The 67,869-nt window shown below is 58.8% G+C and overlaps 3 protein-coding genes across 4 annotated transcripts in view; 2 read left to right on the top strand and 1 right to left on the bottom strand.

The window, feature by feature from the left end:
• ZFHX2 (zinc finger homeobox 2) overlaps positions 1-1,146 on the top strand; it is a 12,550-nt gene extending 11,404 nt beyond the window's left edge. The window contains exon 11 of the mRNA XM_039913857.1: positions 95-1,146. Within this exon, the coding sequence (XP_039769791.1) occupies positions 95-1,084 (990 nt within the window). The 3' untranslated portion in view covers positions 1,085-1,146. The remainder of the gene's footprint in view (positions 1-94) is intronic.
• A 21,527-nt stretch (positions 1,147-22,673) lies between these two features.
• Positions 22,674-28,587, bottom strand: NGDN (neuroguidin). 2 transcript variants are annotated; one of them, XM_001505903.6, is made up of 11 exons: positions 28,513-28,587; positions 28,184-28,243; positions 26,383-26,454; positions 25,748-25,885; positions 25,218-25,302; positions 25,059-25,111; positions 24,587-24,713; positions 24,329-24,497; positions 23,332-23,488; positions 23,142-23,199; positions 22,674-22,848 (listed from the first exon to the last, which is right to left on the bottom strand). In XM_001505903.6, the coding sequence occupies exons 1-11, from the start codon at positions 28,522-28,524 to the stop codon at positions 22,829-22,831; spliced, it is 951 nt and encodes a 316-aa protein (XP_001505953.1). In that variant the 5' UTR covers positions 28,525-28,587; the 3' UTR covers positions 22,674-22,828. The 2 variants fall into 2 exon arrangements, with proteins under 2 accessions (XP_001505953.1, XP_007655208.1); XM_007657018.4 differs by lacking the exon at positions 28,513-28,587 and having other exon boundaries at positions 22,677-22,848; positions 28,184-28,343.
• Positions 28,588-40,807: 12,220 nt separating this feature from the next.
• On the top strand, positions 40,808-67,559 carry LOC100088789 (myosin-7). Its single transcript, XM_029077629.1, has 40 exons — positions 40,808-40,835; positions 41,765-41,814; positions 43,192-43,400; positions 43,828-43,971; positions 45,244-45,400; positions 45,901-45,928; positions 46,277-46,385; positions 46,878-46,970; positions 47,067-47,130; positions 47,474-47,572; positions 48,083-48,186; positions 48,455-48,593; positions 49,479-49,597; positions 49,699-49,848; positions 50,002-50,172; positions 51,478-51,787; positions 52,018-52,085; positions 52,246-52,333; positions 52,498-52,615; positions 52,697-52,820; positions 53,027-53,163; positions 53,769-54,024; positions 54,546-54,788; positions 54,980-55,156; positions 56,068-56,213; positions 56,480-56,570; positions 57,394-57,783; positions 58,455-58,581; positions 59,164-59,282; positions 59,881-60,077; positions 60,789-60,972; positions 61,337-61,502; positions 61,765-61,889; positions 62,228-62,536; positions 63,531-63,734; positions 64,578-64,703; positions 64,939-65,214; positions 66,554-66,649; positions 66,813-66,947; positions 67,422-67,559. The coding sequence occupies exons 3-40, from the start codon at positions 43,200-43,202 to the stop codon at positions 67,437-67,439; spliced, it is 5,808 nt and encodes a 1,935-aa protein (XP_028933462.1). The 5' UTR covers positions 40,808-40,835; positions 41,765-41,814; positions 43,192-43,199; the 3' UTR covers positions 67,440-67,559.
• The last annotated feature ends 310 nt before the right edge of the window (positions 67,560-67,869 follow it).

Below are 67,869 nucleotides of genomic sequence, written 5' to 3'. Positions count from 1 at the left end.
CCCCGACGGCCGGCGGGAGGGGGGCGGGGAGGCGCCCGCGGGGGGCGGCCGGCCGGCCCCGGGGGCCCGGCGGGGTGACCGGTTCCTCCTCTTGCCGGGGCCCGCGGCCTCCCCGGGCCTCATCGGCCTGGCCGCGTCGGTCCTGCCGGCCACCGCCGTGGTCCAGCCGGCCTCCGCCCGCCCCGGGCCTCCGAGACCCGCGCCGGACCAGGCCGCCGCCCACTCGGCGGGGCCCGACGGGGCCGCCTCCGCCGCCGCCGCCGCCGCCGCGGGGCCCCCGGCCGAAGCCCCGGGGGACCGGGCCCCCGGCGGGCCCGACGCCCCCGGCGCCGTCCCCGCCGCCTCCGCCGACGCCCTCAAGAACCTCAAGGCGCTGAAGGCCACGGTGCCCGCCCTGCTGGGGGGCCAGTTCCTGCCCTTCCCCCTGCCCGCGGCGGGCGGCGCGGCGGCCCCCGCCGTCTTCGGCCCGCAGCTCCCGGGCGCCTACTTCCAGCAGCTGTACGGCATGAAGAAGGGGCTGTTCCCCATGAACCCGGTGATACCTCAGACCCTCATCGGGCTGCTCCCCAACGCCCTGCTCCCACCGCCCGAGCCCCCGGCCGCCGCCCCGCAGCAGCCCCCCGGGCTGCCCGCCCCGGCCCAGGGGGACGCGGGCGAGGCCGACGAGCTGCTGGCCGGGGCCGCCGGCATCTCCACCGTGGACGTGACCCACCGCTACCTTTGCCGCCAGTGCAAGATGGCGTTCGAGGGGGAGGCGCCCGCCGCCACCCACCAGAGGTCCTTCTGCTTCTTCGGGCGCGGCCCGGGGGCCGCCGCCGCGCCCCCTCCGCTGCGGGTGCCCGTCTGCACCTACCACTGCCTGGCGTGCGAGGTGTTGCTGAGCGGGCGCGAGGCCCTGGCGGCCCACCTGCGCTCCTCCGCCCACCGGCGCAAGGCCGGGCCCGCCGGGCCCACGCCCGCCACCCCCCCGGGGCCCACGCCTCCCCCCGGCACCGCCGCGGCTTTTGCCAAAGAGGAAGCGAGATTACCTCACACGGACTCAAACCCAAAAACTACTTCTACCTCTACACTCGTAGCTTTATAACCAGAGAAACCAAGACGGGGGAGAGGGGGGACGCCCTGGGCCGCCCCCTCTCCCCGCCCACCCCCGCCCCGGGGGCGCCCAGTAGGAGCTCAGATCCCCCCACCCCGCCGCCCGACCCCCACCCCGCCTCGGGCGGCGTCCCGCTCCCTTCCCCCTCAGACCCCCCCGGCCCCCCGACTCCCTCTCCCGTCCCGCGGCCCCCCCGACCCCCGCCTGCTTCCCCCCACCCTGACACACGCCCCCCGCCCCCACCCACGGGGCCTCGCCCCCTGCGACTGACTGAGAAACGCCAAAAAGAAAACACGGAAACCCAAGACGACGAAGGGGGAGGTCTCGCCCTCTCGGCCCCCTTCGCTCACAGACTCCCCGGGCGGGCAGGGCGGGGTGCCCGGCCCGGGAACCAAACCGGGAGCGGCGGCCGGGAGGAAAGGGCCCGTGCGGCTCCCTCCGGCCTGGTCCCGGCTCCCCTCCCACCAGCGGGGGACCCCGGGCGGCCGGGACTCTGGGAGAAGCCGTCGTCGTCGCCGCCACGGACCCCCACCCGCCGGGAACCGCAGTAACTTATTCTCAAGGCTTTAAACACAGAGACCCTCCGGGCCGCCGGCCTGCCCTTCCCCAGCCGCCGGCCCTTTCGTGGGGAGCAAGGGACGGGAGGGATTCGGGGTCGGGGGGGGGGAGGGCGGGGTCCACCCGTCGGCAAATCCAAAGTTCTTTAAAAACTGAAACACACACACAACCAAAAAGAGAGAAAGTGAGAGCGCACGAGAGAGAAATGGAGATCCCAGAGGAATGAACTAAAGAAAAACAATAAACTTGAAAAACAGAAAAAAAAACAAAAAACGGCCACACGAACCTGCCCACCAGACAAAATGGTGTTTTCCTGTTTGTGTCCAAGTTCCTTTTACATTCCCCCTTTTTAATAGGGATTTCTTTTTTAACTTTCCCGATTCTTAAGACGATCAAATGGTCCGCTCCCTCCTCGCAGGGGGTGGGGGGGGGTCCCCTGGGCCTGAGCGGGCTCCCCTCCCTCCCCCTCGCAGAGAGCTGGGTGCTGGCACCCGAAAAGCCGCGAACGGGGGACTGAGGTCTGGGGTCGCTTCCCCCTCTCCTCCCTCGGCTCCCCGCCAAGTCAGACTCGTACTCCCCAAAATGCGGCCCCGGGACCCCCTCCTTGGGAGGCGAGGCGGGGTTGCGGGTCCGGAATCCCAGACACCCCTTCCCCCCTCCGGCCCCCCGGCCATCGATCGATGAGTGGTATTTAGGGAGTGCTTATTGTGTGCAGAGCACTGTACTAAGCGCCCTCCACTCCGTCGACTTCCCCTCCCTCCTCCCAGTCCCAGCCTTTCCACCCCTGCTTCTCTCCTCGGGGGGCGGGGGTCAAGGTTGACGGTGAGATGTGTGTGGGCCGAGGCGGGGGGGGGGGACCTTCGTTTTGACTCACCTGCTACCTCCGGCGGGGCGGAGCATCGAAGCACAAAATCGGGGAGCGGTGGGGGGCCGTCCCGGTGACGGGGTCCCCCTCCTCGGCCTGGCGGTCGACCCGGCGGCCCCCTCCTCCCGGAGCGGGCGGCGGGTCCCCGGGCGAGGCCGAGGAGCAGAGGCACCGGGGCCGAGCTGCCCCCCGCCAAACTCCCTTCACCCCCGTCACCCTCTCCCCTATTCCCTCCGTCTCTAAACCCATCCGCCGAGCAGTTTCTGGGCGTGAGGGGGGTCTCTCCGAAGCGTGCGAAGGAAGAAGGGGGTGGAGAGGGAGAGAGGTGGAGGACTAGGTAGAATCTCCTCTCTCGGCCCAACTAGGAAAACTCACTCCAATCACCGAAATTCATACGCTTCAACCCGAGAGCGCTTCGTGACCCCGGCGACGGTTCGACGCGGGGGAAGGGAGACGAGCGGGGGTCGGGAGGGGAGGGTGGGGGGTTTCCGAGGCGAGACCAAGTCCTTCCCTTCCCCGCTTCTCCCGCTCCCTCTTTCCTCCCTTTCTCTCTCCCGTTGAAATTCCATGTATAAAACTATTTTCTTAGTAGCATGTGTATGAGGAAAGAGGCTTTTTAACTGTGCTTTATGGAAATGTGACTTGTGTATAAAGGTTGAAAAGAAAAATGCGACGAGAAAAATGGAAGAGGGGAGTTAACAAAACAAAAAGGGCTTTTACGTCGGGGGTGGGGGGGGGTGGGGGGGGACAAAATGCCAACTCCCGACGGGGAGTCGGGTGTGGGGTGGTTGGCGGGCACCCGAGGCATCCTCTCCGCGGGGGTTTCTCATGGGGCGGGGAGGGGTTCGAGGGGAGTAGGGGGGCGAGGCGCGGCCCCCTCGGGGAAGGGGCACCTCTCCCTCCCCTTCGCCCTGCCCCTTCTGCAGGTGGTGTGGAAGAGGGCAGGGCCTGCTTGCTTCTCCGCCCTCGGGGACCGGGGCCTCTGAGCGGACAGCTGGTGCAGGGGTAGGAGAGGGTTACCCTAGGGAGGGGTCATCCGGGCCGCGACACTTGCTGCTTAGATGGTGAACACCACTGGACAAGGTGCCCCGAGCCAGAAGTGACTCCAGACTCACTTTCACCTCCTCAGGATTGGTTCTGGCCATTAAGTAGACCTGGCTACCCCGATCCACCCCTCTTCTCCCAGATTTTTACATTTTCACATCTTCCCGACCACAGTAAGGGAGGGAAAGAGGCACTAATGGACAGAGCACGGGCCCAGGAGGCAGAAGGACCTGGGTTCCGCTCCCGGCTCCGCCACTTGTCTGCTGTGTGACCTTGGGCCAGTCACTTCGCTTCTCTGCGCCCCTTACCTTATCAGTAAAATGGGGATTGAGACTGTGAGCCCCACGTGGGATGTACACCGTCCAACCTGATAGTATTTATTGAGCGCTTACTATGTGCAGAGCACCCCAGCGCTTAGTATAGTGCCTGACACATAGTAAACGCTTCACAAATACCATAAAAAAGAGGGGCTCCGGCCGGGCTGCCCGGGGGAGATCTTCCGCAGGGCCTCACCACCCCCTTGGCAGATGTGGGGGGACTTGGGTCGGGGCAGGGGAGGCCAGAATCCCAAATCCCAACCAGAATCCCAAATCCCAACGGGGCACCTAGAGAGGTGCGGGGGTCGGGGAAGGGGGAGGTGGGGTCCGGGCTGTTTTGGCCAGAAGGCAGCTACTCCCCTCCTCACCGTGTGGAGTCCGGGAGGAGGAGAGGTCCTTGCGCCCCGAAGCCCCGGCGGACGCCCCTGGAGACCAGCAGCCAGGACCGATCCAGAACTCTCCCCCAAATTCCCCAGCCCCTTCCTCATGGAATCTCACCTCTCCAGAAGAGGGGGCTCAATAGGTGGGAAGCCCTCCGGGGACCCTCAAACAGACACCCCCGTCCTTCTGCCGTCCTCACCCCCTACACCCTCGGTTTACCGCGGGTTCCCGGAAGGAGCCGCTTCCGAATCCTCTCCTTTCTCGTTCCTAGACAGACGTACACCCACACACCCGGCGCCGGGGGAGACAGACGAGGATGCTTGCGAAGTGACGGCGTTGGCAGGCCGTGAAAAGGGAACTGGGTCACCCCCACAGCCAAGGCGCTCTCGACGTTTCCGGGGAGCAAGTGGCTGCCCGGGCCCCTCCGGCCCATCCTTCCCGTCCGGTCAGGCAAACACAATTCCCGCAGACACGCGGACCGCCATCCCACTCCTCCCTCTTTCCTCCTTCCCTCGTCCCGGGCACCGATAGACGTTCCCTTCCGGGAGACAAGACGACCACCCAGAGAGACCCACACCCACCCACCTACCCGCTACCAACCCACCAGGAGAGTCGATCAGGAGGGGAAATAAACTAGTGTGAGCACAGAGAAGGACACATCCAAAGTCATTCGGAGGGGAAGTGTCTGTTGGAGCTGGGCCTGGAGGGGTGGCTGAGCCCGGGGAGCAGGGGAAGGCTGGGAAACCAGGGGGAGGACTGAGATACCGGCTCGGGGATGGGGGCGGGAAACCGGGGAGAGCCGCGCTTAGGAGCCGGAGGAAGGAGGGAAGTTGCCGGCATGACCCGCCAGGCTCTCGGCCCCCGGGGGGGCATCGGGCGGCACCCCACCCCTCGCCCGGGGTCCCCGCTGCTCCGAGAGGGCGGACACACGCCCAAGATCGGGGCACCTTTTGGGGCCTGGCGGAGGCCGTCATCGTCTCCCTCTCCAGCCCGGCTGCTGCCCGGGGGTCGGGGGCTAAGTGGAGGTGGGGGTCTACGGGGGGTGGGCCGGGGATGTACGGGGGTGGGAGGCAGCGAGGGCGACCTGAACTGAGAAGGGGACAAAAGGGGGGGGTCGGCACGAGGGCGGCACAAAGGGCCAACGCCCATTCCCGGGGCCACCGAACCAACCGTTCACACCTTCCGACTCGGCGCCTTCTGCTCCCTTTTGCCCCCACAAATAACCTTTCATCTCCCCTCCATCACCAAACCCCGCCGGAGCCGCTGAACGAGAAAACGTCCCGACGGGCGGCAGGAAGAGGGGAGGAACGGCTAAGACTCAACCCGGAAAGATCGGGGGAGAGGGACAGAGGGAGAGAGGGGGAGATTGGCAACTTTCCTCCCTCAGACCGGACCCATGTCCCCAGGGGACCCAGTTCCCATCTAGTCTTGCGGCATCACCCCCGCCCCCTTCCCGCCGCCTCGCCTCCCAGACGCCGATCTCCCCGGAGTGGACAAGGAAGGCAGCCGCGATTTCCGCTCACGCCCACGGCTGACCGTCTCACCCGTCTCTCCCCTCGGAACGCACCCGCTGCCCGCCCCTCCCCCGGCTCCCTCCTTCGGTCACCCAGGTCACCCGCTTCTTCCTCCTCCTCCGCCGGCCACTCTCTGATGGACAGAGAATGGCAATCTCCACCTGCCCAGCATCAGCCTGGGGCTCAGGTTGGTTCGCCAAGCCCCGCCCTCCGCTGCCCGCTTCTTGCCCCCCGGCCCCCACACCCCGCCTCTCCCCGAGTCTCCGGATGCCAACGCCTGGAAGAGACACCACGGAGAGGCCCTCGAGGCTCCAGGAAGAGTTGTCTTTGGTGCCGGCTCCCGGCGCCCAGGGCATCTCAGCGGCTTCCTCTATCCTGGCCCCCAAGGCTCCAGCTATGCCAAACTCCCCGGGCACCCAGGAAGCTATTCCGGGGCAGCGCACGTGCTTCAGACTTGCCCCGGGGAAAGGGCCGGGGGGGTCCGGGCGGGAAGGGGGTGCCTGCCTGTCCGGTCCTGGGCCGTCTCCCTCTCCCTTCGGATTCGGGCATCGCCGGGGGCGCGACCCCGCGGCGACCCGCGAGGCAAAGATGTCCCCGCAGACGCGGCCTCTCGTCCTCGTCCCCCGTTCTCTGAGCGCCGCCCGCTGCTGCTTCTCCTCCATTTCCTCCCGACTCCCTGTCGCTTCCCATGCCGCTCGCTCCGTCGACTCTCTGCCCAGGGGCCCGGCCCTTCCGCCCTCCCACCCAACCAGGTCCGGTAAAAGAGGGAGAAGATCTATCATTCAGTTTGGCCAATTAGAGCGCAGAGCGCGGCTCAGACAGGTGCAAGCCCTACCCTTCGGCCAATCGAGGGCCTAGGCAGACGGAGGTCCCACCTTCCCACCTTCCTCCATCCCATTTCTGCCACCGCCGCCACCATCTTTGTGTCAACGCAGTTGGCTCTCGCCGCCGACCGGGTCGCCCCCCCCCCAACCACAACCCAGAGATGGGGGGCTAGGAAGGGGACGGGGAAGAGAGGCAGAGCCGCTCAAGCTCGCTGCCCCGGAGCTTGGGACTCGGGTCTACGGGCTCTTTCGCGGCCCTCGGTCCTCGGAGGGTCCGCCACCCAAGGGTTGCCCGGGGAAGGGGTGAGGCGGCCCTGGCTGGCTGTGAGGAGTCGCCACGGGCGCCGCCTCCTCTTCCTGTCTCCCGGAGCCCCACCCAACGCGGGGTCTCCGGCGGGGCTCCCTCCGGCCTGCCCCCCCGCCCCCCGGTCTCCCTCCCTCTCCGCCACCCAGCGGCGAGCGCGCGTCTGGTGGTTCCGATTTTGCCGCAGTGCCAAGATCAGAGACTCAGTTCACGTGCCAGTGCAGCACTGCCAAGCGCCGCGGCGCGGGGGGGTGGGGGCGGCGGCATCCAGTTGGTTGGGTGCCAAGGCAGTGGAACCCAGGTGTTGGGAGAAAGGGATGGGAGCGAGGGAGGAAAGGGGCGGGGGGGGGGGAGGGGGAAGGGGAAGGAGCTGGGGAGCGACGGACTTGTTAGCTCAGAGATGCGCCTGGGACCACGGGATGGGGCCCGGTCCGGCCCTGACCACCCCGTGCCCCACCGGGATCCCCAGCGGCTCTGCCCACCGTGACCGCCCGTGACCCATACGCACCGGACGGGATCCGCCGGGCCGCTGCCGCCCGGCAACCGGACCGGGGCCAAGCGTCCGGGCCGCCCGCCGCCGGCTCCCCCGGCTCACTCTCACCCTCCTTCCCTCGTCGCTTTCGCGTTGGCTCTCTTCTCCTTTGTGCCAGCTTCCGCTCCCCGCCGTCTCCGTCCCGTGGCTCCGAGGCGCCGGGGGCCCCGGGGTCCTGGGGGGGCGGGCGCTCCGTCGCCCCTCACCGCTCCCGCCCCTCGCTCCGTCGCCGGCCGGGACGGCACCGGCCTCTGCCGCCCGCCCCCTCCCGACGCGATGCCAGCGGCCCGAGCCGGGCGGCGCGGAGACGGTGCCGGCCGCGGCGTCGCCGGCTCGCCGGGCCCATTCGCCGCTGCCGGATGGCCGGCCCGGCCCTGGGCACGTCGAGCGCTCCCCTACTCCCTCCGGGTTCCCCTCCCGGTCCGCCTCCTCGATTCCCGCTTCCGCCAGGCAGACGCAAGCCCCCACCGCTCCCCGACTCCCGACCCCAACCACTCCACAGCCGCCCCGTCGTAGGAACGATAAAATCAACAAGCCGGCTCCCTCTCCTCCCTCCGGACCGGCTCCCCGCCCGTCTCCCGCCGACCGTCTCCGGGCCTCGGGCTGGCAGCTGGGTTGGTGCGGGGGGGGAGGGGGGGGAAGAGGCGGACAGGGATCCGCACGCCTCCGCTGGGACGGGCAGCCCGAGCCCCCTCCTCCGGCGGCCTCTGCCTCTCCATCCTCTCTCCCGCCATCTCCGCGGGCACCAGGGTGGCAGCTGCAGTGCCAACGTCCGCGAGCGCACCGGCGAGCGGGAAGCGGCGCTCCTACCCCCTCTCCCCATCCCCCCTCCCCACGCCTACCCCTCCCCTCCGTCCGCTCTGTGGTACCACCACAAGGGTGGCGGCCGCAGCGCCGACCCCCGAGACCGTGCCCCTGTGCCAACGCACGGGCGCGCGCGTACCCAACCGCCCCGGCCCCCGCCCCCAACGCGCACACACAAACACACCCCACACAGGTCAGCGCGCACACACACACACACACACACGGGCGGCCCCACACACGTCTGGCGGGGGCGGCCGACCCGGCGGGGCCCGAGGAGCCGGAGTCGGCACGGAGCCGGGCGCCCGATCCGGTGCCCGCTCGGGAGCAGGCGAGCGAGGCAGGCGGCGGCCCCGGGTGGGCGGCGGACGGAGCCAGGCGAGGGCAGGGAACAGATGCTCTCTGCCCACCCCCTTCCCCGTGCCCCCCCGCCCCCAGCCCGGCCTCTCCCCGGTCCTCGGTGCCCAGCCGGGGGAAGGGGTGGGGGGAAGGGTGGCACCGGATAGATAAAGCAGCCGGAAAGAAGCCGGGCAGAGCCAAGCCGCTGCCGCCTCTCCGCTCTGCCATCTGTCTCCCTTTCCTCTCCCACCCCCCGCCCCCCCAGAGCGCAATGAAAAGGAGAAGGAAAAACAGGGTCTCGGTTTCCCCCCACCCCATAGACTCCCCGCTCCTCCCCTCAACTCACCACCACCACCACCACCACCTCCACCACCGTCTCTGTGCTCTCCTCCGCCCGGCTCTGCCACCTTCTCTCTCTCTCTCCTTCCCCCCTCACACCTAAATCGGTGCAAACGGGTTTTGGGGGGGGGAGTTTCTTTTAAAAATGAAAAAAAAAAACTTTTCTCTTTCTTTCAATCTCTTTTCTTTGGAAATATCCTTCTCTCTCGGGCTCGGTTCCCCGGGCCAGGACGTGTGGCAGATGGAGAGGGGCAGAGAGGGTGGGGGGAAACCCACTCCTCAGTGGATGCCCACGGAACCGGTGCCAGGGAGGAGGGGTGACTGGGGGTGGGGGGAGCGAGCTCGCTCTTTCCTCGCTGCGTCTGTGGTTGGGTTTTTTTTTTCTTCCACTTCCGGAGCAGATCCGATGTGTCTGGAGCCTCCCCCGCCCCCCAATTCCGGGCCCCCGTGCCCGCTCCCGTTCTCTCGGCTTGATCTCTCCCCGTCTCCCTCTCCTTTTTTGTGTGCGTGCGCTCGCTACGATGGAGGTGGGCATTCTGCCAGGCACCGCACGGCCATCTGCGATGCCGCCCGCGGCCGCCGCCGTCTTTCCCCGTCCCCCCCGCCCCATACGTCCCCGGCCCCCCGCCCCTCCAGTCCGTCTCCCCCCCACCCGTCATTAATTAGCTGCCGAATTAATTAAATCGCAAATGCTAATTAACATTCCTACAGGGCAGATTGCCAGGCTGGGGGGCGCGGAGGGGATGAGAAGGGGCGATGGGGGGGAGGAGAAGAGGGCTCTCTGCCCATCCACCTCTGGGATGGAGGAGGAGGCAGTGAGAGCGATGGCGGGGGAGGGGGAGGACGGAGGCCTGGAGTGGAGATTGAGGGAAAGGGAGGAGGCATCTCCGGGCGTGTGGAAGGAGAGTGGTGGGGGAAGGGAGCGAGGGAGGAACCGGAGGGGTCCAAGGGGCCCACTTGGATCCGCCTCCCCATCCCGGGCACCAGAGACGCCCATTCCCCGGGGGCGGTCGGTCTCCAAGACTTCCGAGCTGGACGCCCACATCTGCTCATCTCGGGTCTCCGAAAAGACCCAAAATGGCGGCCTTCTGGCCTAGTCGTTCTTGAAGGCCGGCCCCAACCCAGCTCTCCCTGGGCCCTAAAAGTCTCCTTCTCGTCCCCGGACCCGTGCCCGGGTCTGGAGAGCCAGGAGACCCCGCCTCCCCCGGGCCCCACCGGGTGGCTGAGATCCAGCCTGCTCCGCGGAGAGTGAAGCCAAGGGTTGGGCCGGTGAAGACCATCGGTGGACTCAACCCCGAGGCTCCCGAGGGACCCGAAGACCACCACCTCCTCTCCCCCAGGCCTCGGGCCAGGCCCGGCCCCCCAATCGCCACCCTCATCGGGCCCCGACCGGAAGCCCGGGCCTTGGCCCCCGAAACTGAGAAAATTCCGCTGGGGAACCCCTCGCCCTCAGGGCGGGAAGAACAGGGATGCGACCGAGATTTGGCGTCCAGACCCCTGGAATCCTTAGACCCCGAGAACACTTTGGAGGTTTTGGAACAAAACAAAGTTCCAACACTTCTGGAACTCTTAGACCCCTCTCCCCACAACACTCTCTGCTCCGGGTGAGCTTAGTAGTAATATCATTATTAAGAGCTTATTGTGGGCAGAGTATTGTTCTAAGCACTGGGAAAGAAGAGAGAGGTGAGAATTAGATCCCTGTCACTTGGGGAGAGAAAAGGGGGTCACGATCAACCAACGGTACTTATTGAGCGCTTAGCCCATGCAGAGCGCTGTACTAAGCGCTAGGGAAAGGTCAATAACATAGTTGGTAGCTACCCACAAGGAGCTTCCTGTCTACAAAGGAAGAAAGACATTCAAATCAATTAGACAAGGGAAATGAGAGGATGGAAGTGCTGAGGGGATGTATCCGAGTGCTTAAGGGGTACGCGGCCAAGTTCACGGTTGGTGCAGAAGGAAGGGGGGCGGTAGGGGAAATGAAGACTTAGTCGGGGAAGGTTTCTTGGAGGAGCTGTGATTTCAGGAGGGTTTTGAAGGGGGGAAAGGATCTGTGCCTTAGGCCAGGATAGGCAAAGAGTAGGTTGGCATTATAATGCTGGTATTTGTTAAGCGCTTACTATGTGCAGAGCACTGTTCTAAGCGCTGGGGGAGATACAGGGTCAACAGGTCGTCCCACGTGAGGCTCACAGTTAATCCCCATTTTACAGATGAGGGAAATGAGGCCCAGAGAAGTTAAGTGACTTGCCCACAGTCACACAGCTGACAAGCGGCAGGGCCGGGTTGAAGCAGGAGATCAGCGAGGTAAGGTAGGAGAGGGTGAGCTGACTGAGCGTCTTAAAGCCGACCGAGGAGGCGTTTCCGTTTAATACCGAGGAGGATGGGCAACCACAGGAAGCCCTTGAGGAGTGGGGTGATATGGACCGGATCTTTTCTTTTCCTAGAACAACAATCTATTTAGATTCTATTTAGTTGCCATTGTTTTTACGAGATGTTCTTCCCCTTGACGCTGTTTAGTGCCATCGTTCTTGTCTGTCCGTCTCCCCCGATTAGACCGTAAGCCCGTCAAACGGCAGGGACCGTCTCTTTCTGTTGCCGACTTGTTCATTCCAAGTGCTTAGTACAGTGCTCTGCACAGAGTAAGCGCTCAAGAAATACTATTGAATGAATGAATGAACAATCGGGCCACCGAATAATAATAATAACATTGGTATTTGTTAAGCGCTTACTATGTGCAGAGCACTGTTCTAAGCGCTGGGGTAGATACAGGGTCATCAGGTCGTCCCACGTGAGGCTTACAGTTAATTCCCATTTTACAGACGAGGGAACTGATGCACAGAGAAGTGAGGGTGAGTTGCCCACAGTCACACAGCTGACAAGTGGCAGAGTCGGGATTCGAAACCATGACCTCTGACTCCCAAGCCCGGGCTCTTTCCACTGAGCCACGCTGCTTCTCTATGAAGCATGGACTGGAGAAGGGAGAGGTAGGAGGGAGGCAGGTTCTTCCGGGAGGCGTTGCGCTCTCACAAGTTCTCAGGACAGTGCTCTGCGCACAGTGAGTGGACTGTAAGCCTCTTCAGGGCAGGGATCATGGCTACCTACTCTACTGCACCACGCAACAAGAAACAGACACATTCCCTGCCCACAACAAGCTTACATAATAACGATGGCATCTGTTAAGCGCTTACTATGTGCCAGGCGCCGTACTAAGCGCGGGGCTGGATACAAGCAAATCGAGCTGGACACGGTCTCTGTCCCACGTGGGGCTCACGGCCTCAATCCCCATTTTACAGATGAGGGAACTGAGGCCCAGAGAAGTGACTTGCCCAGAGTGACACAGCAGACCAGTGGCAGAGTCGGGATTAAAACCCGTGCCCTTCTGACCCCCGGGGCCCGCGCTTCATCCAGGCTGCTTCCGTTCAATCTCTAGCAGTGATTATAACTGCCGCACCGGCTAAGCGTTTATTATGGGTCGAGCGCTGTGAGGAGCACTGGGGTAGGTAGGACACAAGCGGGTTCTATCCCTGCTGGACTGCGTCACTGGGGCGAGGGTGAGAGTAATATCGTATTTATTGAGCGCCTTAGTGAGTGGAGTAAGCACTTAAATACCACTATTATATTAATGTAATATGCAAATAACAATAGCCCTCTTGGCTATTGTTTAAACTCCTTATGGCTTTAAACTCCTTATGGGCAGGGAACGTGCCTATTTCTGTCGTATCCTACTCTCCCGAGCGCTCAGTACAGTGCTCTGCACATAGTAGGCACTCAAATACCATTGATTGGTTAATAATAATGATGATAACGGTCATTATCATCATTATCGTCGTCGCCAACTCGGGTCTTTTCAGCTCTACGCCAGGGCATCTTTTCCGATCCCTTTAAAGCTCAGGTTTCCACCGAGTGCCAGCTCCTATTTCCATCAAGGAAGCCATTCTAGCGAGAGATGGAGAGAAGGAAAGTTGGAATCTATGGAACTGTAAGCTCCCTGAGGGCAGGGTCTACGTGCCCAAGGGCCTAAGGTAGTGTTTGGCACCCACTGGGCCGTAAATAAATTCTGCTGATCGAGTGACCCTCTCCTGAGGAGGCGAGAATAGAAAATCCAGCTGGGGGGATTTAAGGGATGCGGAGAAGTGGGGGGCGATGAAGCCAGGGAGGTGCAGGGTGGGGGTGAAGGGCAGAGTAGGGGGCTTCAGGAGGCTGCTCTGCCAGGCTGTCCGGCGGTGCCAAGACCGGACGGTCTCTGGGGCGGAGGCGGCTCCGTAACGGCTTTCATCACTTTCTCTATTGCTTGTCATTCTCCTAATAGCCGCTTTTAGGTTGTAACGAGGGGCTAAGTTTAATCATTTCATTTTAGCCAGCGAAGCACTAAAAACGGGCATCTCTGCAGCACCCAAGCGCGTGTCCGAGCGGTCACGGCCATCAGCACGCTCCACGCTCCGGCCGGGTGGACCAGCTGACCGGGGCGGTTGGCAGAGCGGACCGTCCCGACCGCCGTGGTGGGAGTCCGAACGATCCACCTACCCCACCCCAGTGCTTGAAACACAGTAAGCACATGAGAAGCAGCGTGGCTTAGTGGGTAGAACCGGGTGCGGGGAGTCAGAAGGACCCGGGTTCTGATTCTGGCTCCTCCACACGTCTGCTGTGTGGCCTTGGGCAAGTCACTTCACTTCTCTGGGCCTCAGTCACCTCATCTGTAAAATGGGGATTAAGACTGTGAGCCCCGTGTGGGACGGGGACAGCGTCCAACCTGATTAGCTTCTATCTACCCCAGTGCTTGGCATACAGTAAGCACTTAAGAATCATTATCATCATCTCTATTACTTAATACGTCATAGATCTTAATCTCCTCTTCCTCTTCAAGGAAAGGAGACATTTCTTGGCACGATGGGCAGCCGACCCCCAGAACTGTTCTCCTAGGAAGCTGGGTAAACGTGGCCTGGTTAAAAAAGAGCCCAGGCCTAGGAGTATGAGGCTCTGGGTTCTAATGGTGACGACGATGATGACGAAGGTGTCTGTTAAGTGCTTATATCTATCAAGCACTCTTCTAAGTTCTGGGGTAGATCCCAGCTCTGCCACCTGCCTGCTGCGTGACCTTGGACAAGTCACTTTTTAAAAAATTGTATTTAAGAGCTTATTATGTGCCAGGCACTGTGCTGCTCGCTGGAGTAGTTAAGAGCTAGTCAGGTTGGACACAATCCATGCCCCACCTGGGGCTCATAGTCTTAACCCCTGGTTTTACAGAGGAGGTAACTGAGGCTCAGAAGTCAAGTGACTTGCTCAAAGTCACAGAGCAGACAAGTGGCTAAACTGGGATTAGAACCCAAGTCCTTCTGACTCCCAGGCCCTCGCCCTATCCACGAGGCCACGCCGCTTCTCGCTTCACTTCTCCGGGCCTCGGTTTCTTCCGCCGTAAAACGGTGATTCAGTACCTGTCCTCCCTCTCCCTTTGACAGTCAGGTCTGTGTGGGACAAGGTCTGGGCCCGACCTGATTGCCCGTATCTATCCCCGCGCTTAGTACAGCGCTTGGCGCATAGTAAGCGTCGGACGGGCACCAAGATTATTATTAGCATCAGCAGGGTTCAGCAGTGATCGGCCCCGACAGAATATCGCCTCCGACCAAGGAGGCAAATGCGAACAGTCTTCGTTCCAATTTCCCTGATGGGGAGAACGGGGTGAGTCCTGCAGAACTCATCAGTGTTAAATAGTATTTATCAAGAGTTTATAAGCTCCCGCCGCTGGAGCAGTTAAACGCTCGGCCCCCGACATCCAGGAGGACAGCCCGGCAGACACGTAGCCAGCTGGGCATTACAGAGAAAGAAAGGAGACAAGCTAATAGAGATTTACAAACCATCCCCATCTCGCTCCCCCGGGAGCAGGAAAAATTCTGTCAGATGGCTAGCATAGACGGCAGACCGGTAAAATCTTTTCGTGGGCTGGCTCTTACGTGCAAGGGCGTTCTACGTTTCTCCCCGGGCACGGGACTGGCTTTTTGGTCGGTAGGACGGGGGAGTTCTGGCCAGCGGGGAGGGGACGAAGGGAAAGAGCACGAGCCTGGGAGTCAGAAGACGTGGATTCTAATCCCGGCTCTGTCCCGTGTCTGCCGAGTGACCTGGGGAAAGTCACTTCACTCGTCTGAGCCTCTCATCTGTAAAATGGAGATTAAATCCTACTCCCTCCCGTTTAGACTGTGAGACCCAGGGGGGACGGGGCAAGCGGCGGAGCTGGGATCGGAACCCAGGTCCTTCGGACTCCCAGGTCCGTGCTCTAACCGCTAGCCCACGCTTCGGTGCTCTGCACACAGTAAGCGCTCCGTGAGTGCCACCGATTGATCGACCGATTAGCACCGTGCTCAGCACAACGCGGAAGCCTCCGTATGCGACGTGTGGTACATAGGTACATGAGATATGTGCAGGCGGTATGTGATTATTACGGGGGAAAGGGCATCAGAGCAGGATGCTGCCAAGATGGTAGGTAGGAACCTCCGTTTCACCTACGGACCGGCCAAGAAGGAATGGAAAATGAATCGCCAAAGCAGCAGGAGGGATCGAGGGGAGACGGGAGGTAAAAATAATCCCCAGATGATTCATCCCACCACATCGGTGCTACCGCCCGTTCCTCCTTTCCCCGCCATCTGGAAACAGTTTAGGCCCGCGTCTTCCCCTGTGGGATTGTAAGAACCTGGAGAAGAGGCCACGGGTCATCCGGTCCATCCCCCCGCCTCCAGACCGAGGAGGATCCATCGATCTCTGGGCTAGGGAATTCTACCCCCGCCTCTCGTGGCCCTAACGATCAGTAAGTCTTTCCTTAGATCTAGCTGAAATCCCATCTCTGCCGCCGGTCCAGTCCCCGTCATCCGGTCAGGTCTCCGGCGGAAACCGAGAGCGGCCGGTCAGAGCATCCTCCCCCAGAATCCTTCAGGGCCCGGAACACCGCTCTCCTCTCGACGCTAACCCATCCCATCCCGATTATCCTCCCCTTCCACGCTGGCTCAGAGCGTCTGCTCTCCCTTCACTCCAGGCTCCACAAAGGCCTGTTTTCTGTCTCTTGACCTCCCTTCCCCCTGCCGCCCCCTTCCCGCCCACACGACACCCCTTACCCCCACCCCGAGCGGCCAGCCGGGAGCCCCCGTTCCCCACCACCCCCTTTCCTGGCCTGGCAGCCTGCCCTGGGAGAATGTTAATTAACATGAGGGATTTAATTAATTCAGGAGCTAATTAATGTGGGGGGAGGGGAGGCGGGAGAGAAGGGAGGGAGGGAGGGAGCCCGGCTTCAGCACAGAAGGCACCGCAGATGGTTCCGGGTTGGCTGGCACCATGCCACCGCCCTCCGGCTCCCCCCACATCGCGCACGGGGAGAGGCGGGGGAGGGAGAGGGAGAGGAGCGAGGGGCACACAGGCTGGCAGAACCACCAGACGGGCTCGTGCCGTCCTGCCGCCGCTCCGTGCCGCGGGAGAGACGGACCGCCGGCCGAGGGTGGACGGAGGGACGGCTCGTGGGCCGGAGGGGCCAGGCCCCGGGCCCGGGGATGGAGGAAGGGGAGAAGAGAGAGAGAGAGAGAGAGACCGGGTCGGACGCCCCCCTCGCTACCCACGGGAGGACCAGACCCGCCTTAGCCCCCGCTCGGAGAGAGGGAACCGGATTTCGGGGCTCCGGTCCCGCCCACCCCCCAGGACCCCGACGGGAAAAGAAGGGACGGACGGGGGACGCGACGCATCTGGAGGTGCGGGGAAAGGGGAGGGGGTCTCTCCCCAGCCCCGCGGAAATCTTCCCTCTTCCTCTCCTGGCTGGATCCCGAGTAGGAAGGGTGGATGGGAAGGTGGCCGGCGAGGAACGAAATGAAGACGGGGGACAAAGGGAAGGCTGGGCAAGGGTGGGTAGAGGGGAGGGAGGGGCGTTTGAGAAAGGGAAGGGGGGAGACGCACGGGAGGGTGGGGGTGGGAGAAGAGAGCGAACTGGCGGACGAAGCTGAAAGGGTGGAACCGGGAGCAGAGAAACGCTCACGCGATTCCAAGATGGAGGCCCACCCGACTGCCCAGCCACGTCGCGTTTGACCTCCCGGGGCCACCTCGTCCACCCAGCGCGGCGAGGGGCTGGAAGTGGGAGGCTCTCCGCTGGTCTGCCGAGGCTGGGGCCCCCGCCTTCCTCAGCCATTCATTCAATCGTATTTATTGAGTGCTCACTGTGTGCAAAGCACTGTACTAAGCGGTCCTCCCCAGTACAAGCAGAGGCTCCGGGCCGGGAGGGAATTTATAAAGGGGCCGTCGAGCGAGCGACCGAGAAGAGGAGAGGGGCTGGCAGTGAGAGGAAGGGACGAGATTTTGGGAGACGCAGCGGGGCCGGGGACGGGTTGCTAGGGTGGGGGTGGAGAGGAAGCCCACTGCCAGGGCAGGCCGCAGGGGGCTGACCAGAAGGGACGGAGGCGACGGAAGAGGGGAAGCGAGGAGTCGGGAGCGCTTTTAGGGAAACCCGGACCTGGAAGATAGGGGGATTCTGTCTCGGGCACCGCGTTTCAGTTCCCGTCTCTGAGGCGGTGCAGGGGATGAGCGACCTTCCCGCAGGGGGGCTGGTTTGCTCTCCGGGCCTGAGACGACCCCCGCCTCCCCCCCACAACTGCCTCTGTCCCTCCGGCGGGGTGTGGGTGAGAGAGGCAGAGGCCCGGGACCACTTTCCGTGGCGTCTCCGAGCCGGCCCGGGCCCTTCTCCGGGGCGGGGGAGGAGTGGTCGTTCTGACGGAGGGCGGGGGGAAACCACGGCTCCACAGGAAAAAGCGAGAGGGACTCTCCGGCCCCTCAGGCCGAGCGAGGCCCAGAGACGGCAGGGGTTTGCTCAAGGTCGCACGGCCTACCGACGGCTGAGCCAGGGGTGAAATCCAGAACGACGACTATGATGAGAGGGGACAGGGAGATGGAAGAGCTGGGAGCGGAGCCTTTGGGACCAAAGGAGCCCGGGACTACAGGGTTGTGGGTAGGAGAGCCGGCCGGGAAGAAGGAGCCAAGCTCCCCGGGGCCCCGAGGCCGAGGAGGGCCGGAGATGGAGGAGGCAGAGCCAGGATTCGGCCCGAGCCCCTCCCGGTCCCCTCGGGATCCGGGGCAAGAGGTAGCCAGTGAAACCTCTTTTTAGACCGAGGAGGCCCGAGCAGGTTCAGTGGGGGCTGCTATCGGCACCTGTGGAGACCGTGGCAGAGATTCAGAAACTGGGGGGGGGGGGGGGGGGGTCAAGGGGATACGGGGGCTGCGGCAGAGGTTACGGGAGAGCAAGGAAGGGGAAGAGCTTCCACGGAAGAGGGCGAGATTAGAGAAAGAGCGCCACGGTAATAGCATTGGTTAAGTCTTCAGAGTGCAGAGCACCGTACCGAGCGCTAACTGGCCAAAGGCACAGAGAGGGAGGGCCTGTCCTCACCCCGCGACTGGTTTTCAGGGCCGAATTAAGAACGCCGGTTTGCCCACTTCGCCACGGAGCCTGCTGCCCACGCGGCAGCCCTGAATGCAGGGTGGAGGGGCTCCCGCCACCCCCGCCGACTCCCACCCCGGCGCCCGGCCGGCACTCTGGTTCGGCGGCCATGTCGTACTTGACAATTCCCCGGGGCAGGAAACGGGAGAGATGGCCCCGCTGGCCGGGGAATTGCGGGGAGGTTATTAATTCATCGGGACTAACTCGATCAGAGGAGGATCAGCCATTTCGGAGACCGGGGAGTTTTACAAGCCAGGATGTGCGGATGGGTGAATCCGGTGGGGGAGAGGCTGGCCACCGGAGTCCCAGCGGAGGTCCAGGGTCAAAGCAGGGGATGGGCATTTGCGGGCGAGGGGGAGGGAAGCCTACAACGGGGCTTTAGGGAAGAGGAAACCACAGCGAGCCAGAGCCGGGGCCGCGGGAGGTCCAGCAGGGCCGGCGGGCCGACCGCCGACGGGGCCGAGGGCCGGAGCCGGCCGGGGGGGGCAGCCGGCGGTGGGCGCCGCCCTGCAGTACGTGCGTCTGAAGACCACCCCCCGGGAACTCGGAAACCGCCCCCGCTCCGGCCCCCCTCCTGGGGAACGGCAGATCACGTTTCGACCCCCAGCTCCCGGCTGCTTCCCTTCCCGGGGAGGGGGGGCCCTCGGCCTTCCCCCCATCCTAGCCCGCTCTTCTCTACGACACCCTCGCCTTACTCATCAAACCACTGGGCCGCCCCCTCCCCCGGCCCTCCTGGGACAGGAGATCCGTCTGTGCGATGAAAATGGTGGAGGGAGAGAGAGAGAGAGAGAGAGAGAGAGAGAGAGAGCACGCCGATGCAAGATGAGGGGTGAGGCGGAGGGCCGGGAGCGAGGGGGGTTGAGGGGGATGGTGGCGGGGTGGGGGGGAGAAAGGAGGGAGGGAGGAGATGGCACTGCGGAAAAAAGCGCCACAAAATTAATTTGAGGAAGGGAACAGTCAGGAAGACGTTGGTGGAATAACAATCAGGCGGGAGGCTGGGGAAGGAGGGAGGGGGTGGCGGTAGGGGCCGTGTGGGGGAGACGGGGGGAGGGTCTGGAGCGGCAGCAGCAGCACCTACGGGTCTGGACCACGTCGACAGAGAGCACGGGCTCTGTCGGGCCCGGCCCCGGCCCCGGCCACCCGGGGGGGGGGGGGGGGGGCGAGAAGAGGAAGGCTCCCAGGTAAGACCCCACTGGGGCGAGAAGGATTAAAGAGGGTCCGAGCAGGGGGCACCGCCATCCCTGCGGGTGCCACGCCGACTCCAAGAACAGTGGAGAAGCAGCCGTTAAGCCCCCACACTCCCACCCCCCGCGGTTGGGAAAGGATCTTTATTTTCCAACGCTTTCGCCTCCCCACGGCGGCGTGGGGGGCGAGGGCGTGGTCCGTCCCCGTCCCGGCCGCCCCTCGCTCGCCCGAGGCGACTCCAAACCGTTATATCGGCAACCCCGGGGGAGCCACGGGAGAGAGGCAAGGAAGGATCGGAGCTTCCCCGACTCCCCCAGCCCCTCCGCCCTCCCGCAGCCAAACAGGAGAGGGTGGGGGGGCGGGGTGGGGAGAGCCAGAGCCGGCCGAGTCGGAGCCGGAGAGGGAAATGGGATCGCGGGTACTCGCGCTTCCAGGGCAGAGGATCCGTCACATCTTTAATAATAATAAACACGCCACGACAGAACCGGCAAGAGCATCGCCCCGGCGGCGGGGGAGACGCGGGGGAGGGGAGCCGCTGCGGCTCCTCCCCGGCCCGGCAGCCCCCTCCCCGCGCTGGGCCGGCGCAGGACCGCCGAGCTTCTCCCTCCCCGCCGCGACCCCCGATCCCAGGGTCTCGCCCCCCGTCGCCGTATGCCAGTCTTTGAGCTCCCACACCGCCTGTCCGGAGGTCCTCACTCCCCGCCCCGAAACACCCCCCTGCGCCCGCCGAAAACGCCCCCCGTTGCGAAATCCTACGCGGCACGTCTCAGCTGGGATCTCCAGCCGCATTAAAAAGGACACTCTTTCCCTCCTCTCGTTTTGATTTCGCCGCGAGCGCGCTTAAGGTGACCCTTCTCCCCTCCCACCCCCCCAAAACGTAGAGGCCGGGGGAGGGGCGAGGGGCGGGGGGCTTGGGGGCCACGGGAGGCAGGGGGAAGGCCTCCACCGAGTGGGTGCCGCCACCTATTGGCCAAGCAGTTAAGCACGGGCCCGGCGCCCTCCCCGCCACTCCTCCGACGCTCCCATTTTGGCCTAAGAGCACGGGCGCAGGAGAGCTCCCCGAAAGAACAAGCCCAGGATGGCGCAAGGATGCTTCCGGACCGGGGCCGGAGGCGAGGCGAGAAGGTGCCGCTCCCGTGGGCCGGCGGATGGGGGAGCGGAGGGCCCCCGATGAGCCCGGGGGGCCACCGGGACCCGGCGGGTACCCGAGCGGAGCCCTCCGGGATGCGCGACCATCGCAGGCGTGCCTCCTCCGCCCCCCCCGGATCCCAACTCCACCGATTGCCAACGGGTTCGCCCCGTCCCTCTGCCCGGCAGCTCCTAGTGACCGTGACCCCCGTTTCCCTGCCGGAGAGGTCTGAATGTCCACAGAATCTGCGCCGACGTGGCCGCAGACCTCGGGGAAGTCCGATTCTCCGCCCCAGCCCCGTCTCTGATGCCGCCGGGGTATCGTACTGGGGGGTGGGGAGGGGGAGGCCAAGGGGAAGGATCGTCACCCCTTTCGGCTCCTCCCGCCACGCCTGCTGGGCAGTATGAACTGGTCACGGCCACCTGTCTGGTCGGGTCCTCTCTAGGCCTCCCTACCGAGCAGAGGGGACTAGTCCGGCCCTGTCACCCCGAGGCCGGGACCCCGTCTCCCCGGGTCTCGCGGGCCCGGCACGACCCCGCCTTGAAGGAGGGGGACCTGCTCGCTACGAGCCAAGACACGTCCACCCGGGGTCGTGGCCAAAGCCCAGAGTCCTACAGGGACCTGGAAGCGGCGCGGCCTAGCGGATAGAGCACCGGCCCGGGGGTCTAATCCCGGCTCCGCCACACGTCCGCCGCCTGACCTCGGGCAAGTCACTTCACTGTACCTCAGTGACCTCATCCGTAAAAAGTGGATTAAGACTGTCGGCCCCATGTGGCAGATTGGACGCTGCTTGGTACAGTGCTTGGCACGAAGTAAGCGCTTAACCAATACCGTTATTATTATTAGAAAATGAACACGAAAACTCCCCGACGGGGCTCATCCAGGACCAGTGAGGCCCGCCGCCTCCCCCGTAAGCCCCTTGCGGGCCGGGATCAGGACTACTAACTATTCTACGCTCCCAAGCGCTCTGCACAGAGTCCTGAGCACAGGAAGTGCTCTATAAACACTCTACAAACATCCACAACTTTCCCTCCGAGTGCACGGGAAGGGGAGAGGGCTCACAGCGAATCTTCGCCCACCCGAACCTGGAGGCGGCTTCCCAGGAGCACAGCTGCTTGGGACGGGGGGTTGGCTCGGCGGGCGGCCATCCCCCGGCCGACCCCCTCGCCGGTCTAGCCCTGCCCCTTCCTGCCCGGGTCCGAGTCCCGTACCGCGTCCGCTAACTGCTCATTTCCTGTCAACCGCCACCAGACTGCTGGTAGCACTGACTTGGGCAAACTGAAGTTCTGGTTCCGGAGAGCTCGGGCGGATGGCGGGGGAGGCTGCACAGATTCTCCAGAAACTCGACCCACCCCCGCCCCCAAGGACTCCCATAGCCTCCCGCCGGCCCCCCGAGTCGCCCACCTGGGCCGGCTGCCGGCCCAGAAGCCTCTGGGCACGGGCTGGGGCAGCCTGAGGAATCTGTGCAGGGGCTCGCTGTCATCCGGTGCCGAGCGGAGCAGACGACGGCGCCTTTCCGCCCACCGGTCGGGTCTGACCGGGGAAGACCCCCGGCCCTCTCCGGACCCAACCTTTCTCCGTTTCTCAAGACGCTTGGTGCCCGCCCACCCAGGCACCTCTTTCTTGCCCTCTGGCTGGCCTTGATGGTCAATTACTCCCAAGTGGCTCTGCGCCTCCCCCTTTCCTTTCAACGCAGTAAATTAATCTCCCCGCGCTTCCATTTCCTCATCTATCAAATAGGGGTTCAACGCACGGTCTCCCTCCTACTTAGCGTGAGCCCCGTGCGGGACAGGGACCGTGTCCGACCCGCTTAACTCGCATCTGCCCGAGCGCTTAGAATAGTGCTTGATACGTAGTGAGTGCTTAACAAAGACCATAGTAATAATAACATTAACAAGTAGACACAATCGCTGCTCTTAAGGAGCGTACTCTGCAAAAGAAGCTTCCCCGCCAAGCTGCCCCAACCCAGACAGCTGCCCCAAAGAAGGGGCCTCTCACTGTTAAAATGAATTTAGCTTTATTCATAGTGAAGTAGCACCCCCCAAGAGTGTCCAAACAGTCGCTGAGGATAGACAGAGACCCGAATGAGGGCAAGCTATGGGTCCCGGCCTGTTTAATATGTATGTATGGGCATGTGCACGTGTGTGCGCAATCACCTCCGCTTCCGAAAACCTGAAAGGAAGGGAAACCGAGAGTGAGGCACAGGACAGAGCCGAGAATTGGGGGTGGGGGGTCAGGTGGAGGGGGAGAGAGGAGGGAGGGAGGGAGAGAGAAAGAGAATGAGAAAGAGAGGGAGAGAAAGATGGAGGAAGGAGGAGCCCAGTGGAGGCTCGGAGCTGATGCTCTTTATCCTCTCCCAGGAGAAGAGATCCGTGACAGACACAAGCCGCCACTCAAGGAGAGCGCCCTGGCCTGGTCACAGGCCCCCCGCCCCCTCCAACTAGCCCCTCGGGCCACGCACTGACCTTTCTTCTTCCGTCCTTTCTTGGCCACCTTTCTGCGCTTCTTTATCGGGTTCTGATCCTGGAGACGGATGGGTTGGGAGGGAGGGAGAAAGAGAGAGATGAAGCGCAAGGGGCCGGTCTCCCCCGCCCCCCCGACCCCCGAATCTCAGCTGAGTCCGGCCGGGGAGCCGGGCCACCCCGTGACCCTCACCTCGTCGAGATGGGGGGCGCCCCCGGTCAGGGCACTGATATCGCTGAAGTGGGTCAGGTTGTGCAGCTGGGAACTCATGGCCAACGCCCGCTTGCGCCGGCCTCTCTCCCTCTTGCTGACGCTCAGACGCACCATCATGGACTCCTCGTAGGCGTTCCTGGTCGAAGGACAGAAAGTCAGGGGAATGTGGCTGCCCCTAGAGCTCCTGCTCGTCCAGACCCCGCGGCGCCTGGAGACGGGGTCCCTCCCCACAACCCGAGGGGTGTCCCAGAGAAGTCAAAGGCCGCTCTCTCCCGTGGGACTCTCTGTTCCCGAATCTTGCCTGTCCCTGATCAGTGTGAGTCGGGGGCTTCATACATTCATTCAGTAGTATCTATTGAACGCTTACTATGTGCAGAGCACTGTACTAAGCGCTTGGAAGGTACAATTCAGCAACAGAGAGAGACAATCCCTCTCTCAGCCCGCCCTAGACCGTCACCTCCTCGAGGGCGGGGATCGGGCCTACCCTATCCAAATCTCCCGAGTGTTCGGTCTGGTATTTTGTGACCACTAAGTGCTCGGTTAACCCCACCGATGGACTGATTGTGGTCTCCCAGCATGGTTTCCATTGCCCTCCATCCCTTTTCTTTGGCACCCACCTTTCCTGGGGCGGGGCCTGACCCCTCGCTGCTCCTCTCCCACAACCCATCCCGGATGCAGGCCCCCTCAGGCTTGCAGCACCCAAAACCCAGCCACCCCCTCCCCTTCCACGTCATCAACGCTCATTTCCACCCATCCTCCTCGCTTCCGTTTAGACCTTTATGACTCGTCTCCCCCGATAAGAGCGTAAACTCCTTGTGGGCAGGAAACATGCTGTGTCCGACTGTTTTATTCCCGAGTGCTCCGGATACGCTCTTCCTCCGACCGCAGTTTGACCTCACCCCTCGGGGCTGCCTCCCAGGCCTGGCAACCCGCTGCCACTGAAGGGCAGAGACGCTCCCGGCGCCCGGGCACCCACCTGTGCTGATCCTCCTTGCTCTGGCGAGTGGCATGGGGATGGCGGGCGTCCCGGATTTCTTCGGGGGCGTCCGAGTACTGCTCCTTGAGCTCCCGGATGACGGAGCTGCTCAGCGCCCGCTTCTTGGCTCGCTCCAGCAGCTTCTTCTCCCGCTCGGCTTCCGTCTCGTCTGCGGAGAGAGACCGGCTGGAGCTCCGCGGGGCAGGCCGGGGGGAAACCGAGTCCCAACTCCCGCTGGGAGGCGGGCGGGCACCCTACCGTACTGCACGGGCACCAGGCGAGGGGGGATGTATTTCCTAGATGAGCCTCTCTTTTGGGTCTTCTTCCCAGCTGCGTTGGCTTGGCCTTCCTCTTCCCCTTCCTCCTCGCCCTCTGAGGAGCTCAGCTAGACAGGACACACAGCACCACACACTTGTGGCTCTCCAACTGGGACCCGAGGTACTAGAGTCACTTCATTTTCCCCGATTCCCCGCCCCGGACAATCCCCGGCATCTGGTCCCTGAAGTCGGGAATGCCATCTTGGGCCAGAACACCCCCGAGGGATCGCCCACTGCAGCCCGGGACGCCTCCACAGCCGTGACCTCCCCACTCCACCGGGAACGTCGACGCTGACTCCAGTTTGCTTTACTCGGGCTCTCGGAGGGAACTGCGGGACCCCGCCCTTCTGAATCCGGCCGAGAGGGATCCCCGAAGAAAAGGGGGGACGGGGAAGGCGCGTGACCCCCCGTACCTTGCTGATCAGGTTACTGGGGTGTGGTTTAAAACGCAGCGGGTCGTTCTCATCTGCAATGAGAAATCGCAGGGGTCACACGATGAGGGTCACTTGGTGAGAGCAGAGCCCACGGAGGGGGAGACGTATCCCTCTCCCTGACATTGCTCCTTCACTCACCCAGGCTTCCCGTCACCGCCATCTTCACCAACTTATCAATCTGGTACTTCAGTTTCTGATCCAACGGACGCATCTTCTCCAAAACCTGTCAGAGGCGGGGGACGGCGGGGGAAGAGACGCTTACCAAAGTCTCCACCCGGGGCCCGGGAACACCGGGGGCCTGACGCCGGGCTCTGAGCTGTCGTTAGGGCACCGCTAAACTTTACGTTTCTGGAGGGCGGGGACCGTGTCCTTTAATTCGATTGTATTCTCTTCACCGTCTAATAAACTGTGGGCTGTGCACACAGATTGCCCGGTTAATATTCCCGAGGCAGTGCCATCTCTAGAAAGAAAGGGTTCTAGTCCCAGCCCCGCCACTTCCTATCGTAGGCAAGTCACAACTCGGGGCCTCAGTTTCCTACTCGGTAAAAGGAGGGCCAAGACGCGAGAGGGCCAAGAGGCCGCGAGCCTCACGACGGTGTGTGATCCGCTCAGGCCGCATCTACCCGGGAGCTCGGCAACGACCGCAGCGGCGACCAGCTCTTCCCTACCGTGCGGATCTCCACCAGGCGCAGGACCGCCGCGTGGCTCTGCAGGGAATGGCCGGAAGCTTTGTCCAGGATGAGGTGGCTCAGGTCCATGAGGTACATGAGCAGCAGCTGGTCCTTCACCTCCATGAAGCTGAGACCCTGAGGGGGGCGGCGAGACGGGCAGCAGAGGCTGCGGCCGGTGCGGCTGGAGGGTCCCCGGGGGGTGGGGGGAAGGGGCGGGTCGCGGGAGCGGGGAGGAAGACCGGCCGGCCTTTCTTCCGCCGACTCCAGCACTCGGGGCAGTGCTTGGCACACAGTAAGTCACTCAGTTGTGTTTATTGAGTGCTTATCGTGTACTAAGCGCTTGGAAGCGTACAGTAGAACAATATAACCGACGCATTCCCTGCCCACAACCGTCTCGAGGGTGGGACAGACATTAATGGAAATAAATGAATTATTCATTCAACCGTATTTACTGAGCGCTTACTGTGTGCAGAGCACTGTACTGAGCGATTGGGAGAGTCTGATATAACAGAGGCACTTTCTCTGCCCACAAGTTTACAGTCTAGAGGGTGACCTTACAAGTTTAGAGGGCAAGACTATAAGATCAGGAAGCGCTTAACACATCCCGCCGTCATGAGGGCGGAGAACCTTACCTTCTTCGTGGGGAAGGCTCCGGCGCGGACTTTCTGGGTCAGAGCCTGCACTTGGGCGGTCACGGCCATCACCTGTGGGCGGCCCGGGAAAATCGGCGGGAAACGAACAACAGGGCATGAGGCTCGAGGGCTGAGGATGTCCCACGGATGATGGGGGTGGGATGCCGAGCTTCTATCTACTGAGCGCCCCGACAGTGAAACGTTCGACTGGAGCCCGAGGGGGGCCGGGAGAACTTCTGGTTCTCTAGACTTATGGCTGACGAAGGGTTAGAGGCTGGCCCCATTCCGGGCAAGCAAAACGGCACTGCTGGATCCTAACCCTCGGTCTGGGCTTTTCATTCAGCCGTATTTACTGAGTGTTTATTCGTTCAACAGTATTTATTGAGCGCTTACTATGGGCAGAGCACTGTACTAAGCGCTTGGAATGGACAATTCGGCAACAGATAGAGACAATCTCTGCCCAATGACGGGCTCACGGTCTAATCGGGGGAGACGGACGGACAAAAACAAGACAACATCATCACAATAGAATCAAGGGGATGGATACCTCGTTAACAAAATAAATAGGAGTTTACTGTGTGCAAAGCACTCCGGCCCCAACCCCCGCCCCCCACCGAGACAGACACACATCCCAAACACTAAGTCAAAAATGCAGATATCAGGGAAAGGGGAGCAGTGTGGCCTAGTGGAAAGAGCCCAGAGCCAGAAGACCTAGGTTCCAATCTCGACTCCACCAATCCGCTGAGGGGCCTTGGGCAAGTCACAACTTCTCCGAGCCTCAGTTTCCTCATCTGAATGAGATGCACATCACCTTGATTCTATTTATTTGCTATTGTTTTAATGAGACGTTCATCCCCTTGATCCTATTCATTGCTATTGTTCTTGTCCGTCTCCCCCGATTAGACTGTGAGCCTGTCAAAGGGCAGGGACCGTCTCTGTTACCGATTTGTCCATTCCAAGCGCTTAGTACAGTGTTCTGCACATAGTAAGTGCTCAATAAAGACTATTGAACGAATGCATCTGGAAAATGGGGATTCAATACCTGCCCACTCTCCTACTTAAGAGTGTGAATCTCAAGACTCAGTATGTCCTAACTTCGAAATGGGCTTGATATATAATGAGCGCTTACCAAATACCACATAAAATGGGGATTTAAGCAGCGTGGCTCAGTGGAAAAGAGCCCGGGCTTCGGAGTCAGAGGTCATGAGTTCGACTCCCGGCTCTGCCACTTGTCAGCTGTGTGACTGTGGTCGAGTCACTTCACTTCTCTGGGCCTCAGTTCCCTCATCTGGAAAATGGGGGGGAAGACCGTGAGCCTCACGTGGGACCACCTGATGTCCCTGGATCTCCCTCAGCGCCTAGAACAGTGCTCGGCACCTAGTAAGCGCTTAAACTGTCTCTATCTGTTGCCGACTTGTTCATTCCAAGCGCTTAGTCCAGCGCTCTGCACATAATGTTGGTATTTGTTAAGCGCTTACTAGGTGCCGAGCACTGTTCTAAGCGCTGGGGTAGACACAGGGGAATCAGTCTTAGACCCCATTTTACAGATGAGGTAACTGAGGCGCAGAGAAGTGACTCGCCCACAGTCACACAGTTGACAAGTGGCAGAGCTGGGATTCGAACTCATGACCTCTGACTCCAAAGCCCGTGCTCTTTCCACTGAGCCACTCTGCTTCTCTATAGTAAGCACATAGTGAGCGCTCAATAAATACTATTGAATGAACGAGCAGATACCAACATTATCAATATATTAATAACTACCACAATAATGAGAGCAGAGCTAGGCTGGGAAAGTACTCACCTGCTCCTGCAGGGTTTTGAGAAGGGCCAGCGAGGCTGGCAGGTCTGACTCCAGCACCTCCTGCAAGAGGACAAAAACGATCCTGCTGATCTCATTCAATCGCATTTATTGAGCGCTTACTACGTGCAGAGCCCTGCACTGAGCGCTGCGAATGGACAATTCGGCAACAGGAGGAGGCCCAGGGAAGCGACTGGCCCAAAGCCACCCCGCAGACGAGTGGGCGGCGGCGGGATTTGAACCCACGACCTCGGCCTCCCGAGCCACGCTGCTGCCCCACATTCCCAAAGGGAGGGAAACTTTGCCCCCCCCTCCCCCCACGCGCCACTTACCGGCGCCGCCATCTTGGCTGAGCCCGCCCCCCAGGCCCACTTCCGCCTCTCTCGACCAATAGGATCCCGAATAGCCTCCACTTCCGCCTCTGGAGGGCGGGGCTTAGTGATGGGCAGCTCGAAGACGCAATGGAAGAGGAGCGTCGGGTCAACCAATTAGAGGCGGGAAAGGGGATGATTGACAGGCCACCGAACGGGGCGGGGGAAAGAGAGCCTCGATACCCAGAGTCCTTCACGGTTCGGTGGGGGGGCGCTTAACTCTACCCACGGGACTCAGCGCCCCCTAGCGGAGACCCGGGGCGCTGTTAATGAGGGAAGCCGCTGGGCCCAATAATAATGTTGGTATTTGTTAAGCGCTTACTCTGTGCAAAGCACTGTTCTAAGCGCTGGGGGGATACAAGGTGATAATAATAATAATAATATTGTTGGTATTTGTTAAGCGCTTACTCTGTGCAGAGCATTGTTCTAAGCGCTGGGGGAGATCCAGGGTCATCAGGTGGTTCCCCGTGGGGCTCACAGTTAATCCCCATTTTACAGATGAGGGAACTGAGGCCCAGAGAAGCGAAGTGACTTGCCCACAGTCACACAGCTGACAAGTGGCAGAGCGGGGATTCGAACCAGGTTGTCCCTCATGGGGCTCCCAGGCTTCATCCCCATTTTCCAGATGAGGTCACTGAGGCCCAGAGAAGTGAAGTGACTTGCCCAAAGTCACACAGCTGACAAGTGGCGGAGCCGGGATTCGAACCCATGACCTCCGACTCCCAAGCCCGGACTCTTGCCACTGAGCCACGCTGCTTCTCTAGGGCCTAGTGGAGAGAGCACGGGAGCAGGGGGCCTGGGTTCTAATTGCATCCCTGCCACCTGTCTGCTGTGTGACCTTGGGCAAGTCACGTAACTTCAATGGGCCTCAGTTCCCTCCTCTGCAAAATGCGGATTTAATACCACTTCTCCCTCCTATTTGGTCCGTGAGCCCCATGTGGGGCAGAGACTATGTCTAACCTGAGTATCCAGGATCTACATTCATTCATTCACTTGTATTTATTGAGCGCCTACAATCTACATTCATTCATTCATTCAGTTGTATTTATTGAGCGCCTGCTGTGTGCAGAGCACTGTAATTCAGCAACAGATAGAGACAGTCCCTGCCCAACAACGGGCTCTCAGTCTGAACACTGTACTCTCGTGCTTCGTACAGTCAGAGGTCATGGGTTCGAATCCCGGCTCTGCCACCTGTCAGCTGTGTGACTGAAAGACAAGATTCCTGCCTTCAAGGAGTTTACAGTCAGAAGGGAAACAAGCCATCATAAATTGCAAACATACAATAGGAACATAAATGATATAAACAAATAAACAAGTTATTCTTTCATATTGTTTCTATCAGATAATAAGAATATTTGTTAAATGCTTACAAGTGTCAAGCACCGTTCTAAATGCTGGGATAGATACAAGCTAATCAGATTGGATACAGTCCCTGTCCCACCTAAAAAGGTGGGACAACGGGGGTTGTATTCCCATTTTAGAGATGATGAAACTGAAGCACAGAGACATTAAGCGACTTGCCTAAGGTCACACGGCAAAGGGGCAGAGTTGGGATGAGGACCCAGGTCCTCCGACCCCCGGCCCTGTGTTCTCTCCACTAGGCCACCCTGCTTCTCGATCTCTTTCCACTAAACGTCGCGGAAACTGCCGAAAAGATGAGGAATTCTCCTAAATTGGTGACCTGCTCTTTCTCTTAGGGATGGCAGAGCAAGAGCTACAATGGACTTGAACGGCAGGTGGAGGATTTAGGCTAGACAGGAGGAAGGACTTCCCGGCAGGGCGACTTGTGTTTGACAACAGGGGGGTGGGTTACGGAGGAAGGCTGGGGAATCTCCTCTCGAGGTCTCTAAAAATAGAAGAGATTCTCAGCCGTCTGGAGGTCCAGGCTGGTGCTCTGGGAAAAATTGGCACCTTGAGGCCCCGAAGAGGCCGGATAGCTGGACATGGGCTTCCTCTTTTAATCCATCGATCATGTTTTTAATCGTCATCATCATCAATAGCATTTATGGAGTGCTTATTGTGCTAAGCTCTTCGAAGAGTACAGTACAACAGAGTTGGTAGCCACATTTCCTGCCCACAAGGAGTTTACAGTCTGGAGCGGGAGACAGACATTAATATAAAGAAAAATAAATTATGGCTACGTGCTGTGAGGGTGGAGGGAATAAAGTGTCCCAATCCAAATGCAAAGGAGAAGCAGAAGGGAGTGGGAGAAGAGGAAATGAGGGCTTAGTGGGGGAAGACCTCTTGGAGGAGATGGGATTTTAAAAAGGCTTCAAAGGTGGGGAGAGGCTATGCCTGATACGTTCGGTTTCTTTTTTTCCCCAGGGTTTAACACATAGCAAGCGCTTAAAAACCACCATCTCTAACCATGACCCTTAGTGGACCTAGTCAGTTTTGGAGTTGGAATTTATTTTTCCCTATTCTAGATTGGAAGTTCTGGAGGACTGAAGGCATAATAATGATAATAATAATAATGGTATTTGTTAAGCGCTTACTATGTGCCAAGCACTGTTCTAAGCTCTAGGACATCAGGTTGTCCCACGTGGGGCTCACAGTCTTAATCCCCATTTTACAGATGAGGGAACTGAGGCACAGAGAAGTGAAGTGATTTGCCCAAAGTCACACAGCTGATAAGTGGTGGAGCTGGGATTAGAACCCACCACCTCTGACTCTCCAAACTGGACTCTTTTTACTAGGCCACACTGCTTCCCTGAGTACTATGAGTTGAACTCTGTACTGAGCAGCTACTCTGTGTAGAGCCCTGGACTGAGTATGTACACGCCCGAAAGAAATATCAGAATAAATCTGAAAAATTGAATGCATACTTTAATATACAGATGTACATAAGGGGTGAGTTGTGGAGGTGGCTGAAGGGTGGAAAAGAGGAATATTTTCTCTTTTTTTACGGTGGTTGTTAAGCACTTACTATGTACCAGCCACTGTACTAAGCGCTGGGGTGGATACAAGATAATCAGGTTGGATACAGTCCCCACCCCACACGGGGCTCACCATCCCCATTTGGCAGATGAGGTAACCGAAGCACTGAGAAGTGAAGCGACTCGTCCAAGGTCACACGCAGCCGACACGTGGCGGAGCGGGGATTAGAACCGGGTCCTTCTGACGCTCAGGCCCGAGCCCTATCCACTGGGCCGCACAGCTTGAGCCCACGGGGAGCCCACGACCCCTCCGTCTCCTGGCCAGATCTTCTCCGCCTGTCCGAAGAGGCCAGAGGGAAGCGGGGAGCAATACGGGTCCAGCTGCCAAATTCCAGCCAAGGGCGTCGGGTTAAGAACCGAGGCTGGGGACCTGTGGCCCCCTGACAGAGGGATAGCATGGCCATGTTCAGGGGCTATTAATAGGAGGAGGGAGATTAGGAAGACATTTGGGCTGCTTTGTTATCTAAAAGGAATGAAGTTCCCGAGCCTTTCTCCAGCTCTGGCCCTCCCTCCTCCCCTCCCTGCCTCTCTCTGCCCTCTCCCTCCCCTACACCCATGGTCTCTCCACACTAGCCCCCTTTCCGTCCCTTCTCCCCACTCTTATCCCCCCCGGCCTGGCCCTTCTCCCCACGGGGCCCTCTCCTCTGCACCCCCTCCCCACTGCTTCTCCACCACTCCAGTCAGTCCCACCTCCCCTCCTTGTTCTCTTTTCCTTCATTCTGTCTTCCTACCGGTGTCCCCCCTCCCCATCCCCTCCATCCTCGCCCCCCATCTTTGTTTTCTGTTCCTTCTCCCCAATTCAATCCCCCCTCCCCCCTGCAAATTTCCCCGGAGTTTTCCCACTCGAATCCCTCTGGTTTCCCCATCCGGATTCTCCCAGTTTCTCTACCCCAGTGCTCCTGAGTTTCCTCACTCTAATCCCCACATTTTCCCCACACTAATCTTTTTGGTTTCCCACTTCGATCCCCCCCGGTACGACCCTTCCAAGGCTCCCTTTCTCTCTCCGTACTTCAATCCCTATCACCCCTCTGGCTTCTGTCTGCATTAGCTCCTTACTATACACCCTAACCCCTCTCCCCACTCTTCCCACTCCTGACCCTGCTCCTCCTCCCTTCTGGACGCCTCTCTCCACCAGTGTTTCCCATTCTCTGTCTCTCTCCCCAAATCGCTTCTCTTCCCTTGGTCTCTTTCCTCTAGTCCTGCTGACTGATTCCCTGTTGTCTCCTCCCCATTCCTTCCATCTGTTTCCCTCCTCCGTCACTACTGTCTTCAGTTCCTCCATCCACCTCAAGCCCTACCCTTCTGGCTCCTTCCTCGTCATCCTCCTTCTCCTTCTCTTTCTCCTCCTCCTTTTCCCTCCATCCTTTTCCTCCTCCTTTTCCCTCCATCCTCCTCCTCCTTTTCCCTCCATCCTCCTGCTCCTTCTCCTCCTCTTCTTCTTCTCCTCTTTCTCCTTTACCCTCCACTTCTTCCCTTTCTCCTCCTCCTCCTCCTCCTCCTCCTCCTTCATCCTCCACCTCTTCCCTTCCTCCTCTCCCCTTCCTCCTCCTCATTTGGATTCCCCAGACTCATCCCCATTCCCCATGAAAGGAGTCACTGGGTTTCTGACCCAGGTCCCGGGCAGGCAAAGGTTACGGGGAGAAGCGGGTGGACCGTGGTGAGGGGGTGGTCCGGCCCCCAGCCTCCAGCCCCTCCTGACACTGAAGTATTGTCACCTCTGGAAACAAGACACAGGACCCTCTGGCAGAGCAGCTGGGTTTTGGGGTGGGGGGAGGAGGAGGGGAGCCGCCCCCAGCCTGACCACGGCTATTCTTAGGAGCCCTACACCACAAAAGGGCTGCTTGCAACTGCTCTCCCTGCCCCCTCCCTGTTCTGGGATCCGCCCTTGGCAATCCAGGTTAGAATCTCTTCTGTGGTGGGGGTGGGAGGGGGTGGCCATGAAGCTGGACATCATGTGACCCCCCACCCCTCCACCCCAGCCAGTGCAAGGCCACAAGCCTACTGCGTCCTTGAGCGAGTGGGCTTAGCCAGGCAAGGTCACCCTCCTCTCACAACTAGGCCTGGGACCCCTTCTCCCAGCTGCTGCTTCTCCCTGCCCACCCCCTGCCAAAACTCTGCAACTTTTCCCTCCCCCGCATAGACCGTTCTCCCTGGGCTCTTGAGAACCCCAAGCCTCCCAACATCCCCTCCCCCCACACCGTGTCCCAGCTTCCAGTCTCCCCCCACCCCAGCCCCCGATCCTGGCTACTTATTACCAGTAATCATCGTAATGGTACTTGTTAATAATGGTGGTATTTGCTAAGCACTTACTATGTACCAAGCACTGTTCTAAGTGCTGGGGTAGATACAAGGTCATCAGGCTGTCCCAGTGGGGCTCACAGTCTTCATCCCCATTTTACAGATGAAAGAACTGGGGCACAGAGAAGTGAAGTGACTTGCCCAAGGTCACACAGCAGACAAGTGGCGGAGCCGGGATTCGAACCCCTGACCTCTGACTCCCAAGCCCGGGCTCTTTCCACTGAGTCACGCTGCAATAGGTGCCCAGGACATACGATCACCTGATTGATCGATTGATCCGTTATAAGCAGGGATCGTGTGTCCTAATTCTGTTGTATTGTACTCTCCCAAATGCTTAGTACGGTGCTCTTGAAGAGACAGAGAGATTTTCAAGGTTCCCAAGCTTTACCGCGGACCTGATCCAAAGCACGAGAATCCGGTGTCACAAGCCAGGGCCTGGCCACCGGTCCGCAGGGCTTATGGGTCTAATTGGGATCAGGACTACCTTCCTCCCCCTAGGCCAGCCCTGCCCCCATTCTTCGCTGAGAACTCAGGGGGGTTTTCCCCCTGAATGACCCTGAATCACTGATTTCTTGTTCTTCATTATTGGTTTTAAACCGAACTCTTCAAAGGGGCAGCCTCAGGACAAACATCCAGGAAAAAAATGATGGGAATTAAAATTCTAAAATCTTCCCCGCACCGACACAGTCACCAGCTGGGAAGACGGAGCGGAGCTTGGATACGCGTTCCTTGCCAGGACCGGCAGGGCCACCGCCAGCCCCTCGACCCTCGTGGGGTCCGAGGTTTCGCATCTTCAACACTGCTCCGGAGTTACTTTGGGGCCAGGGCCCAGAGTGGTGAGATGCAGAGAGGAGCACGGAGAAGCAGGGAAGTGCAGGGAAGAGCAAGGAGATAGAGGGAGGAACATGGAGGAGGAGGAGGGAGGTGCAAGGAAGAGCAAGGAGATGCAGGGAGGAGCAGGAAAGAGTCCATAACTGTGGCTCCTTGCAAGCCACAACTGCTAGTTTCCTGGATAAAATAGAAGAAAGGAGGGTGAGGGTGAATCACCCCATCAATCAATCGATGGTATTTACTGAGTGCTTACTATGTGCAGAGCACTGTAAGTTGGGCAAGTCACTTAACTTCTCTGTGCCTCAGTTACCTCACCTGTAAAATGGGGATGAAGATTGTGAGCCCCACGTGGGATGACCTGATCACCTTGTATCCCCCCCAGGTCTTAGAACAGTGCTTTGCACATAGTAAGCGCTTAACAAATACCACCATTATTATTACTAGAGTACAACAGAATTAGAAGACATGTTTCCTGACCTTGAGAAGCTCACAGTCTAGAGGGAAAGACAGGTGCTAATATGAATAAATAATTTCTAATATAGAATTTAAAGATACGGACATAAGTGCTGTGGGGTTGGCGGTGGGGTGAATACCAAATGGCCAAAGGTCACAGTTTTAAGTGCAGAGATAACACAGAAGGGGACGGCTTACGGGACTACCAGAAAGGGCACGGCGGCGGGACAGGAGATGATGGGATTTGGCGGGAGCTGAGGGGAATGTGCTGGGAACAGAGAAGTTAGGGAGCCGGCAGGGGGTTGTGCCCGGGCTGGCCCAGGTTGGGGAAAGAAATTCCCTGCTCTACTGACCCACTCCCCTCCCGCCTGGCCACCTCCCCCCCTTCCACAAACACACACACACCCCTCCCCAGTCCCTGGCCCTTATTTGGGGGAGGGACAACAAAGCCCAACATTGGAAGCTCGTTATGACTGGGGAATAATAATAATGTTGGTATTTGTTAAGCACTTACTATGTGCAGAACACTGTTCTAATCACTGGGGTAGATACAGAGTAATCGGGTTGTCCCACATGAGGCTCACGATCTTCATCCCCACTTTACAGATGAGGTAACTGAGGCACAGAGAAGTGAAGTGACTTGCCCACAGTCACACTAACTCTGTTTTATTCTCTCCCAAGTGCTAGTACGGTGCTCTGAACATAGTAAGCATTCAGTAAATATCATCGATTGACTGGAAGCCCCAGATCCTGCCTGGGTCAATATTAGTATTACTAATAATGATGACGGTCTGTGTCTGTTTATTGTTCTGATGTACTCTCCCAAGCACTTAGTACAGTTCTGCATGCGGAAAGTGTTCAAGAAATATGACTGAGTGAATGATTGAAATGGTGTTGATGGCTTTTTTTTTTAAGCACTTACTATGGGTCAAGCACTGTGTTACGCTCTGGAATAGATACGATACAATCAGATTGGACCCGGTCCCTGTCCCACAAGGGGCCCACGGTGTAAGGAGGAGAGAGAACAGGTATAATAATAATAATAATAATAATAATAATAATAATTATGGTATTTGTGAAGCATTTACTGTGTCCCAGGCACCATACTAAGTGGTCGAGTACAAGCAAATCAGGTTGGACACAGTCTCGGTCCCAAGTGGGACTCACAGTCTCAATCCCCATTTTACAGATGAGGTAACTGAGGCACAGAGCAGTGAAGTGACTTGCCCAAGGTCACACAGCTAACAAGTGGTGGAGCCAGAATTATAACCTATGACCTTCTGATTCCCAGGCCCGTTCTCTATCCATTATGCCTTGTAACCCCATTTTGTAGATGAGGAAACTGAAGCCCAGAGAAGTTGTGACATGTCCAAGGTCACCCAGCAGGCAAGTGGCAGAGCCCTGGCTTTCTCCACAAGGCCACACTGTTTCAATCGATCAATCAATCAATCACTCAGTCAATCAATTGAGCACTTACTGTGTGCCCAGCACTGTACTAAGCACTTGGGAGAATACAATATAAAAATAAACAGACACATTCCCTGTCCACAACGAGCTGACAGTCAAGAGGAAGAGACAGACATGAATAGAAATCAATAAATGATAGATATGGGCACCAGCGTGGTGGGGCTGGGAGGGGGAATGAATAAAGGAAGCGAGTCAGGGCGACGCAGAAGGGAGGGGGAGAAGAGGAAAGGGGGGCTTAGTCAGGGAAGGCCTCTTGGAGGAGATAGACCTTTGATAGACCATTGCCGGTCGGTGTCCTATATGCTGTATCAAGTTCCGTGCCCACCCAACGTCCACGGGGCAGGAGAAACTCTGCCAGGCCAAGGAGGTGCCCCTCACCCCCGGGGTTATCTGAAGGCGGAGACTGGGGCGGCTGAGGTCACACAAAACAGCAGGGTAAGCCGGGCCACCTCAGACAAAGAAAGAACAGGAGCAGCTGTCTGAAAAGGGTAATCCAAGATGGGCCTGGCTCTCCCTCCCTCTAATCCCTGTCGCGTGGGTAGTCCTACGGCAGTTGGGGACCCCCAGCAGAGACCCCAGTGCAAGAAGGCAAGAAGGCAGAGTCCTCTTTCTCTACTGGCTCCGTCCCTCTGTTGCTCCTTTCCTCAGTTTGATGCCATGTTTTCCCTCCTTCACAATTTCTTTTCTCCCACTTGGGCGTTGGCTCTCTCTGTGTCTCTCTGTTGTTTTTTTCTCAATATTTGTTAAACCCATCTTCCCCTGTGGGTCTTCCTGCTCCCCCTTTTGGGGTTAGCACCCTTCTTTTCCCTGGAGTCATTTAAGCCACCTCGCCCAACTCCCCAGTCCCACCCCTCCAGCCTTTTCCAAGGAAAGTGTTCCCTTGTGGCCGGATATTTGATCTCCGGTCATAGGTGACAGGAGCTCAGCCAAAGCAGGAACAATGCAACGGGGAGAATTCACCTTCCTCCCACTCCAGACCTTATTTAGCCCTCCTCAGGGCCCGACCCTCTCAGGACAGAGAGAACCTTTATTTATAACCCCGGTCGACTCCTGGCCTTTGTTTTCAGGCCCTGGGGCTCGGCTCAGGCCTGCAAGGGGAGAGACCCCACTGGGTCATCACCGGCCTCGTCCTGGGAGTGGGCCATGAGCACCACACTGTAAAATCTGGTGGATTTTCCACCCTTCCCTTCCCCGGGGAAGCTACACTCAGCTCGTAATTGCCAGAGAAGCACCGTGGCCCGGTGGAAAGAGCCCAAGCCTGGGAGTCCTGGGGCCTGGGTTCTAACCCCGGCCCGGCCACATACCCGCTGTGTGACCTTGGGCAAATGATTTAACCTCTCTATGCCTCAGTTCCCTCCTCTGCAAAATGGGGATTCAATACCTATTCTCCCGCCTACTTAGATTATAAATCCCCAATTGTAATACACTGCTTGACATCTAGTGTTTAGCAAATACCCAATTGTTATTATCATTATTAATTACAACAATTAATAATAACACCCCCACAATTCAGCTTCTCAAAAAGTTTCGCCCACCTGTCAGACAAGCCAGGAACAAAGGAGAGCCCCCCGCCTCGGTCCCCCAAAATCGGAATAGAGTTAGCATGCTGCTGACCGGAGACGGGGATGGTCTAGTGATCCCAGGACCTCCTGTCCAGTCTGAGCATTTTCCGAGTCACTAAGGCCAAGGAGTGAGAAAATAACATTCCAGCTGGCAAGGAAACCCACCGCCATCAGCTTGACCCAGTTTTGTTTTGTTTTTATGGCATTTGTTTAGCACGCACTATGTGTCAAACACTGTTCCAAGTGCTGGGGGAGATACAAGTTAATTAGGTTGGACACAATTCCTGTCCCACATGGGGCTGACAGCCCAAGTAAGAGGGAGAACAGGAGAATGGAGGCACCGAAAAGTGAAGTGACTTGCCCAGAGTTACACAGAAAGCATTTGGCAGAGCCGGGATTAGTCCTCAAGTTCCTCTGACTCCCAGGCCTGTGCTCTTTCCACTAGGCCATGCTGCTTCTCATGAATATAAGTAAATAATTTATAAAGTCGAATTTAAAGATATGTACATAAGTGCTGCGAAGCATAAATGATGAGTACATAAGTAGAGTGCTCCGCATGTAACACTTGATAAATACCATCGATGGTCCACCTTCTCTTCGCCACAGAGAGAGCACCTCCTTCTCCCTCGCGTGGCTCAGCTTGAGGTCGCCTGGACGCCCGGGCTACTCGCCCCCGCGGTTGTCAAGCCAGACTCTGGTCCGTTCGGTAACGGAAGGTCAAGATGCCATTAAGCTCTCTAGCTCTGAGACCGGTGGGGTTAAAATACCCCCAGAACCTCTGCAGTTCAACCCAACACGTGATCTAGTCAGTCAGTCATATTTATGGAGTGCTTACAGTGTGCGGAGCACTGTACTAAGCACTTGGGAGAGTACAATACAACAATAAACAGACACATTCCCTGCCCACAATGAAAAAACACGGGCCTGGGAGTCAGAGGGAGCTAGGTCCCGTTCCCAGCTCCGCCATCTGTCTGCTGGGTGACCTGGGGTAAAACACTTCACTTCTCTGTGCCTCAGTTACCTCACCTATAACATTAGATGGCGAGCCCCTCAAGGGACAGGGACCGTGTCTAATTATCACCTGTGTATTCTCTCCCAGTGGCTCTGTACACAGTAAGGGCTTAATAAATACTATCTTAAAAATCAGCAAACTTCTCTGTGCCTCAGTTACCTCATCTGTAAAATTAGACTGTGGAACAGGGACTGTGTCCAACCTGATTATCTTGTCTCTGCTCCAGCACTTGGAACAGATGGAGATTGGATACCTGTTCTCCGTCTACCTCAGACCGTGAGGCCCTTGCGGGGACAGCCGCTGGCCAGTGGTCCACCCGTGGTCAGTCGGCTTCTTCCCTTCAACTCCGAGAACCGGCTACCTGGTGGACAAAACCTTACCGTAACCCAGGGGTGAGTGACTGACTGCTGGCCGAGCCTTAGTTTTGGGGTCTCAGACGGGGCTGTGGGTGGGGGGGTCCTTACCTTATTGTTCAATCTGAATATTCCGTATTTACCCCCAGTGCTCAGCACAAAGTCGTCATTTGTATTTATTGAGTGCTGACTAGGGGCCGAGCACTGTACTAAGCGCTCGGGAGTCAGTCAATTGTATCTATTGAGTGCTTAATGCGGGCAGAACACTGTACTAAGTGCTTGTGAGGGAACAATGTTCCCTGCCCACAACGAGTTTATAGTCTAGAGCACTTCAAAACGGTAATCATTATTCTTTCCCAGAATCCAGGTTGCCCTTACTGTCGGACTTTCTGCCCAAGCTCTGCCCTGGCCTCCTGACTACCAAGGCTTTCGGCTCTTTTGTTTTTTTATGGTATTTGTTATGCGCTCACTATGTGCCAGACTTTGTACTAAGCACTGGGATAAATACAAGATAATCAGGTTGGGCACAATCCAAGTCCCAAATGGGGCTCACGGTCTTAATCCCCATTTTACAGATGATGGAACTGAGGCACAGAGAGGTAAAATGACTTGCCCAAGTTCACACAGCCGACACGTGGGGGAGGCGGGATTAGAACTCAAGTCCTGCTGACTCCCAGGCCCGGGCTCTATCCACTAAGCCACGCGCTTAGACCCTGCGCCCCATTTTGGACGAAGACTGGGTCCGACCTGATTAACTTGTATCTACCCCAACGCTCATTTCGGTGTTGGTACACAGTAGACACTTCACAAATATTATTATTATTGTTATTATTCTTCAGTGAGGTCGGAACTAGGGGGCCCAGGAAGTAACGGGGATGGAAAAGTCAGTAGTTGGGGTAGGGTCAGGGTTAGGAAGTTGAGGGGTCAGCCTAGGGGAGTGGGATAAAGGGGAGGCAGAACCAGACCCCCGGGGTCAGAGCCCACCCCCCAGTCTTCCCCCAACCCGGGCTCTCTAGCCAGCTGTGGAATGTAGTCCTGAGCTGGGAGATATTTTTGCTTCTCTGGAAGCTGCCCCCGCCCCCTGGAACTCGCTCCCCCATGCCATAACAATGACGACCACTTCCAATTGTTTCCTCTCTGGGGGTGGGGGCACCGCTTGGGAAAGGGGGGCTTTGGGGGGGAAGTGTTTCAGTGTGACAACAGTCCTTTCTAAATCTGGCTGGGGTCGGCGTGCGAGAGGGTGGGGAGGGAGGAAATTCAGTCCCATATATAAGTCCCCCGGGGTCTCGCCCTCTCTCCACATCCTCCCTCTTTCTCTCCGTCTCTCCCTGTCTCTCGGTCTCCCCGTCCCTCTCTCTCTCACACACCTCAGGTAGGAGTCGAGAGGGACCGTGGCCGGAGCCCGGCGGGTGTGGAGGGGTCTCCGGCGATGGGCGGGGGTTCACGGCCCCGGGGTAGGGAACGATCCCTCCTTAGGAGGGGGAAGGTCTGGCCAACCAGGCGGATGGGTATGTGGTGATATGGGACTGGGGATTGGCACACGTGCGCGTGTACCTGCGGGAACGGGGGAAAGTTTGAGAGCGTGCAGACACTGGGGCTGGGTGAGGGTGTTGATGGGCCAGTCTACAGGGGTCTTGGCAGGTCTTTGAGACTACAGGTGCACTAGCCCCAGGGTCAGTGTGTGTGTGTGTGTGTGTGTACACGTGAGGTGTACCCGGGGAGGGCCAGCAGCCAAATACAGGTCTTGGTGAAAGACGGGGGTACAGGTTACCCACCAGTTGCTGTCGGTGGGCCCGGAAGGCGCTGCCGGACCAGCGTTCCTTCCCCGTTTCCTCACGAGATCCCGTGGGCCGGGCAGGGCGGGAGGCCCGGAGGTTGGTCCCCGGGGGCGGAGAGTTGCATCTGTCCTGCTTGTTAGTGGGGGCCTGTGGAGGACTGATGACCACTTGGGACTTGGGGGTATGTGTGTATGTAGTGTGTCTTCTGTCTAGTGCGTACGGTGTGTGATACAGTCTGTGGGTGTGCGACATCTTCATGGTTCAGCATGTGAGAGCATCAGGCGTCCGGGTGTTTGGGCGGGTCTGGGCCCGGCGCCCGGGGCCACAGCAGCTTTGAGCTCCGGGGACCAGACGGGGAGAGGCAGAACTGGAAGTGGGAAGGAGGTCGGGGGAAGCGAGATGGAGGGGCTGTGGAAGAGAGAGAGCCCCTCAACCGACCTCTCCCTGACGGCTCCTTCCCGCTTCCCTCATCGGTCGTCCCTCCTGCCTGCCGTCCTGCTCCCTGCGGCCCCATCCCCACCAGGTCTTGTGGTCCAGTCTCCCTCCTCCTTGTAGAGACTCATTCACCCTAAGGTAAGGAGAGGCTGGGACGGAGGGACGGGGTGGACACAGTTGATGGGGCAGGATCCGGTGGGAGCAAGGGAAGCAGCGTGGCCTGGTGAAAGAACACAGACCTGGGAGTCAGAAGGACCTGGGTTCTAATTCCGGCTCCGTCCCTTGGCTGCTGTGTGACTTGGGCAAATCACTTCTGTAGGCCTCAGTTTCTTCATCCGGAAAATCGGGGTTAAGACCGTGAGCCCCACGTGGGACACGGACTTTGTAAATTCGTTATGGGCAGGGAACATATTGACCAGCTCTGCTGTACTGTACTCTCCCAGTCAATCGATCGAGCAATCATATTTATTGAGTTCTTTCTATGTGCAGGGCTCTGTATTAAGTGGTTGGGAAAGTACAACGCAGCAACATAACAGACACATTCCCTGCTCACATCGAGTTTAGAGTCTGGAAGGGGAGACGGATATTAATATAAATTATAGATTCGTACAAAAGTGTTGTGCGGCTGTGATGGGGTGGGTGGTGAAGCAGAATAGCCCACTGACAAGAGTCCGGGCTTGGCGGTCAGAGGACATGGGTTCTAATCCCGGATCCACCGCTTGTCCGCTGTGTGACCTTGGGCAAATCACATCTCTGTGCCTCAGTTACCTCATCTGTAAAATGGGGATTAAGACTGTGAGCCCCCCGTGGGACAGGGCCTGGGACCAACCTGATTACCTCGTATCTACCCTAGTGCTTAGAACAGTGCTTGGCATACGGTGAGCACTTAACAAATACCATTATTAGGGCGAAGCAGAAGGGAGTGGGAAAAGAGGGAATGAGGGCTTAGTCAGGGAAGGCTTCTTGGAGGAGTTGGGCCCTCAATAAGGCTGCTCAGTATAAATCAGTGGTATTTATGAGCGCTGACAATGTGTAGGGTGAGCCAGTTGTTAGGTACGGATTGTCTCTATCTGATGCCTTATTGTATTGTCCAAACGCTTAGTACAGTGCTCTGCACAATAAATATGAGTGAATGAATGTAGTGCACTGTATTAAGCCCTTGGGAGGGTACAATACAGCAGAATTAGCAGACACGTTCCCGGCCCGTTACAAGTTTATAATCTAGTCTACCGACTCTGTTATACTGTTCTCTCCCAAGAGCTTAGTACAGTGTTCTGGACACAATAATCGCTCAATAAATGTGATTGAGTGATTGTTTGATCTACCCGGCCGCCGAGCACAGTGCTCATCCCGTGACAAACCCTTAACAGATACCACGGGAGGATCGTTACGGTCTCAAGCAGGCACGGACAGGCTCCCGGAGGCACCGGTCCAGTGGGGAGGCAGGTGGGCCCGGGGGCAGGGGGATTGAGCTGGGGCCCTGGCTCTGGTCCATTCCTCTCCCCTACCCTCCAGGCCCAACCATGGGTGACGCTGAGATGGCTGTGTTTGGGGCGGCGGCCCCCTACCTGCGCAAGTCGGACAAGGAGCGTCTGGAGGCCCAGACCCGGGCCTTCGATCTCAAGAAGGATGTCTTCGTGCCCGATGACAAGGAGGAGTTCATCAAGGCCAAGATCCTATCCAAGGAAGGGGGCAAGGTCACCGCCGAGACCGAGAACGGCAAGGTGGGGAACAGGACTGGGACAGGGGCAGCCCGGGGCCCGCCGCTCCGAGAATGGGCGGGGGAGATACCCCAAACCCTCTGGGCTCCAGGAACTTTAATACCCCCACTGTCCACCCTCTACAATCTCCCTTTTCCCCTGGGGCAGGGAGAGGGGGGCCTGGCTCTCTCTCTTTCCTTTCCCGAAATATCCCAGCCCCCAACTTCCCTCCCGGCTCCAGAGATCGGCTCCCTCAATCCTCTGCTCCCCAGCGACCCCTCGCCAGGGGCGGGAGCTGGCTGCAGTGTGATGAACTGGAGCACAGAGGGGCTGGGGAAGGAGCAACCGGGCCGGAGCACCGCAGAGTTGGGGAGGGAGCGGGGGGGTGGAGAAGGGACTTGGAGCCGAGTACCGTCCTGATGTGCGGGGCTCGGGGTGGGGGTCGTTGCAGACCGTGACGGTGAAAGAAGACCAGATCATGCAGCAGAACCCGCCCAAGTTCGACAAGATCGAGGACATGGCCATGCTGACCTTCTTGCACGAGCCCGCCGTGCTCTACAACCTGAAGGAGCGCTACGCCTCCTGGATGATCTACGTGAGTGGGGTGGGGGGGGTCCCCATCCTCGGCCCCCCCCAGCCACCTCAGATCCCAGGGCCCCCCCGGCCTCTCCGGCGGAGAGAGGGGGGTCCCCGCTGCTGGGAGGACAGTGGTGGTGTCAGAACTGGAGGCCTCCGTCCTCTGGATGTGGATCTTCCCCTCCGCTCTGTGTTGTTCTGGAGGTCACAGTCTTTTTTACAGATGTTAGCCCCCATCGCCACCAGGCGCGAGCCCCCTCTGTGTCCAGGTATTAGCGGGTTACTGTATTATACTCCCTCAAGCGCTTAGTACAATACTCTGCACACAGTAAGCGCTCAATAAATACAACTGAATGAATGAATGAATGAATCCTCTGTGTCCGAGTGTTAGAACCCTCTACACCCCAGTGTTATTGCCCTCTTCATCTAGAAGGGTCAGGGTTTGGCACCCTCCTCTTCCAAATGTTAGTGCTCCCTGTGCCCTGATGTTAATGCCCTTTTTCTCCAGATTTTAGCGCTCTCCGTGCCCCGATGTCAATGCCCTTTTTCTCCAGATTTGAGCGTTCTCTGTACCCTGATGTTAATGCCCTTTTCCTCTAGACTTTAGCACCCCTCTGCACCCAGCTATTAACAACCCCGGGGGCCAGATGTTAGTGCTCTTTTCCTCCAGATGTCAGCACCCTCTGCGCCCTCAGTTAGGGCCCTTTTCCTCCAGATGTTAGCACCCTCTACGTCCAGGTGATAGGGTTCCCTGAGTCCAGGGCTTAGCGCCCTCCACACCCCAGTATCATCTCCCTCTTCATCCAGACATCAGCCCCCACTGCGTCAAGGTGTTAATAATAATGATGCTGATATTTGTTAAGCACTTACTATGTGCCAAGCACTGTTCTAAACCCGGGGATAGGTATAAGATTATCGGATTGTCCCACGTGGGGCTCACAGTCTTCATCCCCATTTTACAGTTGAGGTAACTGAGGCAAAGGGAAGTGAAGTGACTTCCCCAGAGTCGCACAGCTGGCAAGTGGCAGAGTCGGGATTAGAACTCACGACCTCTGACTCCCAAGCCCGGGCTCTTTCCACTAAGCCAGCGCCTTCCACACCCCACTGGTAATGCCCTCTGCTTCCAGGTGTTAGGGCCCTTTAGGTTCAGAAGTTTCGCTCCCTCCACAGTGTGAGAATCACAGCGGGAGTGGATGCCCTCCCTCGGTTTCCTCCTGCCTCCTCTCCCCCTTTCTCCATTCTCTCGGCGTCTCTCCACCTGCCCGCATCTCTCCCTGTCTCCTGACTCCAGACCTACTCGGGCCTGTTCTGCGTCACCGTCAACCCCTACAAATGGCTGCCCGTGTACAACGCCGAGGTTGTAGCAGCCTACAGGGGCAAGAAGAGAAGCGAGGCTCCGCCCCACATCTTCTCCATCTCAGACAACGCTTATCAGTACATGCTGACAGGTGAGACGATCTCCCCTCTCTCCCTCCCCCACCCCCGGCCCCCTCCGTCTCAGGGGACATTCCTTGTTCCTTTTGGAGGAAATAGGATTTTGGAAGGTTCTTCCAAGCCCTAAGTACAGCGTTCTGCACGCGGTAAGCGCTCGATACATAGGATTTTTCAAAATGGTGTTTGTTGAGCGCTTACTAGGGGCCAGGCACTGTACTAAGCGCTGGGATAGATATAAGGTTGGACACAGTCCCTGTCCCACATGGGGCGCCCAGCCAATCCCCGTTTCACAGGTGAGGCGCAGAGAAGTGATGTGACTTGCCCGAGGTCACACAGCGGTGGAGTGGAGGAGCCGGGGTTAGAACCCGGGTCCTTCTGACTCCCAGGCCCATGTTCTATCCACTAAACCACGCTGCTTCTGATTAACTGAAGAGGCGGGGAGGGGGAGGTCAGCGTGGGCGGGGGTGGCTTCTTCCTCATCTCCTGACTCCCTGCTCCGATTCTTTCCCCGCAGACAGAGAAAACCAGTCCATCCTTATCACGTAAGTAATTTTTCCTCTCCTCCTCCGTCCCTTCTCGAAACTCCCTCTACCTCCCCAGCAGCTTCCTAGAACCCCAAATCGGACCACTAGAGTGGAAGCTCCTCGTGGGCAGGGATCGTGACTGCTAACCCTCTGACTCCCCGGAGTCTTTAGTCCAGTGCTCTGCACCCAGCGGGGACTCAGTAAAGACTACCGATTAATCGGCAGACAGATCGTGGAGGAGCGGAGTCGGCGTGCCCGTCTTCTTCCGGATTCCCCTCGGCCCTTCGCTCCCCGCTCTGCACGCGGGGTGCCCCCGGGTTGTTATTGTTCACCCCGGCTGACCATCCCGCCGGGTTGTCCCCACAGCGGAGAATCCGGGGCCGGGAAAACCGTCAACACCAAGAGGGTCATCCAGTACTTTGCTGTCATTGCTGCTATCGGGGACCGAAGCAAGAAGGATCAGAATCCGGGAAAGGTCTGGGCCTCTCTTCCTCCGTCTGTCTGCCTTTTTTCCTGCCTGTCTGGCTCTGTTTGTCTGTCCATCTGCCTGCTTTTCTCCCTGCTTGTATCCGCCTGCTTGTCTCCCTGTCTTCCTGCCTGCCTGCCAGCCTGTCTCCTTGTCTGCCTGTCTGCCAATTTCATTGTCTGCTTGTCTGCCAGCCTGTCTGTCTCCTTGTCTGCCTGTCTCCTGCCTGCCAACCTGTCTCTCTGCCTGTCTGCCAGCCTTTCTGTCTCCTTGTCTCCCTTTCTGTCTGCCTCTTGACCTGTCTGTCTCTCCATCTGTCCACCCGTCTGCCTGCCATTTCTCTATCTTGCTGCCTAACCTAGTTGCCTGTCTGTCTGTTTGTCCTCCTACCTGCCCGTCTGCCCACCCGCCGGTCTGTCTGTCTTCCTGCCTATCCATGGTCTCCCAGGGCCGTGGCTGTCTCTCTCGCTCTCACCCTGGCCATTGTCTCCCGACGGGCAGGGTACCCTGGAGGACCAGATCATCCAGGCCAACCCCGCCCTGGAGGCCTTCGGCAACGCCAAGACCGTGAGGAACGACAATTCCTCCCGCTTTGTGAGTCCCCGGGCCCCAGGAAGGGTGGAGAGCCGGGTGGGGGGAGAGGGTGGGCCTCCCTCCAGCTTCATTCACACCCTCTCCCCACTCCCCCAGGGGAAATTCATCCGCATCCACTTCGGAGCGACGGGGAAGCTGGCGTCTGCTGACATAGAGACGTGTGAGTGCCCCGGTTGTCCGGGCTCGGCCTGAACTTCCTCCTGCCTTGCCCCTTCTTCCCTCAGTCCCTCCCTGCGAGGGGTCTCTCGCGGTCTCCGTCTGGATCTCTCCCCGCCTCCGTCTCCCTCTTTCGGGATCCCTGGCTCTCAGCCTCTCCATCTCTGCCCCTCCAGGTTCATTTCTTCCTCTTGGCGTCTCCGTCTCTTTGTCTCTGGCTCTCGCCTTTCTTCTCCATTCCCTTGGACCCCCTCCAACTCTGCCTCTACTTCCTTCGGTTTCTAAATCTCTCTCCCTCTTCTCCTCTCCCCATCCCTCACCCTTCTCCCTCTCCTTGCCCCCGTCAGACCTCCTGGAGAAGTCGCGCGTCATCTTCCAGCTGAAGTCGGAGAGAGACTACCACATCTTCTACCAAATCCTGTCCAACAAGAAGCCAGAGCTGCTGGGTGGGTCAGGCCCCGGGCCCACCCGTCAACGGCGGGGAGCCCGGGGGCTCCTCCGGGCGGAGACGGGGGTCGTCTCTCTGCTCCCTGAGTCCAGCCAGATCCCACTGAGTTTTCCCTTGAGCCAGGGATTAGATGTGGCCCTCTCTAGAGAGGACAGTCGTGCAAAGCTGTCTAGTGAGGTGACCTCGGTTGTGTGAAGTCTTCTACAGTTGTGCAGTGTTGTCCCTGGTTGGGCAACGCTTTCTCCAGTTGTACGATGTTCTCTCCAGTTGCGCACTGCCCTTTACGGTTGCATGATGTGGTCCCCCACCGTGTGATGCTCTCAGTAGTTAGGCAGTGTGGTCTCCAAGTGGTGCGACATCCTGTCGAGTTGTGCGATGTTGTCCCCGGTTGCCACCGGGTGGGGTTCCCTCCAGCCGCGCTGGCCTACTGGTGCCTCTTGACCGGGCTGAGTTGGCGGTGGGGTCCGAGGGGCGTCTGCCTGGCTCTCTGACCCACCACCTCCTTCAGACATGCTGCTGATCACCAACAACCCCTACGACTACTCGTTCATCTCCCAAGGAGAGACCACCGTGGCTTCCATCGATGACTCCGAAGAGCTCATGGCCACTGACGTGAGTGTGCAGGAGCCCACCTGGGGGGGGTGACAAGCACAGGGGAAGGGAAAGGGGTTGCCTGTGAGACCCTCTCCAAGCCCCAAGGAGCCAGACCTGAAATGCCATCTGTCTGCCTGTCTACCATCTGTCCTTCCTCCAGTCTAAACTCACTGTGGGCAGGGGAAGTGCCTGTTATATTGTTGCATTGTACTCTCCCAAGCGCCTAGTACAGCAGAGCACACAGTAAGCGCTCAATAAATACTATCGACTGACTGAACTTCCGTAGAGCGCCTTCGACGTGCTGGGCTTCTCCGCGGAAGAGAAGAGCTCCATCTACAAGCTGACGGGCGCCATCATGCACTTCGGGAACATGAAGTTCAAGCAGAAGCAGCGGGAGGAGCAGGCCGAGCCCGACGGCACCGAAGGTGGGAGCTGAGGGGAGCTGGGGGGAGCTGGGGGAGTGAAGGGAGAGGGGGGAGACCCAGGACTGACCCTGCCCAAGTGAAAAGAGCGCAGAACGAGTCTGCATATAGTAAGCGCTCAATAAACGCTATTGAATAAATACTATCGGTGACCCGGGTTCTGGTCTGAGCTCTTCCACTGGCCAGATGGGAGACCTTGGACAAGTCCTTTAACCTCTCTGGGCCTCAGTGTCCTCCTCTGTAAAATGGGGATAATACACCCATTCTCCCTATGGAAAGTTTGAGCCTTGAGTGGGACACCACTGGGCCTGCTCTTTTTTTAAATGGTATTTATTAAGTGCTTACTATGGGCCAGGCACTGTATTAAGCGCTGAGGTAGATACAAGCTAATCAGGTTGGACAGAATCCCTCACAGTCTTAATCCCCATTTTACAGATGAGGTAAATGAGGCGCAGAGAGGTTAAGTGACTTGTCCAAGGACTCTCATTAGGCCAGTAGAAGAGCATGGACCAGGACCCTGGTCACCAGACACCCGTCTGAGGCAAAGAGAAGTGAAGTGATTTGCCCAAGGTCACACAGCAGACAAGCGGTGGAGCTGGGATTAGAATCCAGACCCTTCTGACCCCCAGATCCGGGCTCTACCCAGTAGACCATGCTGCTTCTCAGCTGGTAGAACGGGGGCAGATCACGGGGCTGGGGTGATGCCTCTACGTTGGGGTCGTTGGCAGCTGACCCGGCTCCATCCCCACCTCAGTCAGTCAGCTGCATTTATTGAGAGCTTACTTTGTGCCGAAGTACTGTACTAAGCGCTTGGGAGAGTCCAATAGCACAATATAACAGACACATTCCTGCCCACAATGAGCTTATATCTCGCCTCCCCTTGTCCAGAGGCTGACAAATCGGCCTACCTCATGGGGCTCAACTCGGCCGACCTGCTGAAGGGGCTGTGCCACCCGCGGGTGAAGGTCGGCAACGAGTACGTCACCAAGGGGCAGAATGTCCAACAGGTGGGTCCTTCCAGAGGGCGCCGACGGGGAGGGCTGGGGGACACCCGGCCCCGGCCCCCCCGTGAACCCGACTCACCTTGGCCCCGCTGTACGTCCCCCAGGTGTCCTACGCCATCGGTGCCCTGGCCAAGTCCGTGTACGAGAAGATGTTCAACTGGATGGTGACGCGCATCAACGCCACCCTGGAGACCAAGCAGCCGCGGCAGTATTTCATCGGCGTCCTGGACATCGCCGGCTTCGAGATCTTCGACGTGAGTCGGGGAGGCGCGGGCGGCGGGCGGCGGGGGGAGTCGGCCACCGCGGTCCCTCCCTGGGGTCGGACCCGGCCGCCGGGAGTCCCGGGACCCGCGCCGGGCCCGTCCCGGTGGTCCCGCCCTTGTCCGTGACGGCCTCCCCCGCTCCAGTTCAACAGCTTCGAGCAGCTGTGCATCAACTTCACCAACGAGAAGCTGCAGCAGTTCTTCAACCACCACATGTTCGTGCTGGAGCAGGAGGAGTACAAGAAGGAGGGCATCGAGTGGGAGTTCATCGACTTCGGCATGGACCTGCAGGCCTGCATCGACCTCATCGAGAAGGTGTCCGGCCCCCGCCCCTTCCTCCCAGCCCTCTCCCGCCACTGCAGGACACAGCTCCTGTGGACTCCTGGTCCAGAAAGGGCCCCTGGAGAGTTCAAGACCCCTAAATCCTGGGGAGGGGGTCCCTCCTCCAATAACCCGCTCTGTCAGACAGCCCTCCTTTAGAGCTAACTGCAATCCCTCCTACTGCGATTTCATCAAGAGATCGAGACTGGACGGTCATCGTCTTCTGGGTGACAGCCCTTCCTGCTCCTGAATTTCAGCCCCGAGGGCTCATTTTCCGACCTCTTGCCTAGTCGTCGTGACCCCCGGGCCTGGCTGTTTTCCTTTGCCTATCCCTATCTGAGCAGTGTGGCCTAGTGGATAGAGCACAGGCCTGGGAGTCAGAACGACCTGGGTTCTAATCCCGGCTCCATTACCTGCCGGCCGTGTGACCTCAGGCAAGTCCCTTTACCTCCTCTGAGTCTCACTGACCTCATCTGTAAAATGGGGATCGAGACTGTAAGCCTCATGTAGGAGAGGGACTGTGTCCAACCCGATTTACTTGTATCCACCCTAGTGCTTAGCACGGTGCCTGGCACATAGTAAGTTTTAACAAGTACCATTATTGTAACTATTGTTACTATTACTGTCATCACATCTGCCCCCCCGGGACCAGGGCCCCTGGCATGGAGTAGCCCAGAAAGAGGGCTGGCTCCAGGGTGGGATTGACCCGCAGAGCAGGGTGGGAAGGATGGGCCTTGGAAGGGCTAGTTTGGGGCATTTTGGGTGCAGATCTGCCCTGGGCACACAAGGTGCAGAGCAAGCAAGGCATCTGCGGGGGCCTCTTTAGGGTCCGCCCGTCCTGGCTCTTAAATGTAGGGGGGCGATGGGGACAGGCCCCTCAGTCTGTCAGCAGTGAGGTCAAAACCAGTCCCGTCTGGCTGATTCCCGGAACATCTGAAGGGGGAGGATCAGTGGAAAGTTCCCTCTGGCCTCCCCCGACACAGGACTCCATGGAAGGCCCCGGTCCATCCCTCCCCACCACCCCAACTCCTGGCTTCAGGGGGACGGAGTCCCCGAGGCCAGACTCAGAGCTGAACCTACTCACCCACCTCTCTCCAAGCCCCAGCCAGGGGGCTGCCATATCCATTCTACACTCACTCAGGTCCATCTGAGCGCGGAACGGAGACTCTAGCGGCCGGACCTCCTCGGACAGTGCCAGGCGGGCGCGTGGCACTACCCCGCCCCATGCCCTTCCTCCCCGTGAGCCAGCCCCAGCTCCCAGGGGGTCACCTGGGGGTTTCTCCTTCTCTCATCCCGCAGCCCATGGGCATCATGTCCATCCTGGAGGAGGAGTGTATGTTCCCCAAGGCCACGGACATGACCTTCAAGGCCAAACTGTACGACAACCACCTGGGCAAGTCCAACAACTTCGGGAAGCCACGCAACATCAAGGGGAAGCCGGAGGCCCACTTCTCCCTGGTGCACTACGCGGGCACGGTGGACTACAACATCCTGGGCTGGCTGCAGAAGAACAAGGACCCGCTCAACGAGACCGTGGTGGGCCTCTATCAGAAGTCCTCCCTCAAGCTGCTCAGCAACCTGTTCGCTAACTACGCGGGGGCCGACGCACGTAAGGAGGGCGGGGTGAGGGGCAGTGGTCCCTGGGGGAGGGATGACCCTGGGCCCATCTAGTGGTCGGTCCCTTGCTGGAAGTGGGGTGGGACGCTCTGAGAGATGGCGAAAGCGAGGCCCATCCTGGCTGATCCGGGATGAAACCTGCCTTTCCTCAGACCCCGAGGGGCCCCCGGGCCCCCACGCCTGCCTGCTCCCTGATCCGACTGCCGTTCTTTGTTCCCACAGCTGTCGAGAAGGGCAAAGGCAAAGCCAAGAAAGGCTCTTCCTTCCAGACGGTGTCGGCTCTGCACAGGGTGGGTTGCAGCCCAACCTCCTTCCCCGGCCCGATCTCTGACTCCGGCCCAAACCCCTGTCCTGCTGCCTCCTTCCTTCTTCTTCTCTCTTCCCTTGCTCCCTCCTCTCCCCTCTCCTGCCCACCTCTTACCCTCTGTTCCGTGCTCTCTCTGACTTCAGGAAAACCTGAACAAGCTGATGACCAACTTGCGCTCCACCCATCCCCACTTTGTACGCTGTATCATCCCCAATGAGACTAAGTCTCCGGGTGAGTGCCTGCCCCCGGGAGTCCCCTGGCCCGGGCCGGGGGAACCAGGAGGATGGGAAGCGGGAGCCTCCCCTGGGACCTGCACACACCCCATCCAGGGGAGGGGACACCTCCGGCTCCCCGGGCCCGGGTCTCACGCGGCCCCTGCCCTCTCCGGCCCGCAGGGGTGATGGACAACCCGCTGGTCATGCACCAGCTGCGCTGTAACGGGGTCCTGGAGGGCATCCGGATCTGCAGGAAGGGCTTCCCCAACCGCATCCTCTACGGGGACTTCCGCCAGAGGTGGGTTTGGGCCCCATGGGGGAGCTTCATGGGGGTTAGGGCCGGGCAGATTCGGGGAATCACAGTCTCCACTGCCCGCAGGTACCGCATCCTGAACCCGGCGGCCATCCCCGAGGGCCAGTTCATCGACAGCAGGAAGGGGGCGGAGAAGCTGCTGGGCTCCCTGGACATCGACCACAACCAGTACAAGTTCGGCCACACCAAAGTGAGGGGCTGGGTGGGGTGGCAGGGGATGCTAGGGGTCTTCCCTCCTCTGGCCCCCTCTGGTCTTCCCCAGATCCTAGCAGCCTGTCTTGACTCTGCTCAGGCTGCTGCCATCTCCTCCTCAACACATCTATGGGCCTGATTCTCTGCCCAAGGAAAACTCAACACGCCACGCCCTTTCTCACCCTCGATGTCTGCTCTCCCCAGGTATTCTTCAAGGCTGGACTGCTGGGGCTGCTGGAAGAGATGAGGGACGAGCAGCTGTCCCGCATCATCACCCGCATCCAGGCCCAGTCCCGTGGTGTCCTGTCCCGCTTGGAGTTCAAGAAGATCCTGGAGCGCAGGTATGTGGGTACCTGGAGGCCCCGGGAGGCCTATCACCCCGAGTGATGAGGGGAGAGACTGGGAGGAAGGAGGAACCTCCAGGCCTCTAACAAGAGATCCTCGCCCTGGAGGAGCTTGAGGATTTGGAGGTGTGCATGGCCACTGGGAAGTTCTTGGCCACTGAGAGAGTCATAAACATTGGAAAGGCTATGGGCCATTGGGAAGTCAAGGTCGTTAGGATGATCGGAGACGAGAGAAAGGTCAAGATCACCGAGACAGTCAAGGCCAACGAGAAGGTCTGGGTGATTGGGACAATCAAGGCCAATAGGTAGGTCCAGGATTGGGACCATGAAGATCAACGGGGAGGTCCAGGAAATCAGGCCAGTCGAATCCACCGCGAAGGTTCGGGAGATTGGGACAATCTGGCCAACCGGTTGATTAAGCATAACCAAGACCGATGGGGAGATCCAGTTGATCGGGAAGGCCTTGGCCACTGGGAAGATCACGAGCATCGTGAGGGTCATTAGGACGGTGTATGAAGAGGAGAGGCATGGAGCACAGGTGAAAGAGGAAAGATAGAAAAGGAGATGGGCAGGGTCTTACCTGGTTTTCTTCCCCGGCCCAGAGACTCGCTGCTGGTGATTCAGTGGAACATCCGGGCCTTCATGGGGGTCAAGAATTGGCCCTGGATGAAGCTCTACTTCAAGATCAAGCCGCTGCTGAAGAGCGCGGAGACGGAGAAGGAGATGGCCACCATGAAGGAGGAGTTTTCGAAGCTCAAGGAGGCGCTGGAGAAGTCAGAGGCCCGTCGGAAGGAGCTGGAGGAGAAGATGGTGTCCCTCCTGCAGGAGAAGAATGACCTGCAGCTGCAAGTCCAGGCGGTGAGACCCCGCCCCCTCCCTCCCTGCTCCCCCATTAGATTGTCAGCTCCTTGGGGGCAAGAAATATATCATTTCTTTGCTTTGCACTTCCCGAGCACCTAGTACAGTGCATTGTACCCAGTGGGTGCTCAGTCAGATGCTATTATCACTGCTCTCCGGCGGACTGGAAGCCGCTATCCTGTATTCTCGGGGCTCCTGCCTTGGTTTCCCCAGGCAGAGGGGGCGCTTCTCAGTGAACTGCCCCATCTCCCGGCCCCTCGCTATTCCTTTACAACACACACGGTGACTCAAGAGTTATGCAATTGTCCATATTCTCCTTACACGGTTCCTGGAGTTCTCTCGTGAGCCACTTCCGGTTGGTATTCCACTTTGATGTTTCCACCTTTCCACAGTTGCAAGGCCCGAAAAGGAAATGGAGGCACTGCCTTCTCCCTCCCGGGTGATGGGGCTCCCAAGCCACTGAGTCCCACTTCCGGGAAGAGCCTGGCTGGGGTGAGGTCAACTTCTCTACCCGCCCCCAGGAGCAAGACAACCTGGCAGACGCGGAGGAGCGCTGCGACCAGCTGATCAAGAACAAGATCCAGCTGGAGGCCAAGGTGAAGGAGCAGACGGAGCGGCTGGAGGACGAGGAGGAGATGAACGCCGAGCTCACGGCCAAGAAGCGCAAGCTGGAGGACGAGTGCTCGGAGCTCAAGAAGGACATCGACGACCTGGAGCTGACGCTGGCCAAGGTGGAGAAAGAGAAACACGCCACGGAGAACAAGGTGAGCGAGGGGACCTTCCTCCCCCTCCAGCCCCTGGGCTCTGCCCCTCGGTCAACCCCTAATGGACAGGATGGTGGTGGTCCCCATGGCCTGAATCTGGGATCTGGATTCCGAGTTTCCCATCGACTCCACTGTGGGGTCGGGGCCCGATGACCTCTGACCCCGTCGGGATCGGGGCTCTCGTTCGGCAGGTGAAGAACCTGACGGAAGAGATGGCTGGGCTGGACGAGATCATCGCTAAGCTGACCAAGGAAAAGAAGGCCCTGCAGGAGGCCCACCAGCAGGCCCTGGACGACCTCCAGGCCGAGGAGGACAAGGTCAACACCCTGACCAAGGCTAAGGTCAAGCTGGAGCAGCAGGTGGACGACGTGAGTGGAGGGAGATGAGTGGCCTTGAGGGATGGGACTTCGGGGCTGGGCAAGGGAGACTCGTCTCCGGTCTGTTCCACTCCTGCCCGCAGCAGGGAATGGTGGGAATGAAGAGAAGGGCTCCTAAGGACTGACCTTGGATCTAGTCCTCCATGATCCATTCCCTGAAGATTCTTCCAACCTCGTTGGACCTCAGTGGGTTAACCCTTGAGCCAGGCCAAAACTAGAAATGGGCAAAGTGCTCACTTCGCTCCTTCAGTGCCAACCTACTCACTGTACCTCTCTCTTGTCTACCTTGCCACCGACCTCTCGCCCACATCCCGACTCAGGCCTGGAACTCCCTCTCCCTTCGTATCTGACAGGCGAACATCCTCCCCACCTTCGAAACCTTATTAAAAGCGTGACTTCTCCAAGGGTCCTTCCTCGACTAAGCCCTATGATTTTCCCTACTTCCTCTCCGTTCTGTGTCACTTTCTGCATTTGGATTTTTGCCGCTTTTTCAGCCCGCCCTCAGCCCCTCAGCACTTACGTACATATCCGTAATTTATTTCAATATTCGTCTTCCCCTCTAGACTGCAAGCTCCTTGCGGGCAGGGAACACGACTACCAAATCTGTATTGTCGTACTCTCCCAGGTACTCAGTACAGTTCTCTGCACACTGTAAGTGCTCTGTAAATGCTATTGATTGATTAACCAGGACAATACAAGAGTAAGAGGGCACCGAGGTTACGGGGGGCACAAATCATAGGTACCCCTGCAGTCCCTGCCCCCTCCCCTGCCCGAGTATCACCGGCCTCCTGTCATACTCCAATCTGAGGGACTGAGCTTCCAAGCTCCCCAGGGCAGGACCCCCAGGGCAGGACCCTCTGGCTCACCCAGCCTGACTCTCTCACTCTGTCGCTCCCGGGCAGCTGGAGGGATCCCTGGAGCAAGAGAAGAAGATCCGGATGGACCTGGAGCGGGCCAAGCGGAAGCTGGAGGGAGACCTGAAGCTGACCCAGGAGAGCATCATGGACCTGGAGAACGACAAGCAGCAGCTGGATGAACGGCTGAAAAAGTATTACATCCCCCTCCCCAACCCCCCGTGGCCCACTTCCAACCTCCAGACCCTGTCCCTCAATCAATGGAATCTACTGAGCGCTTACTACGTGCAGAGCATTTTACTAAGCGCTTGGGAGAGGACGATGCAACAGAATTAGCAGACCCGTCGCCTGCCCAGAACGCGCTTACGGTCTAGAGGACGAAGGGCTGACCGGTCCCTTCGGCCCACGCAGCGTGACCCTTCTTGCCTCATCCCGCTCCCCTCCGCCATCCTCCCTACAGGAAGGACTTTGAGCTGAATGCACTCAACGCCCGGATTGAGGATGAACAAGCCCTGGGTATCCAGCTACAGAAGAAACTGAAGGAGTTGCAGGTATAGAGCCGGGTCTGGACTCTCTCTCGCCCCGTCCCCACCCCGGCCCCCGCCCCGGCCCAGGACAACCCTAGCCCCAGCCCTCAGTTTGGGCTCGGAGTGCTGGGGATGGTGGCTGTGGCCGGTTGTCCTGACTCCTAGCAGGGGTCAGATAGCTCCCAGCTGAGAGCTCTTACAGGCTAGAGCGAAGCCGACATCCCTTCCCGTGACATTACGCAAAACGGTGCTTACCAGGTGCCAAGCACTGTACTAAGCACTGGGGTAGATTCAAGCAAATTGGGTTGCACTCAGTCCCACATAGGGCTCGCAGTCTTAATCCCCATTTTACAGAGGAGGGAACTGAGGCACAGTGAAGTTAAGTGACTGGCCAAAGGTCAGTCAGCAGGCCAGTGGCAGAACCAGGATTAGCACCCAGGTCCTTCTGACTTCCTCTATCCACTAGGCAACACTGCTTTTAGGTTGTACCAAAAAGAGTGGGCTTGGATCTAGAAGCTGGAGTTCTGTGAGTTCTAATGGTCTAGAACTTACAGTTCGGGTTTGGGGTTCTGGGTCTCGGCTCTCTAAGGGTCTGGAACACAGTTCTGGCTTGGAGTCCAGGTTCTGGATCCCTGCATTCTAATGGTCCAGAACTTACAGTCCTGAATCGAGGCAAGAGGTCTAAAGGGTCTGGGTCTCTCTGCGGTCTTGCGGTCTAAAACTCAGGGTTCCGAATCGGGGACCTAGGTCTAATGGTTCTGGATTCTTGTATTCTAATGGTCTAAGAAGTCACAGTTCTAGATCGAAGCACTTGGTCTAACGGTTCTGGATCCCGGCACGTTCCCAGGCTCGCATAGAGGAGCTGGAGGAGGAGCTGGAGGCAGAGAGGACGGCGCGGGCCAAGGTGGAGAAGCTGCGCTCGGACCTGTCCCGGGAGCTGGAGGAGATCAGCGAGCGGCTGGAGGAGGCGGGCGGGGCCACCTCGGTGCAGATCGAGATGAACAAGAAGCGGGAGGCCGAGTTCCAGAAGATGCGGCGGGATCTGGAAGAGGCCACGCTGCAGCACGAGGCCACGGCCGCCGCCCTGCGCAAGAAGCACGCGGACAGCGTGGCCGAGCTGGGCGAGCAGATCGACAACCTGCAGAGGGTGAAGCAGAAGCTGGAGAAGGAGAAGAGCGAGTTCAAGCTGGAACTGGACGACGTCACCTCCAACATGGAGCAGATCATCAAGGCCAAGGTGGGAAAGGGTGACGGGAAGCCTGAAAACCGCTGCCATTCCCCTGCTCCAACTCCATCCACCCTTCTCCCCCTCCCCCTTCCCTCCCTCCATCCACTTCTCTTTCCTTCCACCCTTCAATTCCTCCATCCATGTTTCTCTCCCTCCCTCCATTCACCCCACCATCCATCAGTCAATCAATCAGTCAATCAATCACGTTTATCAAGAGCTTACTGTGTGTAGAGTACTAAGTGCTTGGGAGAGTAAAATATAAGAATAAAACAGAGTTGGTAGACTCTTTCCCTGCCCACAGAGAGCTTGCAGTCTAGAGAACAACCTTATGGTATACATCTCTCTCCACCCTTCCGTTCCTCCATCCACCTCTCTCTCCCTCTGTCAGGCAATTAATCAATAATATTTACTGAGCACTTACTGTGTGCAGAGTGCTTGGCTGAATACAGTACAACAGAGTTGGTAGATTCGTCCCCTGTTCACAATGGCTTATTCTATCCATCCATTCCTCCATCTACTCTTCTCTCCCTCCGCCTTCCCTTCCTCCACCCACCTCTTTCCCTTCCATCCATCCATCTCACCATCCCTCCCCTTGTCCGCCTCCCATCTTATCTCTCTCTCGCTCCCTGAGTTGACCCATCGACCATCCTCCTTCTCCCTCCACCCCGTCTTTCCCTCAGGCCAATCTGGAGAAGATGTGCCGGACCCTGGAGGATCAGGTGAATGAGCACCGCAGCAAGTCGGAGGAGACGCAACGCGCGGTCAACGACCTCACCAGCCAGAGGGCCAAGCTGCAGACCGAGAACGGTGAGGGGGCATGGGCGGCGTGGCCTAGTGGGTAGGGTAAGGGACTAGGAGTCAAGAGCCTCGGATTCTAGTCTCGGTTCGGCCACTTGCCGGCTGTGTGACGCTGAACGAGTCGTTTAACCTCTCTGGGCCTCGGGTTCCTCATCGGTCGAATGGGGATAAGAACCCTGCTCTCCTTCCTACTTAGATTGTGAGCTCTGTGTGGAACGGGGACTGTATCTGATAATCTTGATCAATTCCAGTGCTTGGCATGTGGTTAGCCCTTAATCAAATCACTTAACCTCTCTGTGCCTCAGTTATCTCATCTGTAAAATGGGGGTTAAGACTGTGAGCCCATGTGGGACAGGGACTGCTTCCGATCCCGTTACCTTGTATCTACCCTGGCATCTAGATGAGTGCTTGACACATAGTAAGCGCTTATCAAATACCATCGTAAGTATTATTGTCTGTGGCCTCGGTCAAGCTCACTCGCCTCCCGAGTCCTGTCGGACGGAGTCCAGTTTCCTCCTCCCCACAGAGGGCAGGGTCCCCAGGGCCTCCAGGAGCTGAAAACATGCTGTGTATCCCCTCCCCGCATTCCAGGGGAGCTGTCCCGGCAGCTGGATGAGAAGGAGGCTCTGGTCAACCAGCTGACCCGCGGCAAGCTCACCTACAACCAGCAACTGGAGGATCTCAAGAGGCAGCTAGAGGAGGAGGTCAAGGTAAGTCCGGGGGTCCCCGGCATTCTTCAACGCCCCCCAACCTCCTAGGCTCCCGCCCTGGACACTCCTACCCCCACCCCCTGGGGGTGGAGATCGACCGCACCAGACGCTCTCCATTGCTCCCCACAGGGTCCAGTCTCCTTCACACACTCCCTGCCGGGGGCACCCCGACTCTCCTGAGGGGGCCCGCCCCCCAGCCTCGGCCCCAGCTCCGAGAGGGCAGGTTAACCGGGGGGAGGGGGCTGGGGGGAATTTGGGAGGCCCAATTGGGCAGATCGGGGGGCCGAAGACTAGGGAAGCTGGGGCAGGGTGGTGGGGGGAGTAAGGAAGAGCTTCATTTAAGGTGAGAGATCGAAGAGAAAAAGTCCTCCGGGCTTGGCCACCAGACTCGGCCACTAGTCCTAGGGGCCGGAAGCAGAGGCTGAGGGCCGGGTCTAAGGACAGGGCTGATGAGACTGATTGCTAGGGGGCGAAGCCAAGGAACGGCGGGCGAGGAGAAGGAATGGGCACGGGTCCCGGCGGTAGAGCCGGCGGGATGTCCGACCCCACGGCAGAGAGGCCTGACCCACTCTTCCCTCATCCCCCGCCCCCCCGCCAGGCGAAGAACGCGCTGGCCCACGCGCTGCAGTCCGCCCGGCACGACTGCGACCTGCTGCGGGAGCAGTACGAGGAGGAGACGGAGGCCAAGGCCGAGCTGCAGCGCGTCCTGTCCAAGGCCAACTCCGAGGTGGCCCAGTGGAGGACCAAGTACGAGACGGACGCCATCCAGAGGACCGAGGAGCTGGAGGAGGCCAAGTGAGTCCCGGAGACCCACCAGCCAGCCGCCACCCCTAAATTCCAGCTGATCTGGCCCCTGACCAGACCCCGATCCCAACACACCCAAATGGGGACTCACAAGGAAGCAGCCTGGTCTAATGGCTAGGATATGGGCCCGAAAGTCAAAAGGACCTAGGTTCTAATCCCGGCTATGCCACTTGTCTGCTGTGTGACCACGGGCAAGTCACTTCACTTCTCTGTGCCTCCGTTACCTCATCTGTAAAATGGGGATTAAGCCTTTGAGTCCCATGTGAGGCAGGGACTGGGTCCGATCTGATTAGCTTGTATCTACTGCAGTGCTTAGAACGGTGCCTGACACATACTAAGCACCTAACAAATACTATTATTACTATTACAGGGAGCTTCTTTAGCTCCGGGTTGCTAGAGCAATTCGAGAGTTGCTCGAGGGTTCCAAAATGACTCAGACTGATCACCCTTTTCTGGTTTTCTTCTCACTGGTCCTAGATTGCTTTCAGAAGCCGGTCACACAATCCGGGACATTTCAGGAAATTTTTTGGAGGGGTGGGTTCTGGAGCCACTCTTTGGTCCTGGAATTGTTTATGGATCTTCCTCGGTTTTCAAACCATCCTAGAGCTGCTAGGAGGCTCTAGAATGGTTCCTGTGGTTAATTCTGGAGGTTCTGGGGGTTGGTTCTGGAAGTCTCTTAGTTCCACTCGTCCACTCATGCAGGAAGAAGCTGGCACAGAGGCTGCAGGACGCGGAAGAGGCCGTGGAGGCCGTGAATGCCAAGTGCTCGTCGCTGGAGAAGACCAAACACCGGCTGCAGAACGAGATCGAGGACCTGATGGTGGACGTGGAACGGTCCAACGCCGCAGCCGCCGCCCTCGACAAGAAACAGAGGAACTTTGACAAGGTACGGGGCACAGGGACTGGGGGATCAAGAGACCCGAGGACCGAGGGACCGGGGCGGAGGGCAAGCAGGAGGAGGGAGAATCTGGACAGGAGGGAATTCTGGAGAGGTGGGAAATCTGGAGAGGCAGGAACTCTAGAGATGGGGCAAGACTGGGAGAGAAGGCATGACGGGTCGAGCAGAATCAGGGGAGAATGAAGGAATGGGGGAAAGATTCCACCAGAGAGGGGAGCCGGGGGAAGGGGAGTTGGGGAGGAAGGCACAGAAGGGGAAAGGTGGCAGTTGGGAAGGGTGAGGTCAGGGAGGGAGCAGGGATGAGGGGTGAAGGGGTCCCGGATGGATGCGGGACCACCCCGCCCCTCCCCAGATCCTGGCCGAGTGGAAGCAGAAGTTTGAGGAATCTCAGTCGGAGCTGGAGGCCTCCCAGAAGGAGGCGCGCTCCCTCAGCACGGAGCTCTTCAAGCTGAAGAACGCCTACGAGGAGTCGCTGGAGCACCTGGAGACCTTCAAGAGGGAGAACAAGAACCTCCAGGGTGAGCTAGGGGTGGGGGAGGTTGCTGGCGGGGTCTCCACTGGGGCTGAAATCCAGAGATCAAAGAACTTGAAGAATCAAAGAATTTGGAGGAGAAAGAGGACGGCTTCCAATCGATCAGTGGCATTTAATGAGCACTTACTACGTGCAGAGCACTGTACTAAGCGCTTGGGAGAGTACAGTACAACAGAATTAGCGGGCACGTTCCCTATGGGACCTGGGACCCCATCCCTGATGCTCCTGTTCACCTCGCCCCATCCCAGAGGAGATCTCAGACCTGACGGAGCAACTGGGGTCCAGCGGGAAGAGTATCCACGAGCTGGAGAAGGTCCGCAAGCAGCTGGAGGCCGAGAAGATGGAGCTACAGTCCGCACTGGAGGAGGCCGAGGTCAGGACAGCCATCCCCTCCCCGTCCCTTCCTCTTCGCTCTTTCCCTCTCCTTGCCTCCTCTTTTCTCTCTCTCTCTCTCCCCTTTATTTCCTCTTCCTTAAGGTGCTGGCTCCTTGCGGGCAAGACCTGGTCTTGTTCTTCCACGCTACTTCCCCAAGTACCCAATAGAGCCATTGTCCCCAGTGGGCGGCCAATAAATAGCCACTGCCTTTCTTCCCAGCCCCTTTCCTCCCTCTCCTCCGCCTTCTTTCCTCTCTGGCCCCGCCTTCCTTTCCTTCTTCCCCATCAGGCCCTCGCTATCTCCCTCAAGCCCAACTGTGCCTCCCTGTCCCCCAGGCCTCCCTGGAGCACGAGGAAGGGAAGATCCTCAGGGCCCAGCTGGAGTTCAACCAGATCAAGGCGGAGATCGAGCGGAAGCTGGCGGAGAAGGACGAGGAGATGGAGCAGGCCAAGCGCAACCATCTGCGGGTGGTGGACTCCCTGCAGACCTCCCTGGAGGCCGAGACCCGCAGCCGCAACGAGGCGCTGCGGGTGAAGAAGAAGATGGAGGGCGATCTCAACGAGATGGAGATCCAGCTGAGTCACGCCAACCGCATCGCTGCCGAGGCCCAGAAGCAAGTCAAAACCCTGCAGGGTTTGCTCAAGGTCCGCTCTTCCCCGCCTCCATCCCTGGCAGGGACCACCCGGAGACCACTCCCACCCTCACCCTGCACCCCAGGACCGCTGGGAGGTCCCAGCTCCTTCCTGTTTCCCCCAGATGACCCCATTCCGGGGGGGGATGATGATTACAATACTTGTTTAATAATAATGTTGGTATTTGTTAAGCGCTTACTATGTGCAGAGCACTGTTCTAAGCGCTGGGGTAGACACAAGGGAATCAGGTTGTCCCACGTGGGGCTCACGGTCTTAATCCCCACTTTAGAGATGAGGTAACTGAGGCACAGAAGAGTTAAGTGACTTGCCCACAGTCTCACAGCTAAGTGGCGGAGCTGGGATTCGAACCCATGACCTCTGACTGCAAAGCCCGTGCTCTTTCCACTGTTTACTGCTTACTCTGGGCCAAGCCCTGTATTAAGCACTGGGGTAGACACAAGATAATTACGTTAGACACAGTCCCTGTTTCTCAAGGAGATTACAGTCTAAGCGGGAGGGAGAACAGGAATTGAATCCCCATTTTACAGATGAGGAGACTGAGGCACAGCGAAATGAAGTGACTTGCCCGAGGTCACACAGCCGGGGCAGAGTAGGATTAGAACCCAGGTCCTTGGACTCCCAACCCTGTGCTTTTTTCACTGGCTGTCTGCCTTCCTCCTGTGGGGCAGGGGGCACTCCATGGAGCCCCTTCGTGTGTCCTCTGTCCTCCTTGACAAGGCAGCCTGCTCCTCCCTCAAGCCCACATCATTCCTTCCTCTAGACCGTCGACTGCTCTACGGCAGACATCGGTTCTACTAACTCTAGTGGACTGTCCCAAGAGCCTAGTACAGTGCCAATCACCCAGTACACCGTCAGCTCCTTACCGCGGAGATCAGGTCCACTAACTCTAGCGGTGTCTCCCAAGTGCCTAGTCCGGCGTTCAGCACAGAGGTAGCACCCGCTCCATATTCCTGGTGGACCGACCGGCCGGTGGGTTGATTCCCAGGACACGCAGATCCAGCTGGATGACGCGGTGCGCGCCAACGACGACCTGAAGGAGAACATCGCCATCGTGGAGCGACGTAACAACCTGCTGCAGGCGGAGCTGGAGGAGCTGCGGGCGGTGGTGGAGCAGACGGAGAGGGCCCGGAAGTTGGCCGAGCAGGAGCTGATCGAGACCAGCGAGCGCGTCCAGTTGCTCCACTCCCAGGTGAGGGTCGAAATCTAGACCCTCACCCCCCATCCAGGGGTGGGCAGGGGACCCGGTCGTGCTTCGGAGAAAGTGCCGACTGGCACCCGTTATTTTTTGCGGTATCTGTTTAGCACTTACCGTGTGCTTAAACCTCAGGATAGAGACAAGTTAATCAGGTTGGACACAATCCCCGTCCCATATGGGGCTCACGGTCTTAATCTCCATTTTACGGCTGAGGTAACTGAGGCTCAGAAGTCACGTGACTTGACCAAGTTCCCACAGCAGAGAAGTGGCGGAGACGGGATTAGGACCCAGGTCCTTCCGACTCTCAGGCCCGTGATCAAGTCACTTGGCCACGCTGTTTCTATTTCCAGACTGATTGTCTGTTCTTTCTGCTGCAAGAAGCTAATTGGTTTCCACGAGCCCGTTCCTTGGCCGGGACAGCACAAAGCAAGATGCTGGAATGGGATGGGGCTTTGGATGAGGATAACTCAGAAACTTCCAAGTCATGTGGAATGGGTCTGGGAAGGAGAATAGCCCTCCCTTTCCCTGGCTTTAGAGCTAAGAAGGAGAAGATTTGGGGTAGAGTGGCCTTGGCTTCCTGCCCCCGGATTGGGCTGTTGCCCTTTCTCTCTAAAATGTGAGGGGCTAGTGAAAGCAGTGAGTTGGCACCCATGAGATCTGAGATCTAGAGAAGAAACCATCCCCAGATCTTCACTCCAGCTCATTCTGACTCTGCCTTTCCCAGGAAAGAGATGGGAAAGGGGTTGGGGGGGCCGGGGGGCGGACTGGGGTAGGAAGCAGGAATAGGTGTGGATGACCCAAGACAGACTCAGTAGGCTCCCCTCGTCTCCAATCTAGAACACCAGCCTCATCAACCAGAAGAAGAAGATGGAGGCCGACCTGTCCCAGCTTCAGACCGAGGTGGAGGAGGCCGTGCAGGAGTGCCGGAACGCCGAGGAGAAGGCCAAGAAAGCCATCACCGACGTGAGTGCCGCCCAGGAGCTCTGCGGGTTCCGGGGAAGACCCGCTCTGCCCAGGGAGCGGAGGAGCTCAAGGGACAGGGGTTCGAGTTACAGGTGCCTCGTCCCCCCGGGCAGCCACCTCCAGCCCCCTCCCGACGCGGGGGGATGAGGGGAACTCTGGGCCCCCCGCCTGGAACCGGACCTGACTGTCCCAACCTCCCTCCCTGCCCTCTCCTCTCCCCTCCTTCCGGCAACAGGCGGCCATGATGGCCGAGGAGCTGAAGAAGGAGCAGGACACGAGCGCCCACCTGGAGCGCATGAAGAAGAACATGGAGCAGACCATCAAGGACCTGCAGCACCGGCTGGATGAGGCCGAGCAGATCGCCCTGAAGGGCGGCAAGAAGCAGCTGCAGAAGCTGGAGGCCCGGGTGAGGGAGCTGGAGAACGAGCTGGAGGCCGAGCAGAAGCGGAACGCCGAGTCCGTGAAGGGCATGAGGAAGTGCGAGCGACGCATCAAGGAGCTCACGTACCAGGTGAGGAGATGTACAAGCCCTTCGACTGGGCTCTCTCCCATAGGCACGGCTCCGGGTTAGACTAGCGCCCGATTCAGGGGTTCCCTGGAGACCCTCAGGTTCGGGAGGCTGAGACCCGTCCTCTCTAGATTTACATTTTAGAGGAGAAGACGGGCGTTTCTCCAGTCCTGGGGAAAACCCCCGAGACTAGAAACTGGTTCCAGATGAAAACCAGACCAGGGAGGGACAGATTTCAGGACAGACAACACTGGGAGCTTTTGTTCTAGAGCCAGAAGTTCTGTGATTCGGAACCTTAATTCACCCTCATGCTCCTAGAGCCAGTTTCAGTGGTTCTTCTGGATCGGTCGTCCCTCCAGTCGTCTGCCTCATCTCCCTCCCGCCTTCTGGGCACCATCGATTGTCTTTTTTTAGCAACCGTTGTGGACCGAGCCCTGAGTTAGAAGACCCAATGCCTGTCCCTCGAGGTGCTTTCAGCATAATGACAAAAACAACAACAATAATAATTATAATAATAATGATAACTGTTCTTGGGGTGGGTGCAAGTTAATCGGGTTGGAAACGGTCCCTGTCCCACATGGAGCTCAGAGTCTAAGTAAGATTTAATCCCATTTTACAGATGAGGTAAACTGAGGCACAGAGCAGTCAAGTGACTCACCCAAGGTCTCACAGCACACACGTGTCAGAGCCGGGATCAGACCTCAGGTCCTGCGTCTCCCAGGCCCGTGCTCTTTCCACTATGCCAAGGTGCTTCCACAGGAAAATGCAATTTATCACCAAAATCACTGGGTCCTGGGGACCCCCACCCTGTCGGGGTTCCAGAGAGAAGCTCAGCTTCCTGGGAGGAGACATTCAAGGAGGAGGAACATTTCTGAGGTTCCTCCGGGGCTCTCAGTCAGACCTGGGGAGAACTGAAGTTCCCTGGGGGGGGCATCCAGATTGCCCACTAGCCCAAACCCGAATGGATCCTCCATGGGACTCCTGGTCTCCGGGACCCAACCAGGCCCCGCCTGAACTTTGGGGTCCTCGTAGCCACTCCGGGCCCCTGGGTGACTACGTGTCTGGGGCTGGTAGTCAGGGACACAGCTGGCAGGCCCCTTCTCTCATTCTGGGACTGGAGCCCTCTTCCGTCCCCCTTCCAGAACACATTTCAAGGTCACAGCCAGGGTCCGAGAGCCAAGCAAATGCTTTCGTCTAGAGACGGGGCAGCCCGGAAGCCAATCCTCTCTCTCTCCTGGGCGAATCCAGCTAGCTCCGTCGCGGTGACGAAGGGTGGGCAGTGGGGAGGGATGAAGGGTGACCCCGGTGACAGAAAAGGGTGACCCCGATGACCCCCCGGCAGACGGAGGAGGACCGGAAGAACCTGCTGCGCCTGCAGGACCTGGTGGACAAGCTCCAGCTGAAGGTCAAGGCCTACAAGCGGCAGGCGGAGGAGGCGGTGAGTGGCGGCAAATCCCCCGCCGGGGGAGCCCCGGGAGATGGGCGAGGGGGGCCGGCACGCGGGGGGAGGGGCCGCCCCGGGGCAGGGAGCCGGGACCGAGTCTCCGGGGAGGCTGAGGTGCCCCCCCCCCACTTGACCCCCGGGCTGCCCCCTTCCCCAGGAGGAGCAGGCCAACACCAACCTGTCCAAGTTCCGGAAGGTCCAGCACGAGCTGGACGAGGCCGAGGAGCGGGCGGACATCGCCGAGTCGCAGGTCAACAAGCTGCGGGCCAAGAGCCGCGACATCGGTGCCAAGGTAAGGCCGGGCCCCGGCCCCTCCCTTCATCTCCCCCCGCACTCCTCCGGGGTCAAGTCGCCGCCAACCCTGGGCTCCCAGAACCCCTCGGGGTTCAGCCTCCACAGGCTCCTCCACCCCATCTCAGGTTCTGTGATGGCCAAGCTGACCTGGGCAAATCACTAATCAGCACCCTCACTCTAGGCACAAAACAGCACGCGTCCCAACACCGGTGTGCCCCTCTACAAGGGCTGCGTCCCCACCTCCCCTTCCTGTGGGATCTACCAGCTCTCCCAGCCTCACTCTCCTGAGGTCCAGCCTCTGATTTCCACTCACCCTTCATGCACCCCAGCCCCTCGACCCCAGCCCGTCACATCAACTCCCAGGATCACCCCAGGATCACCTCACCCTCCTCCAGGGACTGACCCCCCCGCCCCCCCACCACTGCTCTGCTTCTCACCCTGGGCTGACGCAGGCTTTGTCTCCTCTCCGAAGGGGTTGAATGAGGAGTAGCAGGGGCCCGCCTTCCTGTTTCACGTCGGCCGAGGCCAAAGGAGTCACCCTGGCCTCAACTCCCTGTACAGTAGCCCCCCGACCTGGCAAGTAGAATAAAGAGATTTTCCTAGCTGCTCATCCTGGTTCCAGTTGCTTTTTCGGGGCTGCGGGAAGAGAGAGGGGATGGAGCCCAGGTCTTGGGTTTTTGCGGGTGTTCGGGTGAGTTCTCCCGTCCGTACGGGTGTCTGCGTACACAGGTGTGCCTGGGTGTGTGTAGATGAATGTGCATTTGCGCGTGTTCTTGTATGTGCCTGTGAAAGTGTGTATGTGCTTGGAGGTGTGTGGATTTGTACTTGTGCGTGTAAAAGTGGTCATGTGGATGTGTGAGAGTGTGCAAGTATGTGTTAGCATGTGTGCTTCTGTGTGCACATAAAAATGTTTATAATAA

This window comes from Ornithorhynchus anatinus, chromosome 13, assembly GCF_004115215.2.
Source record: "Ornithorhynchus anatinus isolate Pmale09 chromosome 13, mOrnAna1.pri.v4, whole genome shotgun sequence".
NCBI classification, from domain to species: Eukaryota; Metazoa; Chordata; class Mammalia; order Monotremata; family Ornithorhynchidae; genus Ornithorhynchus; species Ornithorhynchus anatinus.
The sequence above is the reverse complement of the archived record's forward strand: the minus strand, read 5'-3'. Positions and strand labels throughout refer to the sequence as shown.

Coding starts and splice junctions, on each gene's coding strand:
- NGDN (XM_007657018.4), bottom strand. CDS start 28,288: ATGCGATTGAATGAGATCAGCAGGATCGTTTTTGTCCTCTTGCAGGAG. Junction 25,886..26,382: donor GAGCCTTCCCCACGAAGAAG/GTAAGGTTCTCC, acceptor CGCCCCCCTCAG/GGTCTCAGCTTCATGGAGGT. Junction 23,489..24,328: donor AGCAAGGAGGATCAGCACAG/GTGGGTGCCCGG, acceptor TCCTTCGACCAG/GAACGCCTACGAGGAGTCCA.
- LOC100088789 (XM_029077629.1), top strand. CDS start 43,200: ATGGGTGACGCTGAGATGGCTGTGTTTGGGGCGGCGGCCCCCTACCTG. Junction 46,971..47,066: donor ACGACAATTCCTCCCGCTTT/GTGAGTCCCCGG, acceptor CCACTCCCCCAG/GGGAAATTCATCCGCATCCA. Junction 62,537..63,530: donor CCCTGCAGGGTTTGCTCAAG/GTCCGCTCTTCC, acceptor GTTGATTCCCAG/GACACGCAGATCCAGCTGGA.